Raw genomic sequence first — 72,089 nt, forward strand, 5'->3', positions numbered from 1 at the left:
TCCGCTCAAATTATTATATTAAGAAACCCCTCGGTGAATCGGGCTAAAACAGTTTATTTTGCCGAAATGCGGTCAAAAGTTATGGTATAGTAAAACTGATCGCGAGTTACAATACCCCATACCTCAGTTTCAACAAAAGTTAATTTTCTACAAAAAGCTTGATATGTCCACATTTTGATATAAACCCCATAGAACGGTACTCCGCTTTTCGCCATTTAGAAGTTCGGCGTTTTTATACCCTCAGCCTTTAGGCTAAAAATTAAAGATGACGCGATAAGTAAGTAAGTTTGGACGAAATTCGATTCAGCTATTTGGAGACGATTTACCCATGTCCATCTGTCTGGCCGGCTGGTGCTTTTTAATTTTTCTCATCTCTGAAAATTGTAGTTTCAAAATCCGCAAAAACTTTCCAGGTGTAAGCACCTTTTATTTAAAGTTGCTTCAAGAGCACCGTGGTGTGTATGTCGGAGTAAGACAATGGGTCTGCCGTGATAGTAAATTAACTCTCTACACAGGTTGTGAGCGAGAGTTTGCACAAAAACAAATATTTGTTTTCTGGACCCAAACATATATATGTTTGCTGCAAAATATGTTTGGGGCATATGCTAGAGAGCCCGTTTTTTTCCTCCGTACATATATAAAAACAAGTAAGAAAAGTCTATAGTCGGACGGAGCCGACCATGGGATACCCTATACCACTATCCCTGGACAATCGCTCTCCACGGAACTTCTTTTCAATGATTGTGAAAATGTAATTATCAAATATCAGAGATGTAATGTATAATACTTATGACCAAACCCAAAAAGTTATCTAGCATGACAAAGACATTTTTGTAGCAGGAAAGGAAAATTTAGTTCACACAAACTAAAATGTAAAGAAACCCACTTATGTAGTACTATTACTTTCGTTGTTTAACCGCTACATTATTGACATTTTTACCACTTTCACATAAAAGTTTCAGTCCATTTAACCCGCTAAGTATTATCTGATCTTCACGTTGGTTTGTACGCTTCTTCCTCATCATAAACTCAAACTGTGTTTAAAATTTTGCGGGTTATTATTTTGACCTACAGAACCGCTACAAAATTGGTTAAAATTTTGTTTTTGATCCATTTCATCCCCTGAACATTTCACGATCATCACCAAAAATTAATCATTTCTAATCTGGCCCGAACCCAACTTCCTTAAAAAATTCGTTACAATCGGTCCATAATTGCGGCCTTAAGCTTGTTTACAATTTTTAATGGACGGACACACATCGCTAAATCGTTTTATCTCGTCGAGGTATGAACTTTGGCATACCAAATATGGGGTATAGGACGAATATTTCGTGGTGTTACATAAACTTTTGGAGAGACAATATGTAGCATGGGATAAAAATGTGGTTCTCTACACAGAACCCATTATATATTAGGCAGTAGGCCCGTTATCTAGCAACGATTTGCGTTAAGAAAAAATATAATAGATTTCTTCGATTTGCTCTACTGATTCGATTTGCGTTATTAATAACTAATATTTCTGACTTTTGTGAAAAACTTGCTCAAAACATGTGGAAACATGTGTTTCGACTTGCGTTGTTTCGATTTCCGTCGGAACCAATTATTAACGAAAATCGAGGTATGAGTGTATTGCAATTTACATCAGAGGAAAGGTCAGTAGTTTTTTTTCATATGTAGGCTACTTTGCGAAATATATATGTCCTCAAGGAATTAATATCGACCAAAAATAAAATTTTTATATTTTTCATACAAAAGTAATGGTCTATTTCACCCGCTAAAGAATATCAGATCATCATTCAAAATTGTAGGCATCTTTTTCGACCTATACTCCTACCCGGTGCAAAATTTCGTGGCTATTGATGTATAATTGATACTTCTAGCGAGTTTATTATTACACTTCAAACAAATAACGGAATATATTAGGCTGTAACTCTGTTATCTAATCATGCACACCAACATAATTGGCATCAATTGAAATGTCAAGCGTTCTACTTGCAAGTATATCTCACTTGTCCGGAATGGCACTTCCAGGAATTAAGATATAAGCTGTATATTAAAAATTTTCACAATTTTCACACAAAAGTTTTGGTCCATTTAACCCTCTAAATATTATCCGATCGCCATCTCAAATTGCAAGCTTCTCCTTTGTGACATACTCTTACCTTATTTAAAATTACGCGTTGTTCGGACTAATATTGATACCTACAGAGCAGCTGGATAAATATTATGTTTTTGGACCATTTCACCCGCTAAATATTTCACGATCATCACCAATAAGAATAGGGATCTATTCTGATCTGAACCCGACCTCCATACAAAATTTCGTGACGATCGGTCCATAATTGCGGCCTGGAGCGTGTTTACAATTTATAATGGACAGACGGACGGACGGACACACATCTCAAAATCGCAACTTTTTTTGTAATGTAAACTTTCAAAATTTTCGCCGAATGGTTTCTTGTTGTCTCTTTTTATCACTTGTGTTTGTATAGTGAAGTGAACACATGCTATCTCTTACTTACCGAATCATATGGTTGTTTGTTTTGATTTTTCATAGCGAATTCCTAGTTTTTTGACGTTTTAAATTCGATCAGCTGGGCTGAGGCATCTACCTAAGTAATTGTACCATGGGCCAACCATTTAAACATTCACCACGAAATAATAACTAAACGTATTTCGGGCAAATTTGCCCAGGGAACATTTGGCCAACCATTTAAACATTCACCACGAAATAATAACTAATAACTAATACACACTTATTTCGGGCACATTTCACAAACGATTTCACGACGGCACGCGGATTCATTCATTTCTCATTTGGTGACGAACGCGTAATAGATAAAATTATTTTGTTTTGTGTTGTGTTGTCTTGTTGTGTTTCATAATATAAACATATATATAAAAAAATATGTTAAGGTTTGGTAAGAACCAGTGAATTTAAAGGAAAACCTTTAATAAATAAAATAAAACAAGTAAAAAGTCGTTAAGTTCGGCCGTGCCGAACTTTTTATACCCTCCACCATAAAATAGTCTTAAATAAAATGGAATAATTAGGGTTCTTTCACAATTTAAGGTGGAACAACTTTTCGACAATGGATAGAATCCTACTGCCTCCCACTATTGCTTAAATTACACTGTGAACACAAATGTTGGGGCAGAGATATTTCCCTTGGAGATGAAAGTCCTTGGTGACAGAAAAACCCCGAAGGACAGATGCGCCGTGAGACAAACTTCCGCGTTATGGCGTGATGAAGTTTTTGCAAGAGACCCTGTAAGCCATCATGTATTAGCATTATATCTGTTATATCAAAGAGTCAACCTTTCTTTAAATTTATTGGCGGAAGAGTTTTATAGCTGCAGGGAACTTCAAGATTCAAATTGAGGGTAGTTTCATCAAAACAATGTAGACCCTCAAAAATGGACCCATGTTGACGAATTTTAGTGAAGAAATTTCGTGACCACTGAAAATTCCAGAAAATCGGGAGTACTGTTATATGGGGGATTATTATTATTTTTGAATAGACAAAATTGTAGCTAAAATTCTCAAAATACCGATCATTACAGCTAGTACGGTTAAAAATTGCAGCTAAAATTCTCAAAATACCGAAAATCGGGAGATACCGTTATATGGGGGCTATACCAAAACATGGACCTATGTGGACGATGTTCCTTTTGAGATGTTTTATGACCACTGAGAACTTTAAATGTCAAATTACAGCTAGTTCGGTTAAAAATTGCAGCTAAAATTCTCAAAATACAGAAAATCGGGAAGTACTGTTATATGGGGGATATTCCAAAACATGGATCTATATTGACGATAATTTTTGAATAGACAAAATTGTAGCTAAAATTCTCAAAATACCGATCATTACAGCTAGTTCGGTTAAAAATTGCAGCTAAAATTCTCAAAATACCGAACATCGGGAGATACCGATGTTTCGTGACCACTGAAAATTCCAGAAAATCGGGAGGTACTGTTATATGGGGGATATACCAAAACATGGCACTATATTGACGATTATTTTTGTATAGACAAAATTGTAGCTAAAATTCTCAAAATACCGATCATTACAGCTAGTACTGTTAAAAATTGCAGCTAAAATTCTCAAAATACCGAAAATCGGGAGATACCGTTATATGGGGGCTATACCAAAACATGGACCTATGTGGACGATGTTCTTTTTGAGATGTTTTATGACCACTGAGAACTTCAAATGTCAAATTACAGCTAGTTCGGTTAAAAATTGCAGCTAAAATTCTCAAAATACCGAAAATCGGGAGGTACGGTTATATGGGGGCTATACCAAAACATGGACCTATGTTGACGATGTTTGGTGGAGATGTTTCATGACCACTGATAACCTCAAATGGCAAATTACAGCTAGTTCGGTTAAAAATTGTAGCTAAAATTCTCAAAATACCGAAAATCGGGAGGTACGGTTATAAGGGGGCCATACCAAAACATTGACCTATGTTGACGATGTTCGGTGGAGATGTTTCATGACCATTGAGAACCTCAAATGTCAAATTGCAGATAGTTCGGTCACAAATTGTGGCTAAAATTCTCAAAATACCGAAAATCGGGAGGTACCGTTATATGGGGACTATACCAAAACATGGGCCTATGCCCATATCCTTTGGGATATAAGTTTGTTGATCACCAGGAACCCTAAGTGCCAAATTATAGCTAATTCGGTCTGCAAATGTGGCGAAGAACGTCAAAATACCTCAAATCCGGAGGTACCGTTATATGGGGGCTATACCAAAGAGTGGACCGATATAGCCCATCTTCGAACTTGACCTGCCTATGGAAAAAATACCATAGGGTGCAAAATTTCAGCACTCTATCTCAATTATTGCGGACGCTAGAGTGATTACAACAGACGGACAGACAGACATGGCTAGATCGTCTTAGAATTTTATCCTGATCAAGAATATATATATACTTTATAGGGTCGCAAATGATTAGTTCGATGTGTTACAAACGAAATGACAAACTTAATATACCATCCATACTATGGTGGAGGGTATAAAAAAGAGTTGTGTAGTAAAGACGTGGCCTTGTTGTTGTTGTTGTTGTTGTAGTAATGTGTGTGATTGATTTTCCATAAATTGAATCAATCAATGAAGTTTATAGACAAAAGCTTTAATGAATAGATTTGTCTGATGATATGGGTGTTATCTCGAAAAAATGATTAGTATACCATAAATTTGTGTATTGTGATCCTTGAGCCAACTTTAAGCCAGTTTACATTAGCCCTTTATGTTAGAATCGACCAAAAAAGCATATCTATGAGGAATTTATTCCTCAACCAAATAACTTCTTGCAGGTTCTGGAACAGACATATAGTGTATACAATCAATTTGAACAGAAGTGAAGTTCCAAATTGTTAACGCGTGATAGGTTGAAATGTTGATTTCCATTTTGGGACAGGCAGCCTTTGCACCGTACAATATTTTTGTATATAAACTTACGTTTTTTTTTTTTTTGAGGTAATGGACACCAGCTTTAACTTGGCTCAAGGATCAAAATAAACAAATTTATGGCATATCAATCATTATACAGTTAGTCAACTATATTATTGCAAACGATGAATTTTTGAAAAATTAGAATTACTACAAGAATTTCTTTAAATAAAGTTGGCTTTTTTGTAAATATCTGTTGATTAACCTGTTAGTGATAACATCAATCCAAAAAATGCAGAAATTGGTTGTAAATTACAAAAATTCCCGGCAATAATTATTACAAATTATTACATGATGTTGTTTTTTTTTAACAGAAATGTTCAGTAAATGGGAATGAATTGAGAGACTTTTTTTTGAAATTTTTGTTACTGAGAATTTATAATTTTTACCTAGTGTGCCCCAGTGCCAGATTTTTCATGCCAGTAAAATTTTCAACTGTGAGCTATGTACATTCCTCCGCACTTCTACTTTAATTTAACAAATGCATTTAAAGTTCAAACTAAACAGGTAAATATTAAATTATAATAATATAGTTTAAGAACAATTAGTAGAATAAGTACCAAATTCGTCGTTCCCAAGAAATAACACGACGCGTAGCAACTTAAGATTTTCTATTAAACTCGGACAAAACCCTACTTATTTAATTGTTGCGCACAACAATTGCTACAAGAATATGGTAATTTGAACCTGAATAGATTGACCACGCACGCTACTGTCGAAAAGTTCTTTCACGAGGTCAGACGACGGGTTAAGGGTACTCCAACATTAAGGACAATGCAATATGCGAAAGCCAGGTTTGATGCGGCTGTCAAGGTCACAAGCACTATTGAAAATAGTAATAAATTATGTTGGTTGGAATTTGAATTTCCACAATAAATTATACCAATAAAGAAAATTTAATTAAAATTTAATCAATATTTTGTTGTTATTTTTGGTTAAAATATAAAATGTTTTTCCATATTAAATAAGTAGGGTTTTGTCCGAGTTTAATAGAAAATCTGAAGTTGCTACGCGTCGTGTTATTTCTTTGGAACGACGAATTTTTCAACGATGCAGAGGTGCTGCGACTGAACCAAGCGGCGACAGACGAAAACACGCCAGCAAGTGTATTGTCCAGAACAGCAAAATTTGTGTCAGCAATGACAGGATTGCTCCACTTACTAACTGACGAAGAAAATGCTAGTTTAGTGGATAAAATGGAAATAATAGCTGAACTCAGGTTCATTTTAAGCAGGATTATCTGCGAAAACATATATTTATTCGATTGCGCACTGTACATTTCAATTTTAAAAGTGTCATAATCATATGATTTTGGTAATGAAGCGGTATTAAATGGGCAATTCACGAGGTTGAAACTAAGCCGACATGACGTTCGATGTCCTCGGTAAAGAAGATGTCCTTTTATGAACCTTCGCACTACGCAAATCAGGAGGTGGTACATATCGTAAGCCCAAAAACTTTCTCCAATCCTCAAATTATTTGCGTTATATATAGGCAATAACGGTCGGTGAAGGCTATCGGTATCGCAGCAATTATAAACAACTCTTACACCAATGCTTTGAGCTGACTGCTGCATCCTTACCACCATGTCCCATATGTTCTCTACAGTGTAATATTGATGAACCTCACATCCAATCAATATACTCCAGTTCCTGGTAAGGCCATTGAGCATGAATGTGTAATGTGTCTTTTGAACTGGGTCCTTGACTTTCAGTGCGTCAAAATGTAGGCCGCACACTCTATCCGTTTCAGCCATTGCGGCAATCATTGACCTCAATTTCGTTGTGGTTGGCTCATCAAACCCAAATGTTTGATTCGGGAACCACTGTTCGACAGTGGCGTATGGGGGTGAGCCATTGCCTCTGATCTCTTGATCCGTTATGTAGCTCGTCCTTCCACGTAAAGCTTCGTAAAGTATTACATATTTTTCGTGGTCCTGGAACTCCCGAGTAGGATCTCCATTTAAAATATTCATCCATATTTCGTTATGGTTCATTTTCGTTTTCAACAATTAAAATGTAAAATGTGTACTTAAAGGGTTGTTTGCGCCAATAACAATGAAGCAGATAGATCTATAGATCGGAAAGTAGATATATGGATCTATAGATCGGAAAAGGAACCAACACTAAGGGGGGTTCACACGATCAGTTTTGACTGTTCAACTTTTTGTTGTTTTAAAAAATATTAAAATATAAAATATAAAAAGTTTTTTATTACACAATTACATTTGTAAAAATTTTTTTTGTTTTCTGTAATCGTTTAATTTTGCAGAATTAAGTTGTGCTGGCCATTCCGATTACAACCCTTGGAACCATTGGTGGTGGTGGTGGTGTTGGTGGTATTGAGCAACAACAACAACAGCATCAACAACAACAGCAGCAGCAACAACAACAGCAGCAACAACAACAGCAGCAACAACAACAGCAGCAACAACAACAACAGCAGCAACAACAACAGCAGCAACAACAGCAGCAGCAGCAACAGCAGCAACAAGCAACAACAGTCCAGATGATGATGCTGGTAATCAAGATGGCGTTGTAATCCATGACATGCATGCAGAAGTTGCAGAAAATGATATGATGCATGTTGCAGAAAATGATATGATTTTTGAAATAATGGATAACATAGATCCACAAGATGCAGTGCAAAATGAAATGACATCAATGAATGTCATTACTGAAAATGACATTAATGAAAATGACATAATTGAACCAACTGCTTCAACAAGTACAAGACGTAAAGTAGGTTATTCTGATGAAGACTTAATGCTTGCTGTCCATCAGACAAGCCGTTCGAAAATGTCATTTGCCACAGCAGAACGGCTGTATAAGGTACCAGGAACCCACCTTCGTAATCTTATTACGAAATTAAAAAATAACAATTCTATAAAATGTTCGTCATCATCATCAACGTCATCATCGCCAATAAGGGCGAAACATATGCCACGATTTTTTTAAAAATCCTGAACATCCTGAACAGGAAAATCTTTCTCAACCGGGTGGTCAAGAAAGGCAAGAAAAAGGCAAAAAAGGCACAATACACGCCTGCTCTACGTGTAAATATACAACCCACCACAAGGCACTGTATGGACGCCATAGGCTCGTTCACAATAGAGAGAAACCATTTAAATGTTTTATTTGCGACAAACAATATATTCGCGCCTACCGAATGCGAATTCACTTCGCATCTTTGCATCCCACTGAAGAATTTGTTTTAAATAAAACACGCTAATCAATTTAAATTTTTAATTTTATTGTATTTTTATGAGTGTGCATATTAAATATGCTTGATAAGAATGTAGCCATTTAAAAATAACTTAAAACTTGACTTTATTTTCTTTTCCATGTGTAATTCTTAAGTTAATCGGATTTGAATACAACTGAATGACTAAGTTTACTCAAATCAATATATTAAAAAAGCAATATATAAAAAAACTTAAACAGTTCATATCTTGTATAAATCGGGAAAAAATTGAGGTTTTGTAAAAAGTTGGTGGGGGGTTCTATTCAAGTGAGCGGTAGTGTATAGTCCCCATATAACGATACCTCCCGATTTTTGCTATTAATGTGGCAAATTAATTAGTTAATTAATAAATAAATAACTAAATAAATAAACTCATAAATTCATAAATAAATAATGAAATAAATGACAAATGATTAAATTATGAAATAAGTAAATAAATAAAAATATTTAGAAATAAATTAATAAACCAATAAATAAAAAAATGTATCAATAAATAAATAAATTAATTAATAAATAATTAAAATAATAAATACATCAATAAATAAATAATTTAACAAATAAATAATAAATAAATAAATAAAAACTAAATAAATAAATAAATAAAATAAATAAAATGGATAAATAAATGGATTGGTAAATAAATAAACAAATAAATAAATAACTAAATAAATAAATAAATAAATAAAATGAAATAAATTAAAATAAAATAATATAAAATAATATAAAATAAATAATTTAATAGATCTGGTCCAATTTTTGGAACTCTATATTTATGAGTTTTTTCTTCTGTCGGCAAAGTTTTTTTACTTGTTATATAAAAATACCATATTGGTGGGTCATATTATAAGTCTACAAAAATTTGTAAGCTTATGCGGCTTAAATATCATATACAGTGGACCTAATCTAGTCCAGGGTTTTTGGAACATTCAAATCATTATCGGGAAAAGTATGGAAAAGGAATTTAAAATACAAAAAATACAAAAAAAACACATAAACATTTCGAGCCCCTAAGAATGTCGTGGTCATTATCACATCGATAACCGATTATTTTTTGTTTTTTTATTTTTTTCTCATCTCTTAACATTGCTGTTTTAGAATCCACAAAATTTTTTATGAGAGTAGTTAGCACTTTCAATTTCATGAGATCACCTATTTTTCCTGTTCGTCTAAAAAATGGGTATTTATGTTCCACTACCATCACCACGATTTTGAATTTTTCTCCCAACAGAGGAAACATGAACAGGAGCGTTATATGGGGGTTATACCAAATATGTGCCTACATATATTGAACATTTTTCCTCGAAGTATGCAGGTAAATTCAGAAGGTAACTTTTAGTATTTTCACTAGAGGAAAGCTTCAATTCGCACAGACTGAGCGTATTCTTCTGTCGCCGCCAATTGTGCTGCCAATATTATGAGCATCATTGCTCCTCTTATTGTGGGCTTTATTGTAACAAATGAGGTAAGCACGTGAACGTCGTGAACAGTTTCAAAATTCTCTAATAATAATATTCAATATTGTATTTCAGAAAAATCCCGATCAATGGCGCATTATTTTCTTCATTGCTGCCGGTTTCTATTTCATTGGTAATCTTCTCTTTGTGGTCTTTGGCAAAGTGGAAATCCAAAGTTGGAACGATGCCCAACCCCAGCATTCAAAGGATAAACGTAACTCCACATTTGTGGAGTCTCAACATTAGTGAATTTATTTGTTAATATTCCTGTTAGTTTAGTTTTGTCGATTCTAGGCTAAGCAAAGATTTGCAACATCTTTTAACCTCCTTTTATGTAACGACTGTGTTTCTAGTTATAATCGGTTACTTGTGTGCGAAGAAGTTTTCCACAAAGTCATCCTGCAATTAATTACCGAAAAAATGTAACTGTGTTTATGTTTTCTAATTTTGTTATATAGCATTAGTTAAGTTTTGTATATTTGTATGTCCTCGTTATGTATTAAACACAACATTTAGTAATAAGTTTGAATATTAATGTTGCATTTAAGAATGAAATAAAAAAGACGAAAGAACCATTTTGTAAAATGTAATGGAATTCTAAGAATTTTTTATGTGAAGTCTTACTCAAGGCCTCTAATATAATATGTGGTATCAACAAAAAAACAAAAAGCAATAGAGTAAACAAATGAACAAAGGCTGTAATCGGGACAGGGTCCATGTGATATCCTATACCACTACCCTTACTTTATACCGGATGACATAAGGCTAACTGAACCAAATAACTAGAGACGCGCTGTCTAACTCAAGGTATTTTAATAAATGTACATCGATTACTCCAATGCTATTACTTACTTACTTAGCTGGCCCATTACAGAACATTTGTTCCATAGACCGAACTAAGAAAAGATCTACAATACTCTCTGTTTCGTGCTTCGATTTTTGGAATACCGCGCCTTGTCATCTCTTCATCCACTTGTTTGCGCCTGTCAATTCGGCGTGCACCGCCATGTGGCTCTAATTTATACGCTTTTTTAGCAGATCGGTCTCTCAAACACGCCAAGCACTGCCTTATCTGCTTGCGCAAGTACCCAGGCTTCGGAACCATACATCAGCACGGGTAGTATCAGTGGTTTGTAAAGCGTTATTTTTGTTTGACGAGTTGTGGCTTTGTTTTTAAAGTGCTTACTTAAACCAAAGAAGCATCTGTTGGCCAATACAATTCTTCTTTTTATTTCACAACTGATGTCGTTTGTTGCGTTTACGATGGTGCCGAGGTATACAAAATTATAGGAACCAACTTCAACAGTTGGTCCGATCTCAATGGACGCGTCGACACCATCAGCTTGGTCTTCTCGCCGTTTACCGCCAGACCCACTTTAGCAGATTTTCTTTCGACCTTCATAAAGGTATCGTTTATTTCTTTTATTGATCGTCCCATGATGTCCATATCATCAGCAAAAGCAAGTAACATGTGGCTATTGGTGTAGATTGTGCCACTTCTTTAGACGTTTGCCTCTGGTATAACCTTTTCTAGCAGGATGTTTAAAAGTTCACACGAAAGGCTGTCTCCTTGCCTGAAACCTCTTTTGGTACAAAACTCTTCGGAGAGGTTTTTTCCTATTTTAACTGAAGATCTTGTGTCATTTAGAGTAATTTTACAGAACCAAATGAGCTTTGCGGATATACCAAATTCAGACATTGCTTGGAATACCTTTGAACGTAGCGGCTGTCGACGGCTGCTTTATAATCGACAAAAAGGTGGTAGGTGTCGATCTGCATCTCTTGGGTCTTCTCCAGGATTTGCCGCAGGGTAAATATCTGGTCAATAGTGGACTTGCCAGGTCTAAAGCCGCATTGGTATGGTCCAATTATCTCGTTGACCATGGGCTTTAGTCGTTCGCACAATATCCCTGACACGATCTTGTAGGCAATGGGGAGTACACTTATGCCCAATAGTTAGAGCATACATACAGTTCGTCCTTGTCTTCAGTGGGAGCATGAGCGCAAATAAAGCTGATGTTGAAGAATTTTGCTTTTATTCGTATTGTATCAAGTCTTTCATTCACTGGTGTGAACCTGGAGACCAGGTGTTTTAACCTCCGACCAACTACAAATCCGCAACCAAACTCATGCTTTATGTCATGGCAGCTATCATACAATGCGTCATCTTTAGGTGTTATTGTGACGCCTTTCCCATTCCATCGTATTTCCTGTATGGCAGTAATGTCGGCCTTGTACTTTTCAAGTACATCTGCCAATGCGTAAACTGCACTTTCTCTATAAAGAGAGAGAACATTCCGGGTGCAGATTCGCAGATCATGGTCCTTAAAACGTTTGCGGCGGTCGTCAAATTTTGAGGGATTTGTTTTTCTTTTCTTTCGTTTTTTCTAGGGGAGGGTTACTAACCCGACGCCCAAACCCAAGTTTTTAACGTTCTTATGGGTGAACGCGCGGCACATGTTAGCTCACTATCTTTAACGGGTGTTATGTATGTATGTAATACCAATATTAAATGCGATTTCTTTCTTGTTCAATAAAATAATTCCATCCACCTTTTCGATTCAATTATAAAACGTATTGGGCATTTAATTTACTAAAAAGCACCATTTCTTTAAGAAAAGAAAATACAAAAATATAGGAAACTGTAGCTAAGCAAGTAAAAAAGTATCAGTCAGCTTTGCCGACAGAGATATACCCTCAGCCTATGTGAATTGAAACTTTCATCTACGGTCAGATCGAATGTATTTATGGTATTTTCATTGTTTTGTGGCCTTTTTTGGACACTTGAACTTGGCGACGAAAATATGGATTAGGATTAAAGTTCAAAAGTGTTGTAGAGGAGGTACTTAAAGTCATATCTTAGATATCGCGCCCACTAGTCTTTTCAGTTTGTATTTTGGGAGTCATACCTTTTCGATAGATGTCGCGCCAACTAGTCATTTCAGTGTGCCATCATATAACTTACGGACCAGTATGCCAGGAAGCATGGACTTGTCCACGGAAAATATAATACCGTTGTAAGCAGGACAAAAACGAACAGCATCCGCATACATTTTCAAAGGATCTTCAAACAGACCTTAAACTGCACCTAAGGTACCTCCATTTTACAAGTTAAACTAAATTTGGACAAAATATTAGGAGATCCAAAGTTTGGACCAAATTTGTTCAAGAGATATCGTGCATACCCTTAAAGTGACATTTTTTAAACATTCCGGGGACCTACCGTAAGTAGTGGACCGGTATTGCCTATCTTCGAACTGAAAGTATGACAAAATATCAGGAAGGCCAAATTTTGTACCAAATCGGTTAGTTCGAGAGTTATCGTGCTCTCCCGCCACTACATATGGTGCCACAGGGTTTTTACACCTTTCGGACTGTTTCTTCAAGAAGTATGAACTTGCCCCTGAAAAAAATTTTTTACTGTCGTAATTGAGGCAGCGAATGCAAGTTGCTTCAGAAAAAATCAAAGTGATTCGCGAACAGATCTTAAAGTGAACTTATCCGTAATTTTGTGTGATAGGTACCAGAAGGAGTGGACAAACATAGTCCATATTCGAACCTGATCTATATCTGGTAGATATATTAGGATGTGTAAAGTATGGACCATATCGGTCACTCCCTTCAAGGGTTATCGTGCAAAAAATTTTTCGGAACATTTTTGAACTTTTTTGGGGTAGGTACCTGAAGGAGTGGATCGATATGGCTTATGTTTGAACTAAAACTATGTTTGAACAAAATATTACGAAGGCCAAATTTTGGACCAAATCGGTTGATCCATTCGAGAGTTGTGTTGCGCTCCGACCACTACACACGGTGCCATAGGGGTTTGTTTACATCTTTTAGGCTATTTTCTCAGGAATTATGGACATGCCCCTTATGAGACATGAATACAAGTTGCTACAAGAAAAATCAAAGAGATTCGCAAACAGGTCCTAAACTGAACTTTTCCGAAATTTTGTGTGGGAGGTACCCGAAGGAGTGGACCGATTGAGTACATACTAGAACCTCATCTAAGTCTGGTAGAAATTTTACGATGTGCAAAGTATGGACCTAATTGGTTACTCCCTTCAAGAGTTATCGTGTGCACAAATTTTCCGAACATTTTCGAAGTTTGGGCAAAATATTACGAAAGCCAAATCTTGGACCGAATCGGTTGATCCATTCGAGAGTTATCGTGCGCACCAGCCAGACAGACAGACGGGCGGACATTGCTAAATCAACTCCAAATTGTCTGAAACGGATTTCGTTCATACATACTTAGACCCCATTATTTCGATGAGGCACATTTTGCCCGTATGAAAGTGTATATGAGGGAAAGTCAAAACAATTTAACATTGATGAAGACAAGGTTTGCACTATTATAATACGCGAACTATTCAAGTGTTCCACAAAATATGACCATAGTTGGACCAAATTAAGTGTTTTTAATCGAAGCTCAAAAATGTGGCTAAAAAAGTTAATTTGCGCGGTACCGCGTATATGAATAAAAATAGGTAACAAGTAAAACATTATCAGGCGGCTTTTCCGACAGAGATATACCCTCAGCCTGTGTATATTGAAACAATTTTTTTTCCCAAAATACGTATGTATTTAGGGGGTTTTAAAAATTTTGGGCGTTTGAACCGACAAAAATTTTGATTAGGATTAAAGATCAAATGTTTTGCGGAGGAGATACTAAAAGGAATGGATCGACATTGACAGTTATGGAAGTGGATCTCCAGCCACAACATATGGTGCCATAGGGGGTTTTTACACTCTTCGGGCTGTTTACTCAAGAAGTATGGACTTGCCCCTAAAAAAACTTTTACCATCGTAATTGAGGCAGCGAATGCAAGTTGCTTCAACAAAAATCAAAGTGATTCGATATCAGGTCTTAAAGTGAACTTATCCGAAATTTTGTGTGGGAGGTACCGGATGGAGTAGACAAATATAGTCCATATTTGAACCTGATATGTGAATCTGGTAGGTATATTAGGACGTGTAAAGTATAGACCATTTCGGCCACTCCCTTCAAGAGTTACAGTACGAACAAATTTTCCGAACATTTTTGAACTTTTTTGGGGGAGGAACCTAAAGGAGTGGACCGATATGGCTTATCTTCAAACTTGAACTATATTTGGACAAAATATTACTAAGGCCAAATTTTGGACCGAATCGCCAGATCCGTTTGAGAGTTATCTTGCGCTCCAACCACCTCACACGGTGTCGTAGGGGTTTTTTTAACTTTCAGGCTATTTTCTCAGGAAGTATGGACTTGCCCCTGATGAAAATTGTACCGTCGTATGGAGGGCATGAATACAAGTTGCTAAAACAAAAACTAAATCGATTCGAGAGATGGCCCTAAACTGAACTTTTCTCAAATTTTGTGTGGGAGGTACCCGAAGGAGTGGACCCATTGAGTCCATTTTGAAACCTTATGTAAGTTTGGTACACATTTCACGATGGGCAAAGTATGGACCAAATCGGTTACTCCCTTCAAGAGTTATTGTGCGCACAAATTTTCCGAACATTTTCGAACTTTTGTGGGGGAGGTAACGGAAGGAGTGGACCGATATAGCCCATCTTCGAACTTAAACTAAGTTTGGGTAAAATATTACCCAAAATTTGAACCGAATCGGTTTATCCGTTCGAGAGTTATAGTGCGCTCCAGCCAGACAGACAGACAGAAGGACGGACATGGCTTAATCAACTCCAAATTGTCTGAAACACATTTCGTCCAAACATACTTGAGGTCTAAAACCATTATTTCGATGAGGCACATTTTGGCTGTATGAAAGTTTTACCTTGTTATTCGATTCCCGGCCTAACGGTTTAAAGTATAGATATCTGCCCAAAGTAAAAGTATAAGAATACAAAATGAAGATTACACTTCTAATGTATCACTTTTCAAAGTTTCCACTGCATCCACCTTTTATGGATGCTGACATTTTGAAACCAGATTTTAGGTGTTTTTTGTATTTTTTATTTAACAGGGACGCGCATTCTGCTTTTTCTAGGAACCATTAATAGGATTAAAGTACTCGCGATTACGCATAATTTGATATGTATATTGACTATGTAGCCCACACAGCATCACAGTAATCCACTGTCAAAAGCCAAAATTTAGTGCGATATTTTTTCGAAAACCCCTATCTTTGGGGTACAGTACTCGTATTTGCAATATCTTTTTGATTGTGCTGGGACCCCAAGATATTTTAGTTTTTTGACAGTCCGGATAATATAAATCATAGATCGTGAAAATCCATCTATTTACTAGAACGACGAAAACAGCAACTGCAAAAACCGAAAAGTGTGCGAAAAATGTTTTTTAAAATATCACGGATTTAATCGCGTTTTCTGTGGATCGTTTCCTTGTCAATGAAGAAACTGACACATCACTCACGTTTTTGCGAAAACAGCGGTTTAAAAACTTTAGTGACATGGGAGCTGTATCCGATTTATCCCAAACATAGTGTGTGATGCTACATCCACGGTTCTTGATGTATTTTATCGAAAAAGGTTTAGATCGATGTATTTTCTCATGGTTGATAGTGAAATCGGATGCGCATAAAAAGTTTATGCGCTTTGTGCAAATTACAAGCGTTATACCATTTGTTGCACACTACACTGCAGGCGATGCTACATTTTAGCTGCCAAAACAAATCTTGGCAAATGTGTACAAATTAAAAGAGAAGAATTCGCCGTATTGATAAACCGCATTTTGATGATTTCGCGATTTACACGCATTTCAAAATCAGCATTACCCGATACAGTTTTATTTGAATATTATACCCCATTCAAATTAACCCAAAATTTATTTGAACGATACGTTATCTTCCGCTAGATGTTAGTGTGTACTCGAGAAATGGTTAGAATAAACAAGTAAAAAAGCATTAAGTTCGGCCGGGCCGAACTTTTCATACCCTCCACCATAAAATATTCATTCCTGTCCCCAACTTTAAGTGAGTACGTTAAAATGTCAGATAATGTACATAAAATGCTTCATTCGGGAGGCCCTTTTTATGGTGCCTATATCTAACTGTTGACAATTTTTGGTGGGCTAGAAATTGGGAGGTACTGTTATATAGGGGTTATAATAAAACATGGGCCTATGTTGACAATTTTTGATGGGAGCCTCTAATGTGAAATAACTCCTAATTCGGTTAAAAAATTTAGCTAGAATCCTCAAAATATCGAAAATCGGTACATAACGTGGGAACTTCAAATGTCATTAACAGCTAGTTCGGAGGTATCTGGGCTATACGAAAATATGAACTTAAATGAACAATTTTTGTTGCAGAATTTTTGTTGGCTTTTAAATTTCAAATTACAGAAAGTTCGTCCAAAAAATAAAGCTAAGGTACGAAAAATCGGGAGGTTTGTTTTGGAGCTATACAAAAACATGGACCTACGTTCGGTTAAACATTTTAAGTAAAATCCTCAAAGTACCGAAAATAGGGAAGTATCGTTCTATTGGGGCTATGTTGAAAATTGTTGATGCAGATGTGTGGTGACCACTATAACCTTCAAATGTCAAATTACAGTTAGTTCTGTTAAAAATTGTAGCTAAAATTGCTAAATTACTGAAAATTGGGAGGTACCGTTACATGGGAGCTATATCCGAACATGGACCTATGTTGACAATTTTTGATGGAGAGGTGTTGTGACCACTAAGAACTTCAAATGTCAAATTACTGCTTGTTCGGTTTAATATTGTAGCTAAAATCATCAAATTACTGAAAATCGGGAGTTACCGTTATATGGGGCTTTCTTGACAATTTTTGGCGGAGAGGTGTGGTGACCACTAAGAATTTCAAATGTCAAATGTTCAAATTACAGATAATTCGGTTAAAACTTGTTGGTAAAATTCTCAAAATACCTGAAATCGGGCGGTAACGTTATATGGGGGCTATTCCAAAACATGGACCTATGTCCACAAATTTTGTTATATAAGTTTAGTTACACTTAAGAACCCTAAATGTCAAATTATAGCTATATCGGTCTGAAAATGTAGCTAAAAACGTCAAAATACCGTAAATCGGGGGTACCGTTATATGGGGGCTATACCAAAACGTGGACCTATGTCCACAAGTTTTGCCACATAAGTTTATTGACATTTAAGAACTTCAAATGTCAAATTATAGCTAAATCGGTCTGAAAATGTAGCTAAACCCGTCAAAAGGGCGTAAATCGGGGGGTACCGTTATATGGGGGCTATACCAATACGTGGACCTATGTCCACAACTTTTGTTATATACGTTTATTGACTTTTAAGAATCCTAAATGTCAAATTATAGCTAAATCGGTCTGAAAATGTAGCTAAACCCGTCAAAATACCGTAAATCGGGGGGTACTGTTATATGGGGGCTATACCAATACGTGGACCTATGTCCACAACTTTTGTTATATAAGTTTATTGACTTTTAAGAACCCAAAATGTCAAATTATAGCTACATCGGTCTGAAAATGTAGTTAAAAACGTCAAAATACCGCAAATCGGGGGGTACCGTTATATGGGGGCTATACCAAAACGTGGACCTATGTCCACAACTTCTAATTTATAAGTTTATTAACACTTAAGAACCCTAAATGTCAAATTATATCTACATCGGTCTGATAATGTAGCTAAAAACGTCAAAATACCGTATATCGGGGGGTACCGTTATATGGGGGCTATACCAAAACGTGGACCTATGTCCACAACTTTTGTTATATAAGTTTATTGATACTTAAGAACCCTAAATTTCAAATTATAGCTAAATCGGTCTAAAAATGTAGGTAAAAACGTCAAAATACCGCAAATCCGGGGGTACCCTTATATGGGGGCTATACCAAAACGTGGACCTATGTCCACAAGTTTTGTTATATATATTTGTTGACACTTAAGAACCCTAAATGTCAAATTATAGCCAAATCGGTCTGAAAATGTAGCTAAAAACGTCAAAATACCGTAAATCGGGGGGTACCGTTATATGGGGGCTATACCAAAACGTAGGCCGATATAGCCCATCATCGAACTTGACCTGCCTGCAAACAAAAGACGCATTTTCCCATAATTTCAGCGTCGTAGCTCTATTTTTGTGGATGCTAGAGTGATTACCACAGACGGACGGACGGACGGACGGACGGACGTGCTCAGATCGACTTAGAATTTTACCCTGATCAAGAATATATATACTTTATAGGGTCGCAAATGAGTATTTCAATGCGTTACAAACGGAAAAACAAACTTAATATACCCTCCATACTATGGTGGAGGGTATAAAAAATGTAATTTTTTGGGTGAAATTTAACTGAAATAGAAGAATAACTCCGACCTATTTTTACTACATTTTCTTCAACTAACTCACAAAATAAAGTTTATTAATAAATATTTTCTCTTACAAAAATTTTATAAATTCCCTCAATATAGTTTTCTGTTTTTGCTATAATACGTAAACCGTTAAACAGATTGGTGTCATTTGAATCTTCGCGATGTTTAGATTACGTACATACATATTTTCAAAATATTTTTCCAATGCATAAACAGCTTAAATTTTATTAAAACAAATTCCGAGCAAGCATTTTTTATGAATTCTTTTTAATTTCCGCGAACATTTACAACTTTTTCACTAAAGTTATGGGACCTCAGTAAATATATAGTATGTAGGAAGCCATAAATGAACACTGTTTCCCTATATAATAAATAGCGTTTTTATAAGATTTTTTCTTATAATCAGAACTGAAACCGCCATAACTTTTGCGCTCAATAAGGAAAATTAGTATCTCGAACAGATTTGAGAACGGGAATTTTTTCTCAATCCACGTACCAAAAATCTTTCATGTAGCTTGAAAAAAAATTAAATTTTTTCAAATGGAATATTAAAAATTTTTGACTTTTCCTCATATATGTCCATAATTAAGTGTGTCTGCGTACTCGATAATTTGTAATAATTATTACAAATTATTGCTGAATGTTGTTTTTTACACAAATGTGCAGTAAAAGAGAATGAATTGAGAAACTTGTTTTGAAATTTTTATTACTGAGAACTTATAATTTTTACTGAAGGAATTTTGTTCAGTAACATTTTGTAGCTTTAGGCAGTTGTCAAAAGTTTAAAATATTCAAATATCATAAACGTAAATATTAATCAAATTGAAAATTTTTACTGAATGTTGTCTTTTTACTTTTTTAATTTTTTTCCTTTGAAAGAGTATAAAATGCTTTACTCTCTAAAAAGAAGTTACTGAGTAATATTTACTGAGAAAGTACAAGGACAAACCTTTTATATTAGGCAATTTTCCTTGCGGCAATTGTCAGTTTGTCGGTAAGAGAGGGTGTTGAGAGGCAAAGGGTTGCCATATTCCTCACCCCTTTCTCAATTTAACTGACAATTGCCGCAAGGAAATTTGCCTAATGTAAACAAAACATACACATAAAATTTTGAAAACCAAAAACAAATCCAATATTGAAAATTTTTGTTGATTTTTAAACCAAAACAATTTTTTTTTTATTTTATAACGACATTTTTAACAAAAGTTGTTATATTTGTTAACAGAATACCGAGGTTGTTATTAAGTTGTTAAATTGAGTTTCTCGAAAAAAATAGCAATATCGACTGTCGTTAAAAAGTTTCAGAATAGGCCCACTGATGTCATTAAAAAATATTCTTTAAATAATCTATCTTTATTGAAATAATGGCCCTTGGAAAAAAACATTCTTTAAAAAATTGACATTTAATGTTCCGATGGCATTTGAAAAATATTCTTCAAAAATTCACGTTTATTGGTCTGATGGCATTTGAAAAAATATTCTTTAAAAAATCCATGTTTATTGGTCTGATCGTATTTAAAAAAATATTCTTAAAAAAATTCACGTTTATTAGTGTGATGGCATTTGAAAAACTATTCTTTAAAAAAATCCACGTTTATTTGTCTGAAGGCATTTGAAAAATCCACGTTTATTGGTCTGATGGCATTTAAAAAAATATTCCATAAAAAATCCACGTTTATTGGTCTGATGGCTGTTGAAAAAATATTCTTTAAATTAAACAAGTAAAAAAGCATTAAGTTCGGCCGGGCCGAACTTTTCATACCCTCCACCATAAAATTTTCATTCCTGTCGCCAACTTTAAGTGAGTACGTTAAAATGTCAGATAATGTCCATAAAATGCTTTATTCGGGAGGCCCTTTTTTATGGTGCCTATATCTAACTGTTGACAATTTTTGGTGCGCTAGAAATTGGGAGGTACTGTTATATAGGGGTTATAATAAAACATGTGTCTATGTTGAGAGTTTTTGATGGGAGCCTTTAATGTCAAATAACTCCTAATTCGGTTAAAACATTTAGCTAGAATCCTCAAAATATCGAAAATCGGTACATAACGTGGGAACTTCAAATGTCATTAACAGCTAGTTCGGAGGTATCTGGGCTATACGAAAATATGAACTTAAATGAACAATTTTTGTTGCAGAATTTTTGTTGACTTTTAAATTTCAAATTACAGAAAGTTCGTCCAAAAATAAAGCTAAGGTACGGAAAATCGGGAGGTTTGTTTTGGGGCTATACAAAAACATGGACGTACGTTCGGTTAAACATGTTAAGTAAAATCCTCAAAGTACCGAAAATCGGGAAGTATCGTTATATTGGGGCTATGTTGAAAATTGTTCATGCAGATGCGTGGTGACCACTGCAACCTTCAAATGTCAAATTACAGTTAGTTCTGTTAAAAATTGTAGCTAAAATGGCCAAATTACTGAAAATTGGGAGGTACCGTTACATGGGAGCTATATCCGAACATGGACCTATGTTGACAATTTTTGATGGAGAGGTGTTGTGACCACTAAGAACTTCAAATGTCAAATTACTGCTAGTTCGGTTTAATATTGTAGCTAATATCATCAAATTACTGAAAATCGGGAGGTACCGTTATATGGGGGCTTTATTGACAATTTTTGGTGGAGAGGTGTGGTGACCACTAAGAATTTCAAATGTCAAATGTTCAAATTACAGATAATTCGGTTAAAACTTGTTGGTAAAATTCTCAAAATACCTGAAATCGGGCGGTAACGTTATATGGGGGCTATTCCAAAACATGGACCTATGTCCACTAGTTATATAAGTTTATTGACATTTAAGAACCCTAAATGTCAATTGATAGCTAAATCGGTCTAAAAATGTTGCTAAAAACGTCAAAATACCGCAAATCGGGGGGTACCGTTATATGGGGGCTATACCAAAACGTGGACCTATGTCCACAAGTTTTATTATATATGTTTATTGACACTTAAGAACCCTAAATGTCAAATTATAGCCAAATCGGTCTGAAAATGTAGCTAAAACCGTAAAAATACCGTAAATCGGGGGGTACCATTATATGGGGGTTATACCAAAACGTGGACCTATGTCCACAACTTTTGTTATATAAGTTTATTGACAGTTAAGAACCCTAAATGTCAAAATATAGCTACATCGGTCTGAAAATGTAGCTAAAAACGTCGAAATACCGCAAATCGGGGGGTACCGTTATATGGGGGCTATACCAAAACGTGGACCTATGTCCACAAGTTTTGTTATATATGTTTATTGATACTTAAGAACCCTAAATGTCAAATTATAGCCAAATCGGTCTGAAAATGTAACTAAAAACGTCAAAATACCGTAAATCGGGGGGTACGGTTATATGGGGGCTATACCAAAACATGGACCGATATAGCCCATCATCGAACTTGACCTGCCTGCAAACAAAAGACGCATTTTCCCAAAATTTCAGCGTCCTATCTCCATTTTTGTGGATGCTAGAGTGATTACCACAGACGGACGGACGGACGGACGGGCTCAGATCGACTTAGATTTTTACCCTGATCAAGAATATATATACTTTATAGGGTCGCAAATGAGTATTTCAATGCGTTACAAACGGAAAAACAAACTTAATATACCCTCCATACTATGGTGGAGGGTATAAAAATCCACGTTTATTGGTCTGATGGCTGTTGAAAAAATATTCCTTAAAAAATCCACGTTTATTGGTCTGATGGCTGTTGAAAAAATATTCTTTAAATTAAACAAGTAAGAAAAGTCTATAGTCGGACGGAGCCGACCATGGGATACCCTATACCACTATCCCTGGACAATCGCTCTCCACGGAACTTCTTTTCAATGATTGTGAAAATTTAATTATCAAATATCAGAGATGTAATGTATAATACTTATGACCAAAACCAAAAAGTTATCTAGCATGACAAAGACATTTTTGTAGCAGGAAAGGAAAATTTAGTTCACACAAACTAAAATGTAATGAAACCCACTAGTGAAGTACTACTACCTCCGTTGTTTAACCGCTACGTTATTGAAATTTTTACCAATTTCACACAAAAGTTTCAGTCCATTTAACCCGCTAAATATTATCTGATCTTCGTTGGTTTGTACGCTTCTTCATCATAAACTCAAACTTTGTTTAAAATTTTGCGGGTTATTATTTTGACATACAGAGCAGCTACAAAATTGGTTAAAATTTTGTTTTTGGTCCATTTCATTCCCTGAACATTTCACGATCATCAGCAAAAACTAATCATTTCTATTCTGGCCCGAACCCAACCTCCTTAAAAAATTCGTTACAATCGTTCCATAATTGCGTCCTTAAGCTTGTTTACAATTTTAATGGACGGACACACATCGCTAAATCGCTTTATCTCGTCGAGATATGAATTTTGGCATACCAAATAAGGGGTCTAGGACGAATATTTCGTGGTGTTACATAAACTTTTGGAGAGACAATATGTAGCATGGGATAAAATTGTGGTTCTATACACAGAACCCATTATATATTAGGCAGTAGGCCCTTTATCTAGCAAACACTTTATTGCAATTTACATCAGAGGAAAGGTCAGTAGTTTTTTTCATATGTAGGCTACTTTGCGAAATATATGTGTCCTCAAGGAATTAAAATATCGACCAAAAATAAAATTTTTATATTTTTCATACAAAAGTAATGGTCCATTTCACCCGCTAAAGAATATCAGATCATCATTCAAAATTGTAGGCATCTTTTTCGACCTATACTCTTACCCGGTGCAAAATTTCGTGGCTATTGATGTATAATTGCGACTTCTAGCGAGTTTATTATTACACTACAAACAAATAACGGAATATATTACGCTGTAACTCTGTTATCTGATCATGCACACCAGCATAATTGGCATCAATTGAAAGGTCAAGCGTTCCACTTTCAAGTATATCTCACTTGACCAGAATGTCACTTCCAGGAATTAAGATATAAGCTGTATATTAAAAATTTGCACAATTTTCACACAAAAGTTTTGGTCCATTTAACCCTCTAAATATTATCCGATCGCCATTTCAAATTGCAAGCTTCTCCTTTGGGATATACTCTTACCTTATTTAAAATTGCGCGTTGATCGGACTATTATTGAGACCTACAGAGCCGCTAGAAAATTGGATAAATATTATGTTTTTGGTCCATTTCACCCACTAAATATTTCACGATCATCACCAATAAGAATAGGGATCTATTCTGATCTGAACCCGACCTCCATACAAAATTTCGTGACGATCGGTCCATAATGGCGGCCTGGAGCGTGTTTACAATTTATAATGGACAGACGGACGGACGGACTGACGGACGGACACACATCTCAAAATCGCTTTATCTCGTCGAGATATGAAGATTGGTATACCACATTGGGGGTCTCCGACGAATATTTCGCGGTGTTACATGAATTTTTACCAAAACAAACTTATAATACCCTTTTCCACATTGTGGTATAGGGTATAAAAATCCAAGTTTATTGGTCTGATGGCTGTTGAAAAAATTTTCTTTAAATTAAAAAAATCCAGTTTATTGGTCTGAGGGCTGTTGAAAAAATATTCTTTAAAAAATCGACGTCTATGGTGTGATGGCATTAGAAAAAATTTTCTTTAAAAAATCTATGTTTATTGGTCTGATGTAATTTGAAAAAAATTCTTTAAAAAATCCACGTTTTTTGGTGTGATGGCGTTTTATAAAATATTCTTTTAAAAATCTACGTTTATTGATATGACAGCACTTGAAAAAATATTCTTAAAAAAATCTACGTTTATTGATCTGATGTTTTGTTTTTTTGTTTTCAACAAAATTTTAAAGTGGAGACTTACATGCAATAATAAAATAGAAACAACAAATTGTTATTCTCTGTTGGTTGAATTTACATTTTAATAGCTTTACATGACGACCACTCTCTGAAAACTTTTCTTCCGTTAACTTTTCCTTTATCAGAAGTTACACTATGCATAGTTCTGTAGCATGGAATCTTGAATGCAAGTGCAAACATAGCTATCCTTGTAAATACTTTTGGCGAAAATCTTTTGGCAGTTGTCGACTTCACTCTTGAATGCAGCTTTTGGCATGAAAATAACGATGAGTATAAGAGAGAAAAGAAGTTTTACTATCAAAATTTCCTTTCGAACTTTACATAGTTTCTTGTTTTATTAGCCAATCCCGAACAAAGTCGATAAATGTGAAGGGATAAAACGTAAGATAAGAATATTTCAAAATATTTATAAAAGTTATTATTTTACATTTTACCTAAGCTATACTCTAAGAATCAAACACAAGGAAATGGGTTTAATGGATTAAAAAGTAAAACTGTGACCGTTATACACTTTGTTGAGAGAAACATATTCATTTCAGTTTTAAAAAAGATAAAATGTGACGAAAATTTTAAAATAAATAATAACACTAAGAAATTACTTATACAGAAATGTTGCATAGCCGAATACGCTAAAAGGATGTGACCTCAAAGTTTGGAGAAGCGCAGAAAATCATTCAGATTCTGTAATATTGAAATAATAGTTCTTTATCACATGAAATTGCTGTAATTTATACAAAAGTCATATCCAGGAAGTGCAAGCAATTCTCACCTTCAAAGAGTAGAAAACAAAAATTTGAAGAATGTTTGTTTTTTGTCTAAAGCTAAAAACAGCGGAAACAACTGTTCGAGTAAACCAATGGAATGCCAGTCTGCACCACGGGTGCTTACGACAGCGGATATGCGATGGTGACAATATGTAAGTGACGGGTTGTTATGTTTGATATTTCCGCTAACAGCAAGCATTTGCCTTTGAAAAACTGAATTTGCTATGGAACGAAGTAGAAAAAGGAGGACGAACATTGGTGTTGCCATAGTAGTTCTTGAAGTTCACAATATAATAAGAAATGTCATGTTATTGCAGCATAAAGGCAATCAAATTCTCCTTATGGTGGTTTCATACATTCGACTTGAAATAGTTGTGGATACAAATTTCGTATTTTTAAAAAACAAATTACGAGCAATGAGGAATATGAGGAATTCTGAGAGAAATAGCCGTTTACCGCCAGACTCACTTTAGCAGATTCCCTTTCGACTTTTGCAAAGTTATCAGTTACATACTTTACTGTTCGACCCATGATGTCAATATCATCGCCATAAGCAAGTAACATACGTATGGCTATTTGTATATATTGTGCCATTTTTTTTACCTTCGCATCTCTTATAACCTTTTCCAGTAGAATGTTGAATAAGTCGCACGTGAGGCCTCTCCTTGCCTGAAACCTCTTTTGATACTAAACTCTTCGGAGAGGTTCTTTCCTATTTTAACTGAGGACCGAGTATCAGTTAATGTCATTCTACAAAGCCGAATAAGCTTTGCAGGGATACCAAATGCAGACATGGCTTGGAATACCTTTGAACGCAGGAGGCTGTCGAAAGCTGCTTTATACTCGACAAAAAGGTGGTAGGTGTCGATCTGCATCTCTTGGGTCTTCTCCAGGATTTGTCGCAGGGTAAATATCTGGTCAGGTCTAAAGTTGCATTGGTATGGTCCAAATATTTCATTGACCATAGGCTTTAGTCGATGGCATATTATCCCTGACAATAGGGAGAAGACTTATGCCCCTATATTTAGAGCATACAGTCTTATCTCCTTTCTTGTGTACAGGGCACAGGATGCTCAAGTTCCAATAGTAGGGTAGCCGTTCTTCCTGCCAGATGGTGCTAGGTAGCATGATGAATGTACTTTCCATATCCTGAGCACAATATCTGTATAAGTTACCAAATTACCATCCTGGTCTCTACAGGAGGATGTACCTGTATCAAAGCCATCAGTTTGATGTTTCTCACTTTTTTGAAGAACTTTTGGACTTCATTCTGGCTCCTGTACATCTTGATTTTTTCACACTCCCGCCTTTCTATTTCTCTCTTTGTCATGCGGAAAAGACGTTTCTCTTCTCTCCTTTTCTCCCGATACCTCTCTCTAGCGCTACGCGTTGCTAATGATTGTAGAGTAGCCCTATATGCCGCATTTGTCTCTTCGGTAGTAGCACGACACTCCTGGTCATACCATGGATTCCTTGGTGGAGGTCTTTGGTATCCAAGTATGGATTTTGCGGCTGTTTGCATGGAGTAGGAAATATTTTTCCATTGTGCTGATATGTTAACGGGACTAAGAGTGCTTTCAATTAGCAATTGGGCTAGTTGAGTGGAATATGCTGTGACTATCTGTTGTGTTTGAAGCCTGCCAATGTCCAATTTTTGCGTTGTATCTGATCGTGCTTTATTTGCAACGTTTAGACGGGTACGTACCTTTGCTGCAACAAGGTAGTGTTCAGAATCTATGTTTGCTTCTCGGAAGGATCGTACATGCAACATGCTCGATGAATGTCTTCCATCTATCCCAACATGATCAATTTGATTACTTGTTCTTTAATCTGGAGACAGCCACGTGTCCTTATGGATGTCGAGATGTTTAAATATTGTGCTGCTAACTACCATGTTTTTTGCCGATGCGAAGTCTATCAGCCTCTTACCATTGTCAGATGTTTCATTGTGGAGACTGAATTTTCCGTTTGTTGGGCCAAAGATGTTTTCCTTTCCAATTTTGGCATTACAATCGCCTAGAATAATTTTAATGTCATGGACAGGACAACGGTCATACGTTTCTTCTAAGAGCTCGTAAAATATATCTTTGGTCTGTTCGTCCTTGTCTTCAGTGGGAGCATGAGCGCAAATAAAGCTGATGTTGAAGAATTTTGCTTTTAATCGAATTGCAGCGAGTCTTTCATTCACTGGGGAGAAGCTGGAGAGTAGATGTTTTAACCTCCGACCAACTACACTGGGGTGAAGCTGGAGACTAGATGTTTTAACCTCCGACCAACTACAAAGCCGCAGCCAAACTCATGATATATTTCAGGACAGCTATAGTACAGTGATGATCACTTTTAGATGTTGTTGTGACGCCTTTCCCAATCCATCGTATTTCCTTATGGTAGTACAGTCTGGCTTGTACATTTCTAGTACATCTGCCAATGCGTATACTGCACCTTCTCTATAAAGTGTGCGAACATTCCAGGTGAAGATTCGCAGATCATGGTACTTAAAACGTTTGCGGCGTTCGTCAACTTTAGAGGGGTTGGTTTTTCTTTTCTTTCGTTTTTCCATAGTAGGCTGCTTTTTTCTAGGGGAGGGTTACTAAACCAAGTTTTTAACGTTCTTATGGGCAGCTCCCCAAGTGACACCACGGGCAGGTCAGTGTCCACTTGAGATGAATGAGGGACTAAGATAAATATATATTAATATGTACTCTATTATGGTGGAGGTTATAAATATGATAACTAGCGAAGTACCACATTTCCAATATTAATTATTATTCTGAAAATATTTATATGAATTATTATACCCTATACCACAATGTGGAAAAGGGTATTATAAGTTTGTTTTGGTAAAAATTCATGTAACACCGCGAAATATTCGTCGGAGACCCCCAATGTGGTATACCAATCTTCATATCTCGACGAGATAAAGCGATTTTGAGATGTGTGTCCGTCCGTCCCTCCGTCCGTCCGTCTGTCCATTATAAATTGTAAACACGCTCCAGGCCGCAATTAAGGACCGATCGTCACGAAATTTTGTATGGAGGTCAGGTTCTGATCAGAATAGATCCCTATTCTTATTGGTGATGATCGTGAAATATTTAGCGGTTGAAATGGACCAAAAACATAATATTTATCCAATTTTCTAGCGGCTCTGTAGGTCTCAATAATAGTCCGATCAACGCGTAATTTTAAATAAGGTAAGAGTATATCACAAAGGAGAAGCTTGCAATTTGAGATGGCGATCGGATAATATTTAGAGGGTTAAATGGACCAAAACTTTTGTGTGAAAATTGTGAAAATTTTTAATATACAGCTTATATCTTAATTCCTGAAAAAGACATTCCGGACAAGTGAGATATACTTGAAAGTGGAACGCTTGACCTTTCAATTGATGCCAATTATGTTGGTGTGCATGATCAGATAACAAAGTTACAGCCTAATATATCCCGTTATTTGTTTGTAGTGTAATAATAAACTCGCTATAAGTCGCAATTATACATCAATAGTCACGAAATTTTGCACCGGGTAAAAGTATAGGTCGAAAAAGATGCCTACAATTTTGAATGATGATCTGATATTCTTTAGCGGGTGAAATGGACCATTACTTTTGTATGAAAAATATAAAAATTTCATAATTTCGGTCGATATTTTAATTCCTTGAGCAAAGTAGCCTACATATGGAAAAAAACTAGTGACCTTTCCTCTGATGTAAATTGCAATAAAGTGTTTGCTAGATAACGGGCCTACTGCCTAATATATAATGGGTTCTGTGTAGAGAACCACATTTTTATCCCATGCTACATATTGTCTCTCCAAAAGTTTATGTAACACCACGAAATATTCGTCCTAGACCCCTAATTTGGTATGCCAAAATTCATATCTCGACTAGATAAAGCGATTTAGGGATGTGTGTCCGTCCATAAAAAATTGTAAGCAAGCTTAAGGCCGCAATTACGGACCGATTGTAACAAATTTTTTAAGGAGGTTGGGTTCGGGCCATTTTAGAAATGATAAGTTTTTGGAGATGGTCGTGAAATGTTCAGGGGATGAAATGGACCAAAAACAAAATTTTAACCAATTTTGTAGCGGCTCTGTAGGTCATAATAATAACCCGCAAAATTTTAAACAAAGTTTGAGTTTATGATGAAGAAGAAGCGTACAAACCAACGTGAAGATCAGATAATACTTAGCGGGTTAAATGGACTGAAATTTTGTGTGAAATTGGTAAAAATTTCAATAACGTAGCGGTTGAACAACGGAAGTAGTAGTAGTACTACATAAGTGGGTTTCATTACATTTTAGTTTGTGTGAACTAAATTTTCCTTTCCTGCTACAAAAATGTCTTTGCCATGCTAGATAACTTTTTGGTTTTGGTCATATGTATTATACATTACATCTCTGATATTTGATAATTAAATTTTCACAATTATTGAAAATAAGTTCCGTGGAGAGCGATTGTCCAGGGATAGTGGTATAGGGTATCCCATGGTCGGCTCCGTCCGACTATAGACTTTTCTTACTTGTTTTTCTAAATATATGTGTCAGCAGTAATGGCCGCCTTAACTAAGAAGATTTGAAACAAAATCTTAAACAGCTGGCCAAAAGTTTTTGTTATGAAAACGGGAAACCGGAAATACAAACACTTTTCAAGAAAAATACTTTTCGTTATCCTAAATATTCTACAAAATCAAGCAATTAAACTAATGGCTGTGAAGTAGTCTCGTTAGTATTACCATTATTTAGAAGCATAGAAAACTAAAATGGTCTAGTTTCTCCGGAAATTCCTGGATTATTTCCCATACTTTCAACAATTTGAAAATCATATTTTTTGTATGTTTTCTATTTCATTGCTTTCAATCTGTGGTCTTGTACTGCAACGAAACATTCAGTTGTAGTTTCAGTTTGTATTTGTATTGTATGAGTGTTTGTGGGAAAACTGTTGTAGCAGTGTTTGTATATACTAGGGATTCGGAGTGGAGGTATTTTTGGCTCGACTCCGACTCCGGGTCGACACCGAGACTGAATACCACTAAAAATAAATAAAATGTGCACAAATTTTTAACTTTTTCCTATATTTTGGCCTACATAGGCTGAAGTGTTAGGTTTTCCTTACATATTCATTAGAAAAGACATTCGATTGAATACAGTCGAACATATCAATATTGTTTCTGCCGAATATTATATTGAAAAAAAGCAAAGTTATAAAATTTTTGTCGGTTTTCCTTTTTTGTGGAATTCTTCCGCTTGAGAAAATCTTTAAACTTTCAAAATATATGGCAGATTTCGAGAAAAACACAGTTTATATGCTGCATACAAAATAAAATAAATTGATTTCTCGTTAGAGACGAGCTTACTGACCAAGATGCTTTTTGAAAAAGGAAAGCCGACGATACGAACCCACACAATCACCACTGTGTGACATGCATGTTTCGCCTTTGGTTTAGGAAGGCTCCTCAGACACATCGACTGTGGGGCGGCTTCGCTATCCTCTAACTTATTTCCTCTTTCAAATGCAAGAACCAAACTCATAACTTTCAAAGGCTACGCTAAGCGTTTGTCATGAAAGCCATACAAAGATTTGAACAAAAAATTCAACTTTGTAAAAAAACAACTTGCATTTGAAAGAGGAAATAAGTTAGAGGATATCGAAGCCGCCCCACAGTCGATGTGTCTGAGGAGCCTTCCTAAACCAAAGGCAAAACATGCATGTCACACAGTGGTGATTGTGTGGGTTCGTATCGTCGGCTTTCCTTTTTCAAGAAGCATCTTGGTCAGTAAGCTAGTCTCTAACGAGAAATTATTTAAAAAATTAATTTTGCCTAAATAGGCAAAATTTTCAAATAAAAAAAAAAACAAAAAAAAAAAAAAAACTTGTTCCCATCCAAGGCTCATACTATAGAATTAAGAATTTGACCACATATTCTATGCTATTTATACTTTCTACTTTTTTCTTAAACTAAAATTCAGCGCTCATATTTTGAACTTTGGTGTGGAGTGGATAATTTTATTGAAATATTTGAGATATATTGTGTACACCACCCAGCACGTAGGCAGATGGATGTTTTCTGGAACTGAAAATTAGCACACGATGAGATTTCGTGCATGAAAATATTCTACAAAAATGTTGCTAGGAAAATAGTATGTAGGGTCGGTCCACTAGGACAAGAAATCGATATTGTCATGTTTTCATTGTCCTTTATCACTTTTACCCGATCCTTTCTCATGAATACTCTATGATTATGTATTTCATTAAATTTCGTACATGCTATTGATTGATTGAACTATATCTGTTCCTGGCGGACAGATCCGGTTATTTGAATGTCTTCATCTAAAGCCTTCATTGAGTATATGATGAATCCTGGAAGATAGATTCGCCGGAAGATAGATACAATGAAAACGTGACAATATCGATTTCTTAGGAAGGAAACCTACATATAATTTTCGGTGGAACATTATTGTAGAAAATTTAATTTTGTTTTACTTTTGAGGTCAGGAACAAAAAGGACATGGCAGGAACTGAGCTAGAAGGACAGCATATTCAACATAAAGGTTCCTGATTCTATTTAAATGAAAACATGTCATCTAAATATGATGAAACATAGATATAAAGCTAGTTTCTCAATGATTGATGACGTTCAATCAAAAAATCCATTATGTCATAACTCAGAAATTTCAGCTATGGGATCTTTTGGGGTTCTCAGTTGGGACTTTCATTCCAAAAAGGAATTGTTCAACCCCCAGATCTTGGCTTCCATTTTGTGTCACAGGGTATTCAGTAAGATTTCCCATAGAGGCCACAATATCTTTAATAGAAGACAAGTATGACTTCTCATAAAAAACAAGGTGAGAATACCAATAGACCTTTGTGAGAAGACCAGTAAGACCTCTGGAGAAAGAGGTTAAAGATCCAATCTTAATTCGATTGTGAAATGTCCTTTAACTTCGAATAATATACCGTTTGCATATATGTTTCCTTATGTCTTTCTTTTAAAATAAATAATGAATTAAAAAAATGTTTTTGTTCCAAATTTAATGTTATATTTCTTTAACGTGGAAAAAAATGTTGCCCCGAGTCGGAGTCGAGTTATTTTTTTCGACTCTGACTCCGATTTTGACTCCAGCAAAATTGCTTGACTCCGACTCCGAAACCCTGGTATATACGAAGTTCTTACAAAGATTGAATTTTCAGAGAGTTATACATTAAACAAGTAAAAAAGTATCAGTCGGCTTGGCCGACAGAGATATACCCTCAGCCTGTGTATATTGAAACAATTTTTTTTCCCAAAAAACGCATGTATTTAGGGAACTTTGGGCGTTTGAACTGACAAAAATTTTGATTAGGATTAGAGATCAAAAGTTTTGCGGAGGAGATACTAAAAAGAATGGATCTCCAGCCACTACATATGGTACCATAGGGGTTTTTACAACTTCAGGGATGTTTGCTCAAGAAGTATGGACTTGCCCCTGAAACAACTTTTACCATCGCAATTGAGGCAGCGAATGCAAGTTGCTTCAACAAAAATCAAAGTGATTCGAAAGCAGGTCTTAAAGTGAACATGTATCCGAAATTTTGTGTGGGAGGTACCGGATGGAGTGGACAAATATAGTCCATATTTGAACCTGATCTATATCTGGTAGATATATTAAGATGTGTAAAGTATGGTCCAATTCGGCCACTCTCTTCAAGAGTTATCGTACGCACAATTTTACCGAACATTTTTGAACTTTTGTGGGGGAGGTACCTGAAGGAGTGGACAGATATGGCTCATCTTCGAACTTAAACTATGTTTGGACAAAATATTACTAAGACCAAACTTTGGACCGAATCGGCAGACCTGTTCGAGAGTTATTTTGCCCTCCAACCTCCTCACACGGTGTCATAGGGGTTTTTTGAAAGTTTCAGGCTATTTTCTGAGGAAGTATGGACTTGCCCCTGATGAAACTTATACCGTCGTATGGAGGGCAGTGAATACAAGTTGCTAAAGCAAAAATCAAAGCGATTCGAGAGATGGTCCTAAACTGAACTTTTCCAAATTTTTGTGTGGGAGGTACCCGACGGAGTGGACCAATTGAGTCCATATTAAAACCTGATCTAAGTCTGGTACACGCTCCTCGATGGGCAAAGTATGGACCATATCGGTTACTCCCTTCAAGAGTTATCGTGCGCACAAATTTTCCGAACATTTTCAAACTTTTGTGGGGGAGGTACCGGAAGGAGTGGACCGATATAGCTCATCTTCGAACTTAAACTAAGTTTGGTCAAAATATTACGAAAGCCAAAATTTGAACCGAATCGTTTCATCCGTTCGAGAGTTATCGTGCGCTCCAGCCAGCCAGACAGACAGACAGACATACAGACAGACGGACGGACATTGCTCAATCGACTCCAAATTGTCTGAAACACATTTCGTCCAAACATACTTGGGGTCTAAAACCATTATTTCGATGAGGCACATTTTGCCCGTATGAAAGTGTATATACCCTTCATAGCCTAAAGGCTGAGGGTATAAAAACATATGGGGATTTCTGAGTGAAATCGGACACTTTTTCAAAATGAGGGTTTTGATTTCCATTGGTGATCACATTGGTGACGTTGTTTTTATTTTTTTGGGTTAGCTGTTGCAATTTTGTTTTTCAAAATAGTCTTTAAAACAACTAATTTATTAGTGGAGAAAGTTTGGCATTGTTTGCCAATGGGTAAGGCAGGGAAGACTAGTTTCGATCCTCGCCACAGGATCTCATCAGTTCCCTTTTTTTCTTGTTTGTGGATATTCTCCGCCGAAGTTATTTTTCAATAAATTCTTGAACAAACAACTTTTTATACCAAAACATCAATCGTCTGATCGAAATATAAGAGTAACCGAAGAAAAACTGAACCTACACTTATTGCTAAGATATTGCTAAAATCGCAAAATTACGCAGTTTTTAAGATGTTTAAAATAAATTCGTAAATAAAACAACAAAACAAATGTTTTAAAATGTAATTGTTTTTTTTTTTTTTTTTTTGCTAAAATTACAAATGCTTCACACTGACATAAAGGAAAAATTGTATTGACAAATTTAAAAAAATAAGAAAAATTTGTTCGAATCGATTCGAATCCCACTACCATATAGGACTTAAAATTTTTGTAATTGGTCGTAGTTTAATACAAAAAAATCAAGAAAATCGAAGAGTACAATCATCGTTAAAAATTGATTTCAAATATTTAATCGTGAAAATTGCATTCAAGCAACTGTGCAATTTTGTATTAAATAGTTGATAAAACAACAAAACATACAAAAAAGTTTTTTTCAATTTGGACCATATTAAATTAGTTATAAATATTTTTTGCATATAGTTTTAACAGAATTCGACTTTTTCAAGGCGCGATATCCCTAGAGCCGAAAGTCAAAAAACTCTGAAAATATACTGGCATGTTTTGCTGATGAGCAGCAAAAAATAAAGGAAATCAAAACCTCTGATATCCCCATATACATAATTGTATGCTTATTATACCCTCCACCATAAGATGGGGGTATATTAAGTTTATCATTCCGTTTGTAACTTCTCCATATAATCATTGTAGACCCCACAAACTATATACATTGTTGATCAGCGTGCAATTCTACATCGATATAGCGATGACCGTCCGTCTGTGGAAATCACTCTAGCGTCCAAACGGATTGAAGTAGTAGGTTGATGAAATTTTGGTAAAATCTATTGTAGGTACGTAGGACTTTTGGTATTGAAAACGACGTTTTCGTATAGCCCCCATACAAAGTGACGTGTCGTCGTTTTGGTATAGCCCCCATATAACGCCCCTTTTATAGTACGCATCATTTAAGGATATTTTGAATGTATTAGTCCCATTTGGTATTTTGTGTTTTCAGAGGTTAAGAAACATTTCTACCAAAAAATTTTTATATAGGTCCACGTTTTGATGTAGCCCCCATAGGACGGTATCTCCCAATTTTCGGTATTTTGAAGGTTTAAGCTATATTATCGAACCAAAATGGCTGAGATTTGGTATTTAGTCCTCCTTTGGGCTACAAAATTTTCTCACGGAAATTTGTCTGTATCGGTCCACGTTTTGATATACCACCCATAGAACATCCTGATTTTCGGTATTTTGAAGGTTTATAGCCTCCTTATCCCACCGAAGTTGCTGAAATTTGGTATTAAGTCTTTTTCGGGGCAACACAACTTCCCCCAAAAATTTGTCGGCATCGGTCCACTTTTTGATGTACCCCCCATATAACGTTGCACCCCGATTTTCGGTATTTTGATAGTTTTAGCCTTATTGTCACACCGAAATGGCTGAAATTTGGTATTTAGGCTTGTGTGGGACCACAAAACTTTATCCGAGAGATTTGTCGGTATAAATCTACGTTTTGATATACCCCATAGAACGGTACATCCCGATTTTCGGTATTTTGAAGGTTTTAGCCTCATTATCTCAATAAAGTGGCTGAAAGTGGGTTCTAAGTGGTTCCACCACTTATCAACCAAAATTTGTTAACATAAGTCCATTTTTCGGTGTAGCCCCCATATAACGGTACCACCCAATTTTCGGTATTTTGAGGATTTTAAGTAAAATGTTTAGCCGAAATAACTGTAATTTGACATTTGTGGTTCTCAGTGGCCACGAAACTTTTTTAATAAAAATCGTCAATATAGAACCATGTTTTGGAATAACTCACATACATATTTCGATACCTTGAGGGCCTTAGGTAAAACTTTTAACCGAATTAACTGTGATTTGACATTTGAGATTCCTTACAATTACAAAACTTTTCTACCAAAAATTGTCAAGATAGGTACACACTTTGATATAGACCCGACATAAAGGTACCACCTAGTTGAACACAGGTGGTATCTACAATGTTAAACCGAACTAGCTGTAATTTCACATTGTGGTTCTCTGTGGTCACGAAACTTCTTCAATAAAAATCGCCAATATAGAACCATGTTTTGAATTTACGGCATTTTGGGGGACTTACCTATATTGTTTGACGGAAACGCCGGTAATTTGGCATTTGAGGTTCCTTGCAGTTAAAAATTTTTTCTACCAAAAATTGTCAAGATAGGTCTACTGTTTATATATACCGGATATCAAGATACCATTTGGTTGAACACATTTGCCTAATCGCATTTGGGGTCCGTGATCGAAAAAGGAAAGGACGCTAATAATTCCATTGTTGTTAGAATAATTTATGGTGGTGTGGCCACTACCCAGCAAAAATTCGGATCCGTTAGTCGTTACGTAACCCATTACAAAGTTATGTAAACAAGCTTCTTTTCGCATTACAAGTAATCTGAAAAGTAGTGGGTTACTTCTTAAAAATGTACAGGGCCAACCTACTTACTTTACTCCTCACTGAGTAATGAGGACGTAGTACAGTGCGTGTGTGTCCGACTTTAAATCCTAGGGTTGTGTGTTCAACGCTAACCGTCGGCACGCGAGTTTTTGTTAATTAAAAAATAAAAGTTCGTGTTGCACATGTGCACTGCACATTTAAGTTCTTAAGGAACACCTAATATTCGTGTGCGTGGCACAGTGTGTAGCGTCTTTGGCTAGAAATCAGAGGGTTCGTGGGTTCAATTCGGGCAGACAGCGAAATAAAATAAAGTAAAATAAAAGTAAGAAGTTTGATGAAATTAAAAACAAATTCTCTACATCAACTGATCTAAAAATATAATTTTTTTCACCTTACTTTTCAACTTCTAGTGGCCACAGAATAACTAGTTATTCTAGTGGTCATAAAATAACTAGAATCTGAGTGCGACATGCTCTTGTAAAAATAATGGAGAAGAAAGGGGGTTTGTGAGTAGTTACAGCTGCCAAAAATCCCTTACAAAACCCATGATTTTGGGAGGACTTTTTTGCTGGGTAAGAACCCTAAAAGTCGAATTTGAGCCAATTTTGAAGAAAAAAACTTCAAAATATCAGAATACGGGTGCTGCGGTGACATGGACAGTAAAATGATAGCTAATGCGTTCAGAAAATATGACTAAAAACTCAAAAACATCTGAAATCGGAATTTTGATGGAGAACTTGAATGACCAGCAGGAGACCTAAATGCCAAATTAAAGCTAATTCGATCAGGAAATGTAGCTAAAAACTTCAATATACCTAAAATCGGGCGGTGCCGTTATAAAGCGGCTATTCTAAAATGTGGGAACTTGACTTGCCTGCACCCAAAAGACGACGCTATGCAAAATTATAGTGACCTAATAAGAATCAATCTAAACTTAACTATCACTCCATTAAAGGTTACCATATCATAGAACTTTTACTAGGGCGGTTCGGAAACTTCTTAGCCTATCCATGAAAGAGAATAGTTAGTGTTTCAAAAATATTTTTATTTTTCAATATAATCTCCTGAAACTTCAATACTCTTAGTCTAGCAATTCTATCCCTTGATTAAAATAGTTTTCCTCAAGGTCTTCAAAATAGTGGTTTACAACTGTAATTGCATCTTCATTTGAGGTAAAACTCTTGCCAGCAAGGAATTTTGTAGATTTGGGAACAAATAAAAGTAACTGGGAGCTAAATCAGGAGAATAAGGTGGGTGGTCAAGCAACTCGTACTTTAATTCGTTGATTTTAGCCATTGTTAAAACACTCTAGTGCGCTGGTGCGTTGTCTTGATGATCTTTGTGTTGTAAGCCAGGACGTTTTTCTGGAATTTGTACATTTAATTGATCCAAAAGGTTGCAATAGTACTCTGAATTTATTGTTTTACCCTTTTGCAGATAGTCAATCAATAAAATACCTTTGAAGTCCCAAAAAACCGTTGCCATAACCTTACCAGCCGATTGAATTGTTTTTGCCTTCTTTGGGGCACTTCCTCCAGCTTCAGTCCATTGTTTGGATTGTTCTTTTGTCTCTGGAGTATAGTGGTGGATCTATGTCTCATCAACAGTTATGAAACGACGCTTAAAATCCATTTTATTTCGCTTAAAACGATCCAAACAAGCTTGAGAAATGTTCATTCTTATGCGTTTTTGATCGGCTGTTAACAAATGCGGCACCCATCTTGCAGAAAGCTTTTTCATCTGTAGTTCTTCATGCTAAATTAAATGGACTCGATCATTTGAGATGCCCATGATATTAGCAATTTCACGCACTTTTATTCGTCGGTCATTTAATACCATATCATGCACTTTGGCTACAATTTCTGTTGTTGTTGCTGTTTTTGGACGTCCACAACGTGGTTCATCTTCAATGCTTGTACGACCACGTTTAAATTCAGCAACCCAATTTTTACTGTTGCATATGAAGGAGCACTTTCACCTAACACATTCACCATATCATTATGAATTTCTTGTCCCGATAAACCCTTTATATGTAAATATTAAATGACAGTACGCATTTCTAATTTTTCCATTGTAAAAAAATTGCGGATGCGTCTTTTTTGAACACCTGTTTCTATATGAAGGAGTTGCCAGATCGAAACAAAATTTAACATGTGTTCATAACAGAGATGGAAGTTTCCAAACCAATTAACTTTTTTCTGTTTATACCGCGCTTTTTGTGCTAGGCTAAGAAGTTTCCGAACTGCCCTCGTATTATTATTCTTTATTTGGAAATTTTGTTGATATGCACATCATCCCTGTTGTTGACTAAATGAGGCAAACAGTGAATGAATCAATGGTATACAAAGCAACTACGAGTATTTGGTACGAATGTGCAATCTATGGAAATGGTATACATTTTAAATTACCCCAATTTTAAGCTGAGTGAGTACACAAATAAAAATTCAAATGGTTTTTCGGATTTTATTGCTCTTATTGCTGGAAATCTCACTGCTTCTACAGTTATGATGATATGTTGTTTTTGGTGTTGTTATTTTACTATTATGCAACTCTCCTGGTAACAAATCATATTTACCACATTGTGCGTGTAAATATGTATTTAAGGTATGCTTGTTTATTTTCGTCCATATCCTCTTGTCCGGCTATGAAAAATTTTCCATTTTAGTTGCACGAATACCATATGGACAACGAACAGATGTGAGTGGTTGGTTGGTGGTAGTTATGTTGAAATTGAAAATTATTGATTTTTGGATTTCATGAGTATTATTGACCTATTGTATAAATAAGTTGTAAATGTTCACTTGGACTAGTAAAGCGACTGAAGAACATTTGGGGTTAATTTATACATTTCTCAATTCGGATGAATATTTCTGGTCCATTTAGGAATGAAGGTAAAAACAACATTATTTGTTGCATGATATTTTGTTTTTTTTTCTTCAGAAGGGTGTCATAAATGCCCAACAATTGAATATTTGAAGGCATCCTTTCGGCCTTCTATAGTACATATTTTGTTTCAAGAAAACATAAAAATAAAAATATAAAAACGACTTGAATAAAGCTTCGTTCATAAGAATTGTAGGAAAACTAGTTATACCCTCAGCATTTATGCTAACGAGGGTATATACACTTTCATACGGGCAAAATGTGCCTCATTGAAATAATGGTTTTAGACCCCAAGTATGTTTGGACGAAATGTGTTTCAGACAATTTGGAGTCGATTGAGCAATGTCCGTACGTCTGTCTGTCTGGCTGGAGCGCACGATTTCAAATTTTGGCTTTCGTAATATTTTACCCAAACTTAGTTTAAGTTGGAAGATGCGCTATATCGGTCCACTCCTTCCTGTACCTCCCCCTCAAAAGTTCGAAAATGTTCGGAAAATTTGTGCGCACGATAACTCTTGAAGGGAGTAACCGATTTGGTCCATACTTTGCCCATCGTGAAACGTGTACCCGACTTAAATAAGGTTTCAATATGGACTCAATCGGTCCACTTCGTCGGGTACCTCGCACACAAAATTTCGGAAAAGTTCAGTTTAGGGCCATCCCTCGAATCGCTTTGATTTTTGTTTTAGCAACTATTCACTGCCCTCCATACGACGGTACAAGTTTCATCAGGGGCAAGTCCATACTTCCTGAGAAAATACCCTGAAAGTAGCAAAAAACCCCTATGACACCGTATGAGGTGGTTGGAGCGCAAGATAACTCTCGAACGGATATGCCGATTCGGTCCAAAATGTGGCCTTAGTAATATTTGGTCCAAACATAGTTTAATTTGAAGATATGCCATATCGGTCCACTCCTTCAGGTACCTCCCCCACAAAAGTACAAAAGTGTTCGGAAAAATTGTTCGTACGGTAACTCTGGAAGTGAGTGGCCGATACACATCCTAAAATATCTACCAGATATAGATCAGGTTCAAATATGGACTATATTTGTCCACTCCATCCGGCACCTCCCACACAAAATTTCACTTTGATTTTTGTTGAAGCAACTTGCATTCGCTGCCTCAATTACGATGGTAAACATTTTTTAGGGGCAAGTCCATACTTCTTGAGCAAACAGCCCGAAGAGTGTTAAAACCCCCTATGGCACCATATGTTGTGGCTGGAGATCCACTTCCATAACGGTAAAGGTCGATCCATTCCTTTTAGTATCTCCTACGCAAAACTTTTGATCTTTAATCCTAATCAACATTTTTGTCGGTTCAAACGCCCAAAATTTTTAAAACGCCCTAAATACATACGTATTTTGGGAAAAAATTTTTTCAATATACACAGGCTGAGGGTATATCTCTGTCAGCAAAGCCGACTGATACTTTTTTACTTGTTCATATCTAAAGTAGAATTCCCAAAACATACTCCGAAATTTCCAAATTATAAACAATTGTTTAAATTTTTTGTTTTGTTTTTCATAAAATGATACAGGAAATGGGATATGCACCTGAACATTTGGGAGTTAGTTTTACCATTTTTTCATTTTTTGTTTTCAATAGCATAGAACTATTTGTAGAATCACAGAATAAGTTTGATATACAAGTGCACTGCATTACTCTTAACAAACTTCTTCTGTAGCTTCACAAACACACGAAAAAACAACAAACTACCAAAAGGAAATATCCTAGAAAACTTGAATGATGATACTCGGTGTTCATTCTAAAGTTATTTCATTTCTGGTATTTTTTGTTATTTGTTTTTCTCAGGTAGTTTGTTGTTGAATTTTCTATTATTTTGTCATAGTGCAAAGTAAAATGGGATATTAAAAAGTATCACAAAAACTAATATACAAGAATATACAAAAAAATAGGCGTACAGAAATAAGACCCCATGAAATAACACCCCAAATTGAAAAAGAACAAGTACAAAGTCGTTAAGTCCGGCCGGGTCGAACTTTTTATACCCTCCACCATAAAATAGTCTTAATTAAAATGGAATAATTAGGATCCTTTCACAATTTTAGGTGGAACAACTTTTCGACAATGGATAGAGTCCTACTGCCTCCCACTATTGCTTAAATTACACTGTGAACACAAATGTTGGGGCAGAGATAATTCCTTTTGGAGATGAAAGCCCTTGGTGTGTGTATGTTAAAAACCCCGAAGGACAGATGCGCCGTGAGTCGAACTTCCGTGTTAAGGCGTGATGACGTTTTTGCAAGAGACCCTGTAAGCCATCATGAATTAGCATTATATATTTGGTTGTTGTTTTTGTAGAGCACTTAAGCAACAGTGAACAAATATATAACGCTAATTCCTGATGGCCCAAAGGGTCTCTAACAAAAATTTCATCACGCCATAACGCGGAAGTTCGACTCACGGCGGATCTGTCCTTCGGGGTTCATAATATACTCACCAAGGCCTTTCTTCCCCAAGAGGAATTTTCCGTGCCCCAGACTTTCACCTCCATTTTGTTGCACAGTGTTTTCTAATCTAATCTAAAAAAATGTTTTCAGCTAGGTGAAAGGTACCACCTACGGGGCTATATCAAAAAGTCAACCTATCTTTTAATTTTTTGGCGGCAAAGTTTTATAGCTACAGGGAACTTCAAGAGTCAAATTGAGGGTAGTTTCATCAAAACAATGTAGACCCTCAAAAATGGACCCATGTTGACGAATTTTAGTGAAGAAATTTCGTGACCACTGAAAATTCCCGAAAATCGGGAGGTACAATTATATGGGGGAATATACCAAAACATGGATCTATGTATATTGACGATTATTTTTGAATAGACAAAATTGTAGCTAAAATTCTCAAAATACCGATCATTACAGCTAATTCGGTTAAAAATTGCAGCCAAAATTCTCAAAATACCGAAAAGCAGGAGATACCGTTATGTGGGGGCTATACCAAAACATGGACCTATGTTGACGATGTTTCGTTGGAGATGTTTTATGACCACTGAGACCTTCAAATGTCAAACTACAGCTATTTCGGTTAAAAACTGTAGCTAAAATTCTCAAAATACCGAAAATCGGGAGGTACGGTTATAAGGGGGCCATACCAAACCATGGACCTATGTTGACGATGTTTGGTGGGGATGTTTCGTGACCACTGAGAACCTCAAATTGCAAATTACAGCTAGTTCGGTTAAAAATTGTAACTAAAATGCTCAAAACACCGAAAATCGGGAGATACCGTTATATAGGAGCTATACCAAAACATGGACCTATGTTGACGATGTTTCGTTGGAGATGTTTTATTACCACTGAGAACTTCAAATGTCAAATTACAGCTATTTCGGTTAAAAACTGTAGCTAAAATTCTCAAAATACCGAAAATTGGGAGGTACCGTTATATGGGGGCCATACCTAAACATGGACCTATGTTGACGATGTTTGGTGGATATATTTCATGACTACTGAGAACCTCAACTGTCAAATTGCAGATAGTTCGGTTAGAAATTGTGGCTAAAATTCTCAAAATACCGAAAATCGGGAGGTACCGTTATATGGGGGCTATATCAAAAAATGGACCTATGTTGACGATGTTCGGTGGAGATATTTCATGACCACTGAGAACCTCAAATGGCAAATTACAGCTAGTTCGGTTAAAAATTGTAGCTAAAATTCTCAAATACCGATAATCGGGAGGTACCGATATATGGGGGCTATACCAAAACATGGACCTATGCCCATATCCTTTGGGATATAAGTTTGTTGATTACTAGGGACCCTAAGTGCCAAATTATAGCTAATTCGATCCGCAAATGTGGCGAAGAACGTCAAAATACCTCAAATCCGGAGGTACCGTTATAGCCCCCATATATATACCAAAGAGTGGACCGATATAGCCCATCTTCGAACTTGACCTGCCTATGGCAAAAAGACCCTCGGGTGCAAAATTTCAGTACTGTATCTCAATTTTTGAGGACGCTAGAGTGATTACAACAGACGGACAGACGGACAGACGGACATGGCTAGATCGTCTTAGAATTTTATCCTGATCAAGAATATATATACTTTATAGGGTCGCAAATGATTAGTTCGATGTGTTACAAACGGAATGACAAACTTAATATACCCTCCATACTATGGTGGAAGGTATAAAAAAACCCCAAACAGGTATGTCGAAAACAACAGCAAAGTTTTGGGGCATGTTTTCGCCTTTCAGGGATCTTTTTTTATTCAGCTGTTGGGGCCAATTTGTCATCACAACAAGTAAAAAACCTGGACTTGTGTCCAGAATTTTCGCTGGGGAAGTTTCTGTATCATTGGGGACTCCAAATGCCAAGTTACAGCCAATTCTGACTAAAAATGAAGATAAAATCTTTAAAACACTTGAAATCGGGTGGTACCACTATATGGGGGCTATATCAAAACCTGGAGCTATGTCAAAAATTTTTGGTGGAGAAGTTTCTGTACCATTGCGGACTCCAAATGCCAAGTTACAGCCAATTCGGCCTCAAAATGAAGATAAAATCCTCATAATACTTGAAGTCGGATGGTACCGCTATTAGGGGCTATACCAAAACCTGGACCTATGTTCACAATTTTTGTTGGGGAAATGTCAGTATCATCGGAAATGCCAAATGACAGCTAATTCGGGCAAAAATGAAGATAAAAGGCGACCTGACTTAACGCCCAAGGACATAACGCCCAAAATTAATTTTGGGCGTTATGTCCGCCCCGACCCCGGACTTAACCCCCAAAATAAAATTGGGTGTTATGTCCGCCCTAACTCCGGACATAAGGCCGAAAAATAATCGGACACAACGCCAAAAAAAATTTGGCGTTATGTCCGCGTTGTAAGTGGACATAACGCCCAAAATATTATGTTGAGTTTTTTCATATTTTAATGATTATTATTTGTAATGCAGGGCCGGTTTCAATTGCTGTGTTCCAAAACCTACAATAAATTATTATTTTGAACATTCTGTCTAATTTTATTATAAAAAAATTTTAAAATTTTCAAAATGGTAGACTCTTTCAGGTTATATTATGGTTAAGTAGATTTTAAAAATGATTTGATTGATTCCTAAAATAGCAAACATCATTCAGTAGATTTTAAACTAGTTGGACGCATAAGGAGCTCTAAAAAATCGAAATTTCCTCAGGAATTTATTAGCACATTTCGAAATAGCGAACACTAACAAAACGGAATGTTTAACAGCGTGTTGAGTGACTTATTTCTTATTGTGAATTAAAAATTGAGTCATAGATAAAACCTAAAGATGTTGAAAGCGATCGAGCAAAAGTCGAAAACGGTATATTTTATAAAAAATCGCGCGCGCGATTTCTTATAAAATATACCGTTTTCGACTTTTGCTCGATCGCTTTCGTAAGTTGTTAAGTGTTAATATGTATTTAAAATTGTTTCCTCATTAAAAATAAAATTGAGTCATAGTCATAAAACCTAAAGATGTTGAAAGCGATCGAGCAAAAGTCGAAAACGGAATATTTTATAAAAAATCGCGCGCGCGATTTCTTATAAAATATACCGTTGTTGACTTTTGCTCGATCGCTTTCGTAAGTTGTTAAGTTAAATGTTCATAAATATTTAAAATTGTTTCCTCATTGAAAATAAAATTGAGTCATAGAGCAAACCTGAATATGCTGGAAGCGATATAGCAAAAGTAAAAACCGTATATTTAAAAAAAACGCGCGCGCGATTTCTTGTAAAATATACCGTTTTTTGACTTTTGCTCCATCGCTTCCAGCATATTCAGGTTTGAATTTTGATTTTGATTTTCTATGACTCAATGTTTTATTTATGGCGTTGTAGATGTGTAGATGTAGCAAGAAAAATCTTTTATACGGAATATGTTTTTAAAAAATAAAATTGCAGGTTTGCAAAATTGTGCATGCTTGTAAATCTTGTTTCGAGAAAACTCAAGTAAATCATAACGATCACAATACTGTAATGTTGGGTCCATTTGTCCACAAATTGTTGGAAAATCCGTATACATTTAAATATGATTTCAGTATGCTTATTTTTTATTTATTACATACATATATAAAACAACTTTATTTCTAAATAAATCTGAATTTTACTTATGAAGTGGGGATCTCATTAATTTCGGAAAACGGACATAAAGCCCAATGGGCCTTATGTCCGCTATGGGGGCGGACTTAACGCCCAATTTTATTTTGGGCGTTAAGTCCGGGGTCAAGGAGGACATAACGCCCAAAATTGATTTTGTGCGTTAAGTCAGGTCGCCAAGATAAAATACATAAAATCGGGTGGTACCGCTATATGGGGGCTGTAGGAAAAGTTGGGCTCATATTCGCGTATTGTCATCCAAATCTGAAAAGTGTGCAAAGTTTTAGTCCGATTGGTCAAATGCAACTGTGTCAAAATTGAGTTACCAGATTTGAAATGCAATTTAAATAAAACACGTTAAAACACTGTGAAATGGACCAATCTTTATTTTAATTGCATATTCATGTATTGTCATCCAAATCTGAAAAGTGTACAAAGTTTTAGTACGATTGGTCAACTGCAACTGCGTCAAAATTGAGTTACAAGATTTGTAATGCAATTTATATAAAACACCGTAAAAACACTGTAAAAATGATAAAAATGGACCAATATTGGATTTGATGTCATATTCTTTTATTTTCATCCAAATCTGAAAAGTGTGCAAGGTTTTAGTCCGATTGGTCAACTGCAACTGTGTCAAAATTGAGTTACCAGATTTGAAATGCAATTTAAATAAAACACGTTAAAACACTATAAAATGGACCAATATTGGTTTGGATTCCATATTCATGTATTGTCATCTAAATCTGAAAAGTGTGTAAAGTTTCAGTTCAACTGGTCAACTGCAACTATGTTAAAAATGAGTTACCAGATTTGAACTAAACGAACCAAAGCAAGTTAAATAAAACACTGTAAAAAATCAATTCAAACAAAATTATAAGAAAGTATAACCATCAATTAGTTACATATTACAAACTATTGAATGAATATCTTTAAAAATCTTTTTTGAAAATACACCCCAAATTTAGGGCTTCATTTACACCCAAAATTTAAGTCAATAAAGTTTTTGGGGCGTAAATCGATAGTTTAGGGCCTAATTGTATTTTCTATTTTGAAAATACACCCCAAATTTAGGGCTTCATTTACACCCCAAATTTAAGTGAATTAATTTTTGGGGCGTAAATGTGTTTGGGGTGATATTGCATTTGCCAAATGCACCTCAATTTCAAAAATGCATTTTGGCCCCAATGACATTTTGGGGCATAAATGTAATATTTTTTGGGCCAAATTTCCTAGTTTGCGGCCTTTCTGTTTTGGGGCCATTTTTCAAATTGCAAAAACGTCCCAAAAATTGGGGTCCATTTTCGTTTCCGTTTGGGGTGTTATTTCATGGGGCCTTATTCCTGTACGCCACAAAAATAATATAGAGGACCTTTATTGAGGGTCTTGCAACAGGGCTCCTGTCTATAAGATGCCTTAGAAAGGCATTCAATCTATAGAATATTTTAGATACCTTCCAAATGTGTTCTGTAGATAGAAGACTTTTTAAAGTTTTTTCTTAAAAAAATCGTATGTATTTACTGCGATTACAATATTTTTCGGCGTATGAACTTGCCGGCAAAGATATGAATTAGGATAAAATCTCAAAAGTTTTGGGGGGGAGGTACCTAAAGGAATGGACCGACATAGTCCATTTTGGAAGTGTGTCTTCTTTTGGGAATTATTCCTCTCAGTAGGACCATTATATCAGGAAACATGAAGTTGCCCACGGAAAACATAATATCGCTGTAAAAAGGGCCACTATGAGTACCTTCGGTAAAAAACATTACAATATGCAAAGTGTGGACCAACGCAGTATTCTGTTCGGAAGTTCTTGTGTGCACCAGCCACTACACATGTTGGCCGTAGGGAGTTGTTACATTCGCCGGGTCATTTTCTCAAGATGCATGAACTTGCTACTGAAAAACAATCGTATCATCGTATCGAGAGGAGGTCCTAACATGCACCTTCCGAAATTTGTTGCGGCAGGTATCCGAAGGAGTTGATATATATATTCTATATTCTAACCTGATCTGATCCTGATCTCGTAGAAATATTAAGATGTCGAAAGTATGGACCAAATCGGTTACTGTCTTCAAGAGTTAAAGTGCGCACCAATTTAGCGAACAGTTTTGAACTTTTGTGGGGGAGGTACCCAATGGGGTGGACCGATAAGGCCTATTTTACAACTTGATTTAACTTTGGGCAAAATATTACGATTGCAAATTTAGGATCAAATCGGTTTATACGTTCGAGAGTTACCGCGCGCTCCAACCACTTTTTCTCAGGACGTATGGAATTGCCCCTAGTGAAACTTACACCGTCTTATAGCGGACAGTAAATACAAGTTGCTACAACAAAAATCAAAGCGATTCGAGAGCAGGTCCTAACTTGAACTTTTCCGAAATTTTGTGTGGGAGATACCCCATCTAAGTCTAGTAGAAATTTTACGATATGCAAAGTATGGACCAATTCAGTTACCCCCTTCATGAGTTATCGTGCGCACAAATTTACCGAAAATTTTAGAGCTTTTGTGGGGGAGGACCGAAAGGAGTGGACCGATATAACCCATCTTCGAACATAAACTAAATTTAGACAAAATATTACGAATGCCAAATTTTGGACCAAATCAGACAGACAGACAAACGGACAGACATTGCTGAATCGATTTCAAATTGTCTGAAACGGATTTCTTCCAAACTTATGCCCGATAGAATAAATTCTGAGGGTATAAAAAGAGCTCTCAAAATGTCTTCCACATACAGAAGACCTTTTAGAAATCTTCTGGCACTCAGCTGGGAGCGGTAAGTTCGATACGGACGGTAAGTTTTCAGAAGCGGTTGGTCACGAGAGTTGAACGATAGGCTAGTTGCCAACGCCGGGCTACGAGCAGACTGTCTAAGGGCGTTGAGCACGTACGAGCATTGACGGTACTGAACGGTAAGCTGGAAACGGGCGCGTAGCGGAATATGAGCGTTGAGTGTCAACAAGTAGGTGGCTACGAGCATTTACGGTACTAAACATTGAGCTGGCTACGAGCGAGTAGCGGGAGACAAGCGTTGAGCGGTTCTGTGCGTTGAGCTACATGCGAGTGGCTGGTTAGAGGCGAGCCGGATGTATGTGCTGGATGGTAAGCTGTGTATGAACAAGTAGCAGGATACGAGCGTTGGGTGGAGCTGATCAGAGAGCTGACTGCAAGCGGCTGGCTGATTACTAACGATAATTTAATAGGATACTAAGATTGCTGACAAGCCACGCATACAGCTGCCACAAAACTCGCAACTTTTTCAGTGTTAGTAACTTGGTAACTTCGGTTTTGTTTTGGTAACTTTTAAACTGAAAAAAACGATAAAACAACAGAAGATAAATAAACACTAATTTTAAGGTTAAAAGATATAGGTCAAATCCCAAAACTTGGAGGTACCGTTATATGTGGGTTATACAAAAACATGGACCCATATTGACAAGTTTTGGTGGAGAAGTTTCTTGACAGCAGGGATCTTCACATGTCAAATTACGGGTAGTTCGGTCAAGAACTTCTGCTAAAATTCTAAAAATACCGAAAATCGGGAGGTACGTTACATATATGGGGTCTATACTAAAATATGAACTTATATTAACAATTGTGACTACTAAGAATCTCAAATCTCAATTAACACCTAGTTTGGTTAAACAAATAACCCAAAATCTTGGTAATACCAAAAATCGGGAGGAACCGTTCATTATATTGGACCTATGTCAAAAAATGAACCCATATTGAACATTTTTTGTGAAGAAGCTTTGAAACCATTGGGAATCTAAAATGTCAAATTACAGCTAGTTCGGTCATGAAATCATTCTAAAATTCTCAATGGGGCTGTATTAAAATATGGGCTTATGTTGAAAATTTTTAATGAACAATTTTCGTAGCTATTAAGAATCTAAAATGTCAAATTATAGGTAGTTCGGTACGAGTAATATAACCTTATTTACCAAATTGCAAAGCTCTATCATAAATATAACGACCTTTATCTTGATTTCAACATACAGATGGACATCGTTATTTCGACTTAACATTTTATCCTGATCAAGAATATATATACTTAACACGGTTTGTGATGAATATTTCGATGTGTTACAAACGGTATGACAAATTTAATTTTACCCTGCATATTATGGTGGAAGATAAAAAATAAAGATTTTTGTTTTTATTAAGAAAAATATTTGGTAACTTTTTAGTAACATTTTCGGAAATGAAAGTAAAATATGTTGACCCCCTTTGTGGCAAGGTAGGTTTTAATTCATATTTCAACTTTTCTTCTAATTTTGCAACATTTTCAAGACGATTGAGATTTAAATGTCCTGATTTTTACTTCTCCCTTTGAGTTTTAGCCTTGGTTTTTGTTTCTTACCACAAATCATCTTAAAGGATTAAAAAAAAGTTTTACAGAACAGTGCCAAATACATGATGTGGCTGTTGAACGTTCACTTATGAACATACATACATATGTATATATGTACGTATGTTGACCTGCAAGTGTTATGTAACATTTGTGTTCTTTCTTTCCTTCTTTTTTCCTTTAATAAGTAGGTAATAGTGATACTATGTAAAACCCCAACCAAAATCTTTTGGTCTCATCGTATTTAAATGTGTTTTCAGATTTCAGTTTTTAAATGAGCCAACAAAAATGTTAAACGACGACACGCTTGTTAAAAAGTCTTAAAGTTTTATGCAAATGTAAATGGATTAGGAAACAAGTTTGATGTTGAAAAAAGTTAGGAACTGCTGAATTAAAAATACTTTAATGGTAGATGTGAAAAATAATTTTTTTTTTAATTTTTAATATTGTCATTCCTTTTTGTAACACATCGAAATATTCGTGAGAATTCTAAAAGTTTATATGTATATGTTCATGATTAGCATCAAATTCTAAGTCCATATCCGTCCGTCTGTCTGTTGAAATCAAGACACAGCTCGGGTTAAGATCGAGTTTCTAATTTGGTATAGAAGTGTATTTTACACCTGGGATGTTTGGTATTGAATATTCCACCTCAAATGTGTCGGTAAGGGTCCACGTCTTAATATAGCCCCATAGAACCGCACCTTCCGATTTTCGGTATTTTGATGGTTGTGCCCTCAGTATCCCACCGAAACGGCAGACATGTGGTATTTGGTCTTCCTTGGGGTTATAAAACTATCCACCACAAATTTGTCGGTGTACGCCCACGTTTTAATATAGTCCCCAAAATTTTTGAACCAAGATTGCTTTGAATTAGTATGATGTGCCCCCGGAGGATACATAAGCTCAACGGAAGTATTATCCGTTAACATATTCTCTTCCTGCAAGTAATAAGAGGAAGCGCTTAGTACTTTCATAAACGAAAGGAAAATAATTGTTCCTATTTACTTTAATACAGTTCGTGGTGGAGGGTATAACAAGTTTGTCATGACCGAACTTTACGCTATTCTTACTTGTATCAATATAAATTATTGATTTAGTTATATAAAACGTCCCAGCAAAAATACGAATCCGTTATTTATTATGTAACCAATTACAAAATAATGTAACAAGGTAAAACTACTTACATCGCTACTTGCTAAGTAATGAGTATGGTGGCACAGAGCTCACAGTCAGCACGTGATTTTTTTTAATAAAGAATAGTTGGTTGTGCACTTCTTCTTCTTCTTCTTTATTGCGTATTCGATTTTCGAACGTTAGCGATCATATTACAATTGTCAAAAAATTACATATTTATGTTTTTATAAATTACTAGCTGAACCCGGTGCGCTTTGCTGCCCCGACTACGATAAACTATAATGGAATGGCAGAATTATTTTAATGTTTTTAATATTTTAACGAATAAATATAGGAGATATGAAGGCGTTATATACCTATTCAGGGTTGTTATGGAGCTAGTATGGTATTTTGGTATGTTTCAGGAGGTAACACTCCTCCGAAAGCCTTTCCGTTCATAATAAAACATAAATCTTAAGAAGTCTCTCAAAGACATGATACTTAATAGCTGTAGCCTTGGTCAAGTCCTTCCCGACTATAAGTACTTCTGTAAATAATAATGACTTTTACTGACTGCTAAGTCTTCAAAATTTCATTGAACGTAACAAAAACATGAAATCGACCGAAAATATATATGGGTAGCTATATTCCTATATGAACCGCTCTCGATATAATTTGTCAAATTTATGTTTAGACCAAATCCCGTCTCACATTCACATTTTGTGCATAAAATACAGAAAATCAGCCGAAAATATATATGGGAGCTATATTCTAATCTGAACCGATTTCGGTATAATTTGTCCCATTTATTTCTAGAATGAATTGCGTCACGCTTTCCAAATTTCAGTGAAATTGGACATATGTAGTGTGTCCAAATCTGAACCTGTCTCGATATAATTTGGCACATTTATATTTGGAACAAATTCCGTCAGACATCCCAAATTTCAGCGACATTGGACACATATAGCGTGTTTAGAGCATCAAATACAGAAAATCGGCCTAAAATATAGATAGGAGCAATATCCAAATCTGAAGCGATTTCGATATTATTTGGCACATTTATGTCTAGACCAAATCCCGTTACGCATTCCAAATTTCACCGAAATTGGACATAAATAGCGAGTTTGGTTCATAAAATACAGGAAATCGGCCGAAAATATATACAGGAGCTATATCCAAATCTGAACCGATTTCTATATAATTTGGCACATTTATTTCTAGACCAAGTTCTGTAACACATTCCAAATTTCAGCGAAATTGGATATATATAGCGTGCTTGGTGCATAAAATACAGGAAATCGGCCGAAAATATATATGGGAGCTATATTCAAATCTGAACCGATCTCTATATAAGTTAGCACATTTATTTCTGGAACAAATTCCGTCAGACCCTCCAAATTTCAGCGAAATTGAACATATACAGCGTGTTTGGTGCATAAAATGTGGAAAATCGGCCGAAAATATATATTGGAGCTATATCCAAATCTGAACCGATTTCAATATAATTCGGCACATTTATGTCTAGACCAAATTCCGTTACACATTTCAAATTTTAGCAAAATTGGACATATATAGCGTGCTTGGTGCATAAAATACAAGATATCGGCGAAAATATATATGGGAGCTATATTCAAATCTGAACCGATCTCTATATAATTTAAATTTCAGCGAAATTGGACATATGTAGCGTGTTTGGTGCATAAAATAAGGAAATCGGCCGAAAATATATGTGTATGGGAGCTATATCCAAATCGGAACCAATCTCAATATAATCTGGCACATTTATTCTAGAACAAATTCCGTGAGAAATTAAAAATTTCAGCAAAATTGGACATATATAGCGTGTTTGGTGCATAAAATAAGGAAGTCGGCCGAAAATATATGTGTATGGGAGCTATATCCAAATCTGAACCGATTTTGATATAATTTGGCACGTTTATTTCCAGACCAAGTTCCGTCATACATTCCAAATTTCATCGAAATTGGACATAAGTAGCATGTTTGGTACAAAAAATAAGGAAATCGGCCGAAAATATATGTATGTGGGAACTATATCCAAATCTGAACCGATTTGAATATAATTTGGTAAATTTATTTTTACATCAAATTCCGTCACGCATACAAAATTTGGAGATTGTATCTGTAACAGTTCTAAAGATATTTCCATAGAAAATCTAAGTTTTTTGGAGGTACCTCCGGTTTTGATGCTATATCTCCAGATCAACGCGAAATTTCAAAAAATGATATAGCCTATTTTCATTCCAGGCCATGTAGTAATGTACCCTAAACATTTCAGTAAGATCTCTTCAGCGGTTTTCGAGTCTATAAGGCACAAACAAACAAACAGACAGACAAACAAATTTCAATTTTATGTATATAGACTAGCTGACCCGGTCCGCGTTGCTGGCCCGTTGTTTGGGTTCTCTGTGTAAACTTTAGTTATCTGTCCAGTATTGATGTCAATGTTTTGACATAAATTCCATGTAATGCTATCTCCCAAATTTAAGATATAAAATCTCTTTTATTATACCCTTCACCATAAATGGACAGTTTAAAGCGCTTTGTGACCCACATATAATGGTCGGTGCAGGTCAATTAACATTGCTATATATTGGTTTGTTGGTCTCGGTTGGGGTCATAAATATTACTGCAGAGAATTGTCAGTATAGGTCCACGTTTTGATATACATAGCTCCCATAGAACGGTACCGGCTGATTTTCACTATTTTTTTAGGATTTAACATCATTATCACACCAAAATGGCTGTAATCTGGTTTTAATATAATTTAAAGATGAGAGCATAAATATTCGGATCGACCGAAAGACACGCCTTTTTCTTTGCGCTCGGTATGCAACAGCTATAGGTTCACGTTTTGATATATCTCCCAAAAAACAGTACCTCCCGATTTTCGATAGTTCGGAGATATAGCCACTGTTGGGGGTCGTAAACAGTCTTGCAGAAAATTTTCAGTATACGTCCTCGTTTTGATATACATAGGTCCCATAGAACGGTGGCGACTAATTTTCGCTATTTTTGGTGGATTTAACCTCATTCAGCCCGATCGAACGTAACGCAATTTTTTTTCGCGCTCTATTTTACCACTATTGCATGGTAAAATACCCCTCAGCGAAATGTATGTTCCTTCGGTATATGTATGGCACCATTTATATAATTCATAAAAAATTACTTCTATAAACTATAAACTGAAATCAATGCTCATGAAGTTTCACTTCCCACATTTTGAGATTTTATCCGTAATTGTAATATTTTCAAAAATCGGACACTATCGCGGTATTCTGATTCTAATGATGATATTGTTTTGTATATCAAAAACTTTGTCTGATGTCCAATAATTTTTCTGGAATTTCGGTCTAGTGACATCTCAAGTTATCGGGATTTCACTGTATTCCAAAATGTGGAGTTGATCGAGCTATCCCACTTATTGTTAAGTGTTCAGGGTTTGTAGCGTTTTTTATGCACACTTACAAAATTATGTATATTATCTGAAATAATAAATGTTTGAACATTTTGTGATGACCACGATATTTCATTTCCGCGAAGACCATTCAGGATCAAGACAGTATTACAATAGTATTGCAAACAATCTGTATACAATACGTTCAAAAATATCATGGACTTCAGATTTTTTTTTAAATTTTGAAGGAGGACCTCCGGTCACTACCTCCGGCCACTACCACTTGTTCAAGCTAGTGTTTATATCATTTTTGTGTCACGCTTACTAAAATTATGTATATTAATTGAAATAATACATTTTTGAAAACTTTGTGATGACCGCGATTTCAGATTTTATTAAAACATTGTTGGGGAGGACCACCGGTCACTACTCTTAGTCGTATAAAAACAGCTTACGAACGTTCTAATTAATTGAAATAATACATTTTTGAAAATTTTGGGATGACCGCGATATGTTACTTCCGCGACGACCATTCAGGGTCAAGACAGTAATTACCATAGCATTGCAAACAATTTGTAAACAATATATTAAAAAGTATCTTGAATTTCGCGGTTTTCTTAAAAAATTGTGGGGAGGACCACCGGTCACTACACTTAGCGGGTTAAATAAATAGATTACGACCTATTCTCAGACCTAAAAACTTCACATACAACATTTTATACGATTTCCCAATCGATTTTTCGGAATTGCTTTATCGTTACATCTCAAGTTATCGGGAATTTACTGTATTCCAATATATGGCGTTGACCGCGTTATCCCACACATAGAAGCCAGTGTTATAGCGGTTTTATAGTCGCACTTACGAAAATTTGCTATACTATCTGAAATAATACATTTTTGAATAATTTAGGATGACCGCGATATTTCACTTCCGCGACGACCATTTAAGAAAATATATAGCCTATTTTCACCACCGGTGTTCCCAGTACATTATCGGAAATTTTCCAAAAAATCTATTCAGCCGTTTTTGAGTCTTTTCGTTTCTGAATAATTTGGAATGACCGCGATATTTCACTTCTGCGACGACCATTCAAGAAAATATATAGCCTATTTTTACCACCGGTGTTCCCTGTACATTATCTGAAATTTTCAAGAAAATCTGTTCAGCCGTTTTTGAGTCTATTCGGAACATACAAACATACAAACATAGTAACATACACACATTGTCTTTTATATATATATATATATATAGATTAACAAAATAGGAAAATATATCTCTATTTCTCGCAATGCTTATTAAATTTTCGGCGTTCTGGAATTCTGTCCATTGATGGATATTTTGAATCCATGACATCTCTTTTCTTCCTCTGGTACATCTTCCTTCTATGTTTGCTTGCCGTATTTCCTGGAGAATGATGTATTTACGGTTTCGCATAATGTGCCCTAGATATGCCGTTTCCGTTTCTTTATGTTGTTTAATAATTCTCTTGTTGTATTCATTCTTCGCAATACTTCAATATTTGGTACATGCAGGACCCATGGTATTTTTAGTGCTCGACGGTACACCCACATCTCAAATGCTTCGAGTCGTTTGATATCCGCCGCTTTTAACGTCCACACTTCGACTGAATATAACAAGACTGGCCATATATACGCTTTTATGAAACGAGATTTTGTTGCAACATTTATATCATGGCTTATTAGGACTTTTTTATATTTATGAAATGCATCTCTTGCCATTTCTATGCGACATTTGATTTCTTTGAGTAGTCCCATTGATCATTTAGCAAAACTCCCAGGTATTTGAAACTTTGTACCCTCTCAATATGGAAATTTTTATACCCTCAGCATTTATGCTAACGAGGGTATATACACTTTCATACGGGCAAAATGTGCCTCATCGAAATAATGGTTTTAGACCCCATGTATGTTTGGACGAAATGTGTTTCAGACAACTTGGAGTCGATTGAGCAATGTCCGTCTGTCTGTCTGCCTGTCTGGCTGGTTGGAGCGCACGATAACTCTCGAACGGATAAACCGATTCGGTTAAAATTATGGCTTTCGTAATATTTTACCCAACCTTAGTTTAAGTTCGAAGATGGGCTATATCGGTCCACTCCTTCCGGTACCTCCCCCACAAAAGTTCGAAAATGTTCGGAAAATTTGTGCGCACGATAACTCTTGAAGGGAGTAACCGATTTGGTCCATACTTTGCCCATCGTGAAATGTGTACCAGACTTAGATAAGGTTTCAATATGGACTCAATCGGTCCACTCTTTCGGGTACCTCCCACACAAAATTTCGGAAAAGTTTAGTTTAGGGCCATCTCTCGAATCGCTTCGATTTTTGTTTTAGCAACTTGTATTCACTGCCCTCCATACGACGGTACAAGTTTCATTAGGGGCAAGTCCATACTTCCTGAGAAAATAGCCTGAAAGTTGCAAAAAACCCCTATGACACCGTGTGAGGTGGTTGGAGCGCATGATAACTCTCGAACGGATCTGCCGATTGGGTCCAAATTTTGGCCTTAGTAATATATTGTCCAAACATAGTTTAAGTTTGAAGATAAACCATATCGGTCCACTCCCTCAGGTACCTCCCCCACAAAAGTTCAAGAATTTTCGGACAATTCTTTCGTACGATAACTCTTGAGGGGAGTGACTGATGTAATCCATACTCTGCACATCCTAATAGATCTACTAGATATAGATCAGGTTCGAATATGGACTATATTTGTCCACTCCTACGGGCACCTCCCACACAAAATTTCGGATAAATTCACTTTAAGACCTACTCTCGAATCATTTTGATTTTTGTTGAAGCAACTTGCAGTCGCTGCCTCAATTACGACGGTAAAAGGTTTTTCAGGGGCAAGTCCATACTTCTTGAGAAAACAGCCCGAATGGTGTAAAAATCCCCTATGGCACCGTATGTAGTGGCTGGAGAACTCAAACCGAATACTGCGTTCGTCCACACTTTGGATATCGCAATATTTCTTCGAATATTAGAAGAAATTCTTAGGTTGTGAGCGGTTCCGGTACCACCCCCAGGAAAGTTCGAAAAAAATCCCTAAAATAGTACGCGCGATATCTCATAAACGTAGCAACCAATTTGGTCTAAACTTTGAACCTCTAAATATTTTGTACAAACGTAGTTTATGTTCAAATGTGGGCCCTATCGGTTCAATCCTTGGGGTACCACCCACACAAATGTTCAACATCTGTGTGTGGTTAAGGGTCTGTTCGAGGATCCTTTGGAAATTTTTACCGAAGGTTTTCCTAGTGGCCCTGTTTACAGCGATATAATGTTTTTAAAAGGCAAGTATGGTACACAAATTTTTTGACTTTAATCCAATTCATATTTTTGTCGGTTCATACGCCATAAGTTTTTTTTTTAACTGTTCAATCCACAAAGGCTGAGGGTATATCTCGGTCGGCAAAGCCGACTGATACTTTTTTACTTGTTTATTATACCCTCCACCATAGGATGGGGGTATATTAAGTTTGTCACTACGTTTGTAACTACTCGAAATAATCATTGTATACCCCACAAACTATATATATTCTCGATCAGCGTGCAATTCTACATCGATATAGCCATGTCCGTCCGTCTGTCCGTCTGTGGAAATCACTCTAGCGTCCGAACGGATTGACGTAGATGGATGAAATTTTGGGAAAATCTATTATATGTACGTAGGACTTTTGGTATTGAAAGCGGGCTATGTAGGTCCCCGCTTTCGTATAGCCTCCATACAAAATGACGCGTGACGCGTCGTCGTTTTAAGGAATTTTTAAAATATTTGTCATTTTAATATATTTTGAATGTATTAGTCCCATTTGACAACAGCATCGGTTGTAACTTTGTATTTTGTGTTTCCAGAGGCTAAGAAACATTTCTACCATAAAACGTTTATATAGGTCCACGTTTTGATATAGCCCCATAGGACGATATCTCCCGATTTTCGGTATTTTGAAGGTTTTGGCCTCATTATCACGCCGAGATGGCTGAAATTTGGTATTTAGTGTCCGTTGGGGGTATGAAACTTTCCCCCAGAAATTTGTAGGTATATGTCCACGCAATCATATAACCCCCATAGAACGGTATTTTGAAGGTTGTGGCCACATTAATCCACCGAAATGACTGAAAATTGTGGTGGAGGGTATAAAAAGTTCGGCCCGACCGAACTTAACACTTTTCTTACTTGTTTTTAAAATCAACTCGTTATGAGCGTTGTTCTTACTTATTATCATAAATTTTGTTTTGAGGGTGTTTATTTTTAGCCCATACAACTCACTACTTCATGTTAGTCTATCAACAAGATTTTGTAGGCCTGATATTCTGTCGGATATTAATGTAGTGTCATCAGCATATCTGATATTATTTAGGTAATTGTTGTTTATCAATATACCTTCTTGGATGCCATCTACTGCTTCGTGAAAATTTTTTTGGGAGTAAATGTTGAAGAGTAGTGGAGATAAAATGCATCCTTGTCGAACTCCTTTAGATATTGCTACATCTTCAGTTAAATCCCCATTTGTGTTGACTTGGGCAGTCTGGTGCCAGTACAAGCTTTTAATACACCTTATCTCTTTCTCATCGGTTCCAATTGCTGTGAGAATTTCCATGAGCTTATCATGCTGCACAGTGTCGAATGCTTTTTCGTAATCTATAAAGCATAAAAATACGTCTTTGTGGACATTTCTACATTTTTGAACGAGTATTTGTATGCAGAATAAAGCCTCACGGGTTCCCTTTCCTTCCTTAAAACCAAATTGAGTTTCTCCCATTTCCTTTTCACATTTCTCATATATTCTCTTCTGGATAAGTTTAAGAAAAATTTTAAGAGCATGACTCATTAAACTAACGAGACGATAGTCATTGCATTTTTTGGCATGGGGTTTTTTTGGTATTGTTATGAATGTGGTTTTAGCCAATCCTGTGGGTATATACCAGTATCGTAGATGTAGTTAAACAGTTTTGTCAGTAGCTCAATGTTGCTGTTATTTAGCATTTTTAATAATTCAATTGGAATTTCATCAGGCCCTGTAGCTTTTCCATCTCGAAGGGATTTTATTTCTGATTCAACTTCATTATTTGTGATGCTGTTTCCTGTCATATAATCTGGTGCATTGTTAACGTAGCTTGATCTGTTATCATCCTTAAATAGTGTTTGGATATATTCTTTCCAGATATGTTTCTTTTCTGCAATTTCAAAGACCGGTTCATTGTTGTTATTGAAAAGGATAGATGGATTTGTATTCCTATATTGTCCAGATGCTTCTTTCAATTTCTTATGCAGGTTGAAATGGTCATGTAGGCTCATAAGTCTTTCAATTTCCTGACATTGAGTATTTAGGTGATTATTTTTAGCATTACGTATCTCCCTTTGAATTTCTCTATTTAGTTCCCAGTATTTTTCGTAATCTTTATTTTTAGATGCTCTTCTTTCATCCATTAGCTGCAGGATTTCTTGAGTCATCCAATTTTTGGTCTTTGGTTTTATAAAATTGCCTAGGATGTTTCTGGCTATTGAGTTTATAGTATTCTTTACACTATTCCATATATTTTCTATATCTTCGCTGTCGACATTATTCTGCTCTGTATTTATTTTTGTACATACATCCGATTTTAGTGTTTGGTTTTGAAGTTTTCCTAAGTCAAGTTTTTTACTTTGTGCCTTTTTAAAATGAGTTTTTAGTTTTATGCGTATCTTTGCCATTAAAAGGCACTCGGATATGTTGTGGCCTTCCTAATTGATGAGCAGTGTCGCCTGTTGATAAGAATGAAGTCTATTTGGTTTCTAATGATGTTGTCAATTCTGTCTTTGGAGATTTCCAAGTGTAGAGCTTTCTTGGCGGTAGAGTGAAAAGTGTATTTGCTATCTTCATATTGAATTCTTGACAGAATTGAATGAGTCGTTCGCCTCTTTGATTTCTTTCGCCCAATCCATATCGTCCTGTAACACCAGTTACTTCACCTCTCCCTACTTTTGCATTATAATCACCTTGGATGATATTTATATCATGTGGTTTTCTATTTCATCATAAAACAATTCTACTTCTTCATTGCTTCTGTCTGATGTGGGAGCATATACTTGAATTATATTGATGTTGAGCGGCCTTGCTTTTATTTTGATCATCATGGTCCTATCTGACTTTGGAAAAAATCCTACCTCGCTTTTGGAAATGTTCCCTCTAATGATAATCCCAACACCATTCTTGTTCGAATTTCCAGAGAAGAAGATTTTGGCACCATGGGATACGAATTCCGAAACATTCGGCCACCAGGTTTCGCAAACACCTAGGATATCTATATTCAGTCTTCCCTTGGTCCACACCTTCATATAGCGCCCATAGAACGGTACCTCCCGATTTTCGTTATTTTTAAGGTTTTAGCTTCATTATCCTACCAAAATGGCTGAAATTTGGTACGTAGTCTTCTTTAGGGGTATAAAACTTTCCCCCAGAATTTTGTCGGTATCGGTCCACACCTTCATATAGCCCCATAGAACGGTACCTCCCGATTTTCGGTATTTTGAAGGTTTTAGCTTCATTATCACACCGAAATTGCTGAAATTTGGTACTTAGTCTACGTTGGTACGTTTCCCCCAGAGCTTTGTCGGTATCGGTCCATGCCTTCATATAGCCCCCATAGGACGGTACCTCCCGATTTTCGGTATTTTGAACGTTGTGGCCTCAATATTCCACCGAAATGGCTGAAATTTGGTATTTAGACTTCGTAGGAGGTACTCAAACTTCCCCTTTAAATTTGTCGGTATAGGTCCTTCATATAGCCCCCATGGAAAGGTACCTCCCGATTTTCGTACTTTGAAGGTTGTGTCTTCAATATTCCACCAAAATGGCTGAAATTTGGTATCTAGTCTTCAATGTGATATAAAACTGTTCGCCAGAAATATGTCTGCACAGGTCCACGCTTACATATTGCCCCATTTCTGAATAAAATTCGTCGGTATAGGTGCACGTTTCGATATAGCCCCCATAGAACGGTACCTCCCGATTTTCGTAATACTGAAGATTGTGACGTCAATATCCAACCGAAATGGCTGAAATTCGTTATTTCGTCTTCCAAGAGTTATAAAATATTTCAGAAGAGTATTATCAGTATAGATCCACGTCTTCCTACATCCCCATAGAAGCGTACTTCTTGATTTTCGGTAAGGAAACTCATTATTCCATTTTACTTCAATACAACTTGTGGTGGAGGGTGTAACAAAGTCGACCCGACCGAACTTAACGCCGATCTTACTTGTTTTATATTAACATCGTGAAAACAAAGGCCATGAGAATAAACATCATGAGTACAGAAAACAACATGCTACAAGGCCATACAATTGAATATGTCATACACCATAAGTAACATAGAACTGTGGAACTTTACACACCAGGAACCCATACAAAACCAGATTAGGCTTAGGAAATGGAGGTTGATTGGCACACCTTAAGAAAAATGTTCATAGCATAACCAGGATGGCGCTTGAAAAGATCACGAAAGAAACACCTGGCGACGAACAATAACCCAAGAACTAAGGCAAAAAATTTAATCGGAAGATGCAAAAAAACAACAGAAAGTAACCATTAGGCCGATATGTATGGAAGGAGCATTGGAAGCTCCTTGTGGCAGTTTTGGCCTTGTGGATAAAAATTTTCAAGTCAAAATTGGGAGGCTCGATTTTCACCGTAGACATAGGGTCCAGTGGATTTTTTTCCTCAGTACAATCCCAGGAATCAGAAACACTATTAGCCCATTAAGGGGGTTCAAATCGCCCCACCCTAGTAACCATGTAAGATATCAATGCTTCGTGGAAACCCTATGCTGCCAATAAGAGTAACAGGAAACCAAAAGAGTCTTTACGTTCCCCTCACTACGAAATAACATGACTTATATCACCGAGAGAACGGCCTTAGCGATCCTTAGTTATCGACCATTATTTCAAAGTAAGGTCTCCTTACCGACACTTATGTCCGATAAAACCTTTGTTACCACTGAGACAAGTGTATTTATACCCTACACCACTATGTGGAAAGGGTATTATAAGTTTGTTTTGGTAAAAATTCATGTAACACCGCGAAATGTTAGTCGGAGACCCCCAATGTGGTATACCAATCTTCATATCTCGACGAGAGCGAATATGAATCGGGGTACACTGACTCATTGATATAAGAAAAGTCTCCCTTTTCTCTCTGGGATGTTTGTGAAACAATTGTGATACGGTACCAGAATCCACAAAGTTATTTCTTACAATAAGTTTATTTGTTCCATAAAGAAATTTTTATTTGTGGAAAGCTAATTCCCAGGAGTAAAGGTGTAGGAGATCATATGGTCGGCCCCGTCCGACTAAAGCCTTGGCTTACTTGTTTTCTGATATCAAAACTAACAGTCCTTACGCCCCTTATCCCAGAAATACACATCCTTCTCACGCCTATTTCGGAAATAAACGTCCATATGAAACATGACTCTAGAGATAAGGGTCCATACCGACCATTACGACACTTATGTCTGAAATAACTGCCCGGCATTGTTTTTAGAGATAAGTCACATTATCGACCCTTATGTTTAAGACAAGTGTCCTTCATAGGGCTTATCCAATTTACATTATCCCATTCCTAAGATGACCTACTCTCATTATCAGAGTATCCGCGGATGTTGACCAGTTTCGCTTAAGAAATACAGACCTTTAAGGGAAAGAAGGCATTTAAATGCAGAAGGTATTTAAAAGCGGTCTATTGAACGGCCTTCCATACACAATTAATCCGACTTTTAAGGTTCCAAGAGGTCAGAAACCTTCTCTACGAAAACTTGGCGCCATATGTGCACATTTAAGTATAACCCCAATGTCATGGTATCTCACGATTTAGTCCACAAAATAGACTTTGCTATATTTTCCAGCCAAAATACCTCTAATTTGCTCCGTTTGCTAGTGGTAACAATAATTATCTACCACAAGTAGAACAGAGTTAAGTTCGGCCAGGCCGAACTTGTAATACTCCCACCAAGAGTTGTATTGAAGTAAAATGGAACAATTAATTTCCTTTCATTAATGAAGAAGTTTTAATACCACATTTCAAATTTAATACCGTTCCATGAGGGCTATGTGGATCTAAAGAAGACTGAATACCAAATTTCCAATAAAACCTTCAAAACACCGAAAATCAATAGGTACGCTTCTATGGGGGTTATAGGAACCCGCGACCTATATTGATAATTCTCTTTTGAAATATTTTATAACACCATGGAAGACTAAAGCTGTGTTCTTTAACTTATCTGAGGTTACCATTTTTAACCTGCAAAGCGTTCCTTAACTCCAAAAAGTGGTAAAACTGGCAGCAATTTTTAAGAGAGTGAGAGAGGAGAGAGAGCGCATATGCCTTTCTCTTCTACCACATCCTGTCAGACAAATTTCTCCATGTAAAAAATTGTAGAACTGATTTTTCGACATTTGTTTGACGATTATTTCACAATGAAGAAAAAAAAAATGAACGAAAACAGAAGAAAAAGTCGAACGCTGACAAAACAAAATTAAAAACTGTGAAATAAAAGAAGAAAATTGATTTTTAATGTTTGTTTTTGACATTGCTACCAGATCTACCATTTTTCCGTTCCTTTACTTTTCTGGTAAAAATGTTAATGAGAGAGCAATTTTGAGCAATGTTGACACTTTTCTCTTTTACCACTTTTACCATTAAAAAAGTAAAGGAACAAAGCTTTAATAACAAATTTCAGCCTTTCGGTGGGATATTGACGTCACAACCTTCAGAATTACGAAAATCGGTCAGACAGGCTTTTGCCTTCAACAAAGACTAAATACCAAATTTCAGCAATTTCGGTGGGTTGCTGTGGCCAAAACCTTAAAAATGGCGAAAATCGCGAGGTATCGTTCTATGGAGGCTACATGAAGGCAAATTTCTGGGAGAAAGTTGAAGTTACAACCTTCAAAATATTGAAAATAGGGAGGTACCGTTTTATGGGGGCTATACTAAGGCGTGGACCTATACCGACAAATTTCATATGGAGCGTTTAATACCCCAAATGAAGACCAAATACCAAATTTCAGCCAGTTCGGTGGAATAATCAGGCCACAATCTTCAAAATACCGGAATATGGAGGTACCGTTATATGGGGGCTATACTAAGGCGTGGAGCTGTACCGACAAGTTTCTGGGGTAAAGTTGTATACCCCAATGAAAACTAAATAACAAATTTCAGCCATTTAGGTAGAATATTGAGGACATAACCTTCAAAATATCGGAAATAGGGAGGTACCTTTCTATGGGGGCTATACTAAGGCGAGGACCTATACCGACAAATTTCATATAGAACGTTTAACACACCAAATGAAGACCAAATACCAAATTTTAGCCATTTCGGTGGAATATTGAGGCCACAACCTTCAAAATACCGGAATAGGGAGGTACCGTTCTATGGGACTATACTAAGGCGTGGACCTATACCGACAAATTTCATATGGAACGTTTAATAACTCAAATGAAGACCAAATACCAAATTTCAGCCATTTCGGCGGAATATTGAGGCCACAACCTTCAAAACATCGGAAATATGGAGGTACCTTTCTATGGGGGCTATACTAAGGCGAGGACCTATACCGACAAATTTCATATGGAACGTTTAACACACCAAATGAAGACCAAATACCAAATTTCAGCCATTTCGGTGGAATATTGAGGACATAACCTTCAAAATACCGGAAATATGGAGGTATCGTTCTATGGGGGCTATACTAAGGCAAGGACCTATACCGACAAATTTCATATGGAACGTTTAATACCCCAAATGAAGATCAAATACCAAATTTCAGCAATTTCGGTGGAATATTGAGGCCACCACCTTCAAAATACCGGAGTAGGGAGGAACCGTTCTATGGGGGCTATACTAAGGCGTGGAGCTGTACCGACTAGTTTCTGGGGGAAAGTTGTATACCCCAATGAAAACTAAATACCAAATTTCAACCATTTAGGTGGAATAGTGAGGCCACAACCTTCAAAATACCGGAATAATGGAAGTACCGTTCTATGGGGGCTATACTAACGCGAGGACCTATGCCGAAAAATCTCACCAAATACCATATTTCAGCCATTTCGGTGGATTATAGTGGCCACAACCTTCAAAGTACCCAAAATAGGGAGGTACCGTTCTATGGGGGTTATATAAAGGCGTAGACCTTTGATACCACCAACGAACACTAAATACCAACTTTCAGCGATTTCGGTGTGATAATGAGGCTAAAAGCTTCAAAAGACCAAAAATCGGGTGGTAACGTTCTATGGGGGCTTTATGAAGGCGTGGACCCATACCGACAAATTTCTGGGGGAAAGTTTTATACTAATTACCAAATTTCAGCCATTTCGGTGTGATACTGAGGTTAAAACCTTCAAAGTACATATATCCACATAGAACTGTTCCTCTCGACCGCTGTAATTGCTGTACAAGGGGAAATAGAAAAGTTTCTGGCCTAGACAACACATAGTGTTGCCAGACGCCTTTTGATTTTTCTTTTGGAAATTTTGACAGTTTTTGCCTGAACGTACTCAGGACAGTTTGAAATACGATCAAGTGTTGTGTTGTTTACAATGACTTGAAAAAATCACATTGCAAAAATACTGGAATTTACTTGTGAACATGTTCGTCCGATCATTTTTCTCAACTTTCGACGTGGATAACATCGATCAAATTAAATTTTTGTATGTCGATAAGGGATCATCATAAAAACTGGTTTAATGAACTCAATCGCGGCCGACACTCGCTAAAAAACGAAAGGCGTGAGGGTCGTCGAAACACGACAGTTGTGCCAGAAAAAATTAAGCCGTGCTTGAACGGATAATGCAAGATCGCCATGTTACATACCGTGGAATAGTGGCATCCATGGGCGTGTCTTTCACCAACTAACATTTGATACTGCGTGGATAACTGGCAGCAAAAATGGGGTTTTCTCGTTAGATTCAGCATTATTTGACAATCAGTCAAAAAAAGCTCTTGTCGATTTGTGCAAAGAAAATGTTAATTAATAGGATAGCGTTGCTTCAAACGACGTTTATAAAATCGTCACAGACGACGAATCTTGGATCTATGAGCCCGATACAAAAAAGCAATCGACCGTGAGATCTTCGAAGGCGGGCCAAATCCAACGAAAGCTGTTCTTGGAAGAAACTCTTCGAAGCGAATGGTCGCCTGTTATACGGTTTGAGGAACGTAGGACGGTTAATTGTGAGTGGTATACTACAATTTGTTTGCCTGAAGTCTCCTGAGAAATTTGAAAAACGAACAAGAGAAGACGAATCATTGTGCACCATGGCAATATCAGCTCTAACACATCGATTCATACCAGCCCCATTTTGAACGGACGAAACTTAAAATTTATGGGTCATCCGCCGTACAGCCATGACTTGTAACCCAATGGCTTCATTTGATTCCCGTACATCAAGAAAAAAGACGTGGTCAAAGATGTTCGTCGCCAGAAGATGCTGTTGATGCGTTCAAAAACCATGTTTTGAAGTGTCTCAAACGGAGTGGAAAAGTTGCTTCAACAATTGCTTTGAGCGCATGAACAAATGTATAAATCATGCTGGAGACTACTTAAGAAATCAATAAAACAACTTTTGATGGTAAATAATCGCGTTATCATCGTTAGACCAAAAGCTTTTCTAGTTTCCCTCGTAATTTAATATTAAGGATTCTCAGATCGGAAGAATATACCGCTCGATATGAAGTCTTTTAAATGAATTTTCTACAGTAGTATCATTAATTAAATCTTGTTCTAAAGAAATTTCAGTTAGCATAAATATTCAATTCTCCTTGAGTAGGAAGAGTTTAGATTCTTTAATAAAAGAAAAAACAAATAATTGTTCCATTTTACTTCAATACAACTCATTGTGGAGGATACAAAAAGTTCGGCTCGGTCCGAACTTACACCATTCTTACTTGTTGTTTGTATTACACTGAAAAACTTTACCATAGACAACTGTCTAAAACTTTCTCAACACTGAAACTCGTATGTATTGGTTTAACAGGTCTTTTCATTTAAGAGCATTGCCCTTTTAACGCTTTCGTGTTATTGACTTGCACAACCTATTAACGAAGTATTTTTCATGCTGCCAACTTTTTCCACAACTTTTCAAAACAAAAAAATATGTACGAACATCATGTGTCAAAAGTAATTCAGATAGGCAGAAAGTTTCTCATATCAATTTGTTCTTTTTTTATTGTTAATAGTCGCGGTAGCCAAATTGACATGTGGAGGCCTTTTTAAAGCCATGTGTATAAAAATATATTATTGAATATGAATGCTCCTGAGCAGAAGAGGTTTTTTGCAGAGATAATGTCTCACATATGCTGTACGAAAACAAAAACAAACAATAAAAATCTTGAAATCGTTATATTGTTATACCCACAAAAGGTAAAGGGTTTCCAATTGGACAAATGTCATCCTTTGAGATAAATGATCGGATGTTTATTTCATAGTAAGAAGGAAAGTATGCCGTTAATAATGAAAAACCATGTCAGCCAAATGGTCACCAGGAGCAGCTTACAGGACCATATCCTTCACCAAATATCTTTGGTAGCCTCACGATTTCCATTTTTGAGGTCTTGAATCGACAATGAAATGTTGGCGTAGGCCTTATCGTTCACGTGGCTCCAAAGGAAGAAGTCACAAAGATGTTGAAAGTAAAGTTGTCCAGATCAATACAATCCAATTCCGACCGTAAAAATCACTAATCATCTCTCGATGATGAAGTCCATTCACCGTGACTGTTGTTCCAACTTCATTTCCTAAGAAGTAAGATCCTATCACCGCCGCACTGTGGTCGAAATCACTGATCTAGCGGCGCGCAATTAATAACTTGGAAACGAATATAGATATCTTTCTGTCCGTGGGTAATAATGGACTAAATATGAACAACATCGGCATATATTTTGGTATAGCCCTCATATAACGGTACATCTTGATATTCGGTATTTTGAGGATTTAAGCCATCCTTTCCTTCTAAATTAGTTGTAATTTGGTACTTAGGGTTTCTAGTAATCACTAAACCTTTCCACCAAAAATTGTGGACATTGGTCCACGTTTGGGAATAGGCCCCTTATAAGGTACCTCCCGATTTTAAGTATTTTGGGGGTTTAAAGCTACATTTTCCGGCCAAATTAGGTGTTATTTGGTATTTGGGGTTCCCAGTGGACACAAACATTCTCCACCAGAATTTGTGGACATAGATCTAAGTTTTGATATTGTCACCATATAACGGTACCTCCCTATATTCGGTATTGTTAGAATTTTGTCTAAATTTTCAAACCAAATAAGCTGAATTTTGGCATAGTAGGTTCTCGTTGATTATACATTTTCTCCACCAAAAATTGTGAACATAGGTCCACATTTTGATATAGCCCCCATATAACTGTCCGACAGATTTTGGGTATTTTGAGGATTTAAGCTATTTTTCAAGACCATTTATCAGCAAGATTTGCAGCTATTTGCAGCTAAATTGTGGTTATTCGGAATCAAGGAAGTCCAGATTAAATAGTAAAAAAAAATTGGACTGGACCTTAGAGAATCTTTGTAGTTACGCTCCATTCAACAAAAGTATATTGCACTAAAAACATAAAATAATAATAATAATATAATAATGTCCTCAAGAATACAAACCAAATCTCAAAATTACAAACCAATCTCTTTATGAAAGGTGCAACCAAAATCCAATAGTCAAGGAAATCAGACTAAAAATGGAGATGGATCGGTCATACACTGAGGAAACAAGAAGGAAATATTGCCAAAGAAGTCCTTGAGTGCAACCCGCAAGGTAGCCGCCGTAGAGGTAGACCTTTGCTAACGTGGAGACGGCAAGTTTTAGAAGAACTGAGGAAGGCGAATAAATCATGGAATGAAATTAAAATTTTAGCGTTAAATAGAAATAATTGGAAAAATTTTGTTGTGGCCCTATGTTCCACCTAGGAACCTGGATATTAATAACACTATGCAACACTGAAAATGCAAACAACTTCTAGTATGCATTTTTTGAAAGTACATATTTGAAAGTACTATAAAAACCCTAGTAGGGTTTTGTCCTGTCAGATCCAGTTCGGATTTTATGGCCTCATCTAAACCGGTCTAAATCTACACTTTTTTGCATTTATCAGGCCTTTATCTCAGCAACGAATAGAAATTTGGCCCTGCTGTCTTTAGCAATATTGTAGCCCTAAACTAGAAGAACTTATCTTTTGAAGAAACCACATAAGAAAAACTCCATCTAGGGCATCAAAATCTATAAAATATAGAAAATTTTACATAATTGCTGGAATTCTGGTCAGTATCGGCTAAACTATTGGGGGTTGAACCAAGTAGCCATTTGCAAAAATCTTCCAAATTATGTCCTCAACAATTCTTTAGAACATTCTGAAACTCTAAAATGCTTACTTCATGTTGTTTCAGCGGTATTTTGCATCATATCTTTAATAGCACGTATTTCAAACACAGTTCACACCAACAGTTTATTCTTGTATTTCGGATTTCACTACATTATTGACATTTTTATTAAATCGTTGTTGAAAAATGTACTGAAAACAACGGGATAGAGGCATTTTACAACAATGACATGTTCTGAAGAGTTGTGTATTACATTCCAGGGTATATTTTTCCAAAAGAAAATATTCAGAAAAAATTAAGTGTTTTGGAGATACAGTGCGAAATGTATAAAAATTGTGGCATTTTTGCATATATTTTGAAATTTGAGACAATAAATGTAGTTTTTCGAGTTCATTATTTCTCCAAATATTTTATTCTTATCCTTACCTACAAATTTGCTTCAGAGGTCAGAAGAAGATTCGCATTGGTTTCAGAGATATAGCCTCGAATTTCTTTAAAAACTCAATATTTAACCATGTTCAGATGGGGCCATAAAATCCGAGCTGGATCTGACACAACAAAACCCAACTAGGGTTTCTTGTCGTTTCGGTCTGTACTTTCAAAAAATCCTCAGTTCGGATTGTTTGCACAAGATCACCTTAAATCGATACTATGGGAAACATTTCGCAATTTTATACTCTGATTTTCTGACTTTCGCGCCGCTAGATCAATGGTTTCGACCAGTGTGCGCCGTCCGTATTGGTTTAGAATCGACAGATAATACTTTCAGCTTTACGGTGCCTCAAGAACTATCGAATTCGCACTTGTAGTTGCAGAGGAATTCAAGGAATAAATTAACATTTTGAGTTTTTTTATATTTATTTTAGGAATTCTGTGCCCTTAACAAAATCCCTTAACTGTTTAACATCATTTACCGTTATCTGATTAAGTCCCGGTATAGTGTCGGTCCCTAAAGACTGGGACCTGATATTTGCGAAAGCTGGGCATTGGCAAATAAAGTGTTCCAACGTTTCGTCGTCCTCCCCGCATGCCCTGCATAAGCTGTTATCTGCGCATCTAATTTTATGCAGATGAGCTTGTAGGCCCAAGTGACCAGTAAGGATACCTGTTAGCCTACTAATGTCTGCCTTACCTAATAATAGTAGTTAGTTTTTAGTTTTATCCTCGTTTGGGTCCCCCCAGAGAATCTTAGTGGTTTTCCCTATCTCCTCTCTATAGGGATGTATGGGCCATAGGGATGTATGGGCCTGTTTTGCCCATTTTTTTTAACTCTAGACGTGACGCATTTAGAGGCTTTGCGCTGTCTAAGTTTATTGTTGCTAATTCCCTGCCATTTTTTGCCTTTTACCTTTAATCCCCGCATGGCCTGGTACCCATATAATACGCACTATTCCTTGCTGGGAATAATTGTTTATCGTATTTATGCAGTCCAGTACAGTTTTCGATTTTACTGTCTTGGATGTTATTGCATTGATTGTCATTTTACTGTCCGTAAGGATGTTAACG

The 72,089-nt window shown here is 36.2% G+C and overlaps 1 protein-coding gene across 1 annotated transcript; it reads left to right on the forward strand.

Annotated features, from left to right (window-relative positions):
• The first annotated feature begins 10,109 nt into the window (after positions 1–10,109).
• LOC141406710 (putative inorganic phosphate cotransporter) lies at positions 10,110–10,752 on the forward strand. The gene is made up of 2 exons (XM_073992642.1): positions 10,110–10,171; positions 10,239–10,752. Exons 1-2 carry the CDS (start codon positions 10,124–10,126, stop codon positions 10,407–10,409), a joined length of 219 nt encoding a protein of 72 aa, XP_073848743.1. The 5' UTR covers positions 10,110–10,123; the 3' UTR covers positions 10,410–10,752.
• Positions 10,753–72,089: the final 61,337 nt, after the last annotated feature.

Source organism: Musca autumnalis, unplaced genomic scaffold, assembly GCF_047663935.1.
Source record: "Musca autumnalis isolate F117 unplaced genomic scaffold, ASM4766393v1 scaffold_5, whole genome shotgun sequence".
NCBI lineage: Eukaryota > Metazoa > Arthropoda > Insecta > Diptera > Muscidae > Musca > Musca autumnalis.

Coding starts and splice junctions, on each gene's coding strand:
- LOC141406710 (XM_073992642.1), top strand. CDS start 10,124: ATGAGCATCATTGCTCCTCTTATTGTGGGCTTTATTGTAACAAATGAG. Junction 10,172..10,238: donor GCTTTATTGTAACAAATGAG/GTAAGCACGTGA, acceptor ATTGTATTTCAG/AAAAATCCCGATCAATGGCG.